We start from the raw sequence: 72,089 nt of genomic DNA, 5'->3' as shown, positions 1-72,089 counted from the left end.
AACAGTGGAAACAGTGTCAGACTTTATTTTTCTGGGCTCCAAAATCACTGCAGATGGTGACTGTAGCCATGAATTTAAAAGACGCTTACTCCTTGGAAGGAAAGTTATGACCAACCTAGATAGCATATTCAAAAGCAGAGACATTACTTTGCCAACAAAGGTCCATCTAGTCAAGGCTACGGTTTTTCCTGTGGTCATGTATGGATGTGAGAACTGGACTGTAAAGAAAGCTGAGCACCGAAGAATTGATGCTTTTGAACTGTGGTGTTGGAGAAGACTCTTGAGAATCCCTTGGACTGCAAGGAGATTCAACCAGTCCATTCTGGAGGAGATCAGCCCTGGGATTTCTTTGGAAGGAATGATGCGAAAGCTGAAACTCCAGTACTTTGGCCACCTCATGCGAAGAGTTGACTCATTGGAAAAGACTCTGATGCTGGGATGGATTGGGGGCAGGAGGAGAAGGGGACGACAGAGGATGAGATGGCTGGATGGCATCACTGACTCGATGGACTTGAGTCTGAGTGAACTCCGGGAGTTGGTGATGGACAGGTAGGCCTGGCATGCTGCAATTCATGGGGTCGCAAAGAGTCGGACACAACTGAGCGACTGATCTGATCTGATCTGATCTGATAGCTCAACTGGAATTCCATCACCTCCACTAGCTTTGTTCATAGTGATGTTTCCTTAAGGCCTTAGGGGCAGGAATTAAGTTTCTTAGGGGTAGGAATTATCTCAATGTTATTGTATTCCTATCATCTTGCCTGGAGCACAGCAGCCTTCAATATTAATATTTTACTTGCAAAAGATCACTGAGCCAGTGGTTGTAACCAAGCCTGGATTCATATCCAGGGCTCCCTTGGGTCAAAATCCTTGGTTTTCTCATCTATAAAATAGCAACAGTAATACCTACTTTGAGGTGTGACATAAAAATGATAATAACATACAACCTGCTCCTGGTGAAGGGCTGGAAGACCCACTACACACCCCTACAGGCCAAGTCCAAGACCAGGCATGTGGTGCTCTCCACATGGTTGTTGTTCTTCAGTCCCTGAGTTGTAGCCGATGCACACCAGGCTCCTCTGTCTTCCACTATCTCCCTGAGTTTGCTCAAATTCATGTCCACTGAGTCAGTGATGCTATCTAACCATCTCATCCTCTGCCACCCCCTTCTCCTTTTGCCTTCAATCTTTCCCAACATCACGGACTTTTCTCCATGTGGACCCAGCATGACTCTCAGTACTGCCAGACTGTGCATATCCTCGGGCTGAAGTTAGTGCCCAAGATGCAGGATAAGGTGAAGTAAGCCCAGGCCAGGTCCTGGCAGAGTACAAGATGCTGGAGGACCGCAGTGAGTGCTCGGAGCTGACAGCCCGGAAGCAGGTCAAAAACCTGGAGCAGAAGCAACAGCCGGCCAAAGAGAAGGCCCCCCAGGCTGGAGAGGTGCAGGCCTGGGCACAACTCAAGGAGCCAGAGGTGCTACAGCTCTAGGAGGAAATGAAAAACTTCCTCACCAAGAGAACTCAGATATACAGGTGCAAGACATATTGGATTCCTAAAAAACTACCACTCTGGGCCATTCCCAGCCCAGGAATCTTACTTCCCCAACCAGGGATGGAACCCATGCCCCTTGCAGTAGAAGCGTGGAGTCTTAACCACTGGACCACCAGGGAAGTCCCTGGAATAAAAATATTTTTTCTGAGGAAGGCTCAGCCTACTCCAGGACAGCCCTCACCTTCCGGCCTCTGCACCTACCGCTTGGTCAGAAACTGCATGGGCTCATCTCACAGAGGAGCAGACCAGGCTATGGTGCCCCTGGGCAGCCAGGTCATCTCTGAGTATCTTTAAGGATGTTGTTCTTCCGTCACCCAGTCGTGTTTGACTCTTTGCAATCCCATAGACTGCAGCATACCAGCCTCGCTCTCCCTCACCATCTCCCAAAGTTTGCCCAAGTTCATGTCCATTGCATTGGTGATGCCATCCAGCCATCTCATCCTTTGACACCCCCTTCTCCTTCTGCCCTCAATCGTTCCCAGCATCAGTGACTTTTCCAATGAGTTGGCTGTTCACATCAGATGACCAAAATACTGGAGCTTCAGCTTCAGCATCTTCAAGGATAGTAGGTAGCAAATTATAACCCATTGGTCAAACCTGAGCTTCTGCGAATTAGCCAAGGCTTATCAGAATGTACACACACACAGTGATGATAATAAGAATAGCACATATCAAATACTTATTCTTAAACTGATTATTTTATCCTTTTTCTGCTGTAGACTTAATCCTCTTCAGAACCTTTGCAAATTATAAAAATCCATGTGAGAACTCTCAAAACTCTGAAATGAAGGTATCATGGGTATAAGAGATAATCCCAATTTTGCAAATAAAATTATATTTTTAACTCAGTTTGCAACTGTCTCTGCTGATGAGAGAATGCAAAGTAGTGGATAATCAAAAGTCATTTATACATAGTTGGGGACCTTGTTCTGTGATGAGCTCAGCAGTAAATTTTCTTTCCTAATTACATTTTGCCTACAGCGGCACGGAAATGAGTTTGGATTGTGTAAGCATCTGTTGACCAGGTGATAAAGAAGATAATCATTGGGTAGGACAAGAACAGAAAGCATTTTTAAATATTTTAAAAATCTCCATGGAATCCTCAAAGCAGATAATCCAAGGAAGCAGAGTGGTGAATGTCAACGAAGTATAAGAAATTATTTTGACTCCATCATTATGACTTTAAACATAGCATTATATTTTTTTATTTTGCAATAACTAAAAACAATTTCAGCTACTTTAGTTAGAAGAACTTTTATTAACTGTAAGATTTAATACCACTTGAGGACTCTCTTGTTTCAATTACCATCTTCTTAAAATAGCACAAGAAATGGTTGAAGCATTATTCATTCTATTCATAAGTTAATGCTCTTTTAATTCTGTGACTGAAGTGGATTAAAAATTCTTTATGGAATGCTGCCGATCCACAGATCACAGTAGGTGGAGCTGGGCTTTAGAGAACAAAATGATTCCTCTGTGCATGTGTAATATGATTGGGGAGCCAGGATAGGAAGTATAAGAGCATAAACTGGTTTGCAGTGAAAGTGTAGCAGGGTCAACTTAACCGGGAACTGTCATCTGAGGTATGCCTCCTGAGATTTGCAGGTGCAAGGCATTGCTAGAGGATTCTTTTCTTAAATGTCATTAAACAGACTTCCCTGGTGGTCCAGTGGCTAGGATTCCACATTCCCAATGTAGGCGGCCTGGGTTTGATCCCTGGTCAAGGAATTAGATCCCACATGCTGCAACTAAAGATCCCGCATGCTGCAACAAAGACTTGGTATAGCCCAAACAAATAAATAATTTTTTAAATGTCGTTGAAAACAATTTGTCACCATAGTGACATCAGCATCATGGCTTCATGATGCTCCCATGGTCTCTTCCCTTCAATCTACAACTCTTAAAACATCCATAACTCAACAAAGGCTCCTCTGCCAGACACACCAGGATGCCAGAGAGATCCACAGGTTTGTGGATCTCAAGGTGAGTGGATTGGAACTACACAGAGCAAGCAGAACCTAGGGAACAATGGAGGCAGTGCCCACAATCCCAGCCCCTCCAGAGAATGCAGAAGCAGCAGCAGAGGTGTCACAGCGACTCTGGCCTCCCTGCAGCACAGGGGATCAGGTGCAGTGGCCGTGGGCCTGGCTAACCTGACAATCCCGGATGAGGCAGAGGCACCTGCAACCTTGGCTCACCAACCTTCCCTCTCCACAGTAGTGGTGCCCGCGACACCGAACGCGGCAGAGAAGTCAACATCCCGGTGGCCCCATTGGCAACACCAGCAGCCGAAGGGACACGAAAGTAGCAAGGCCCCAGCAGCCCCAGAGACACAAGCAATGATGACAAGGCAGGGGCGGAAAGCGCCAATTCATAGTGTATAGCCAGAGAAAGCGCAGGTAAGAGAAACCAAAAATTTGTGCTGTAGCGCCACCTACTGAAATGTGAAAGAACGGCCTCTAATTACCAACCTGTTGAATTGTTACAAGTTTTCAAAAAGTTTTTTTTTAAGAAAAAACACATTTGTTACTTCAAATGCACTGGCAAAGGAGCAGCACATCAAGGCACCGTGAAAAACCATGGTTACACAGAATCACAAAGAGAAAATGACGATTCTCCAGCAACCAACATAAAGTCATGAAAGACTGTGATCTAACTGACAGAGAATGCAAGACAGCTGTCATGAAGAAACGCAGCAAGTTAGAAGAAAATTCAGATAGGCAGTTCAATGAGCTCAGGGATAATATTAACAAATAGAAATAATATTTTACCAAAGAGACTGAAACTCTAAAATAGAACAAGACAGAAATTCTGGAACTTAAAAACTCAGTGCATTAGAAATCATTGGAAATAGAGCAGATATGGAATTCAAAGATAGAAATCTAGAAATGATTCAGGTAGACAAGGAGAGAGAACTAAATTTTTTTATTAAGAAATTCTATGAGAACTACCTGACTCCTTTAGAAAAGGCAACATAAAGATAAGGATATCCCAAAAGGAGAAGAGGGGGAGAAGGGAGCAGAGAACGTATTTAAAGAAGTAACAGCTGAGAACGTCCCAAACCTGGGGGAGTAACTGGATGTACAAGTCCACAAAGCTAATACAGCACTTAATAATGTGAAATAGACCCTCTCAGGAGTTCCCTGGTGGTCTGCTGCAGTTAAGACTCCATACTCCCAAAGCAGGGGGTCCAGATTCAATCCCTGATCAAGGAACTAGATCCTGCATGCTGCAACTAAGACTCTGTGCAGACAAATAAATAAATAATTTTTTAAAAGACCTTCTCCAAGACACATTATATTAAAACTGTCAAAAGTCAAGGATTAAAAAATAATTTTAAAGGCAACCAGAGATAAAAAGACAGTAACCTACAAAGGAACATCACCAGGCTATCAGCCTATTTCTCAGCAGAAACTCTACAGTCCAGGAGAGAGTGGAATGGCATACTCAAAATATTGAAAAATAAAAACCTGTTCACTGAAAAATTGTATGCAGCAAAGTTACCAAGAAGAAAAATACTTTCCCAGACAAACAAAAGCCAAGGGAGTTCATCACCATTAGACTTACCTTACAAGAGATGTTGAAAGGAGCTCTTCTACCTGAAACAAAAGGCAAAAATAAATAAAACTTGGATCAGGTGATAGAATCAAAAAATTGCAACTCTGTATCCGAATAGGTTGTTAAACACAATTATAGCATAAAGGTTAAAGTAGGGGGAAGCACTGAAAGCAACTACAGCTATTTCAGTTTGATTGAGCCCATAAATAATAAGGGATAAATTATGGAATCTATATAGACAAGGAGAAGGCGATGGGACCCTACTCCAGTACTCTTGCCTGGAAAATCCCATAGACAGAGGATCCTGGTAAGCTGCAGTCCATAGGGTCGCTAGGAGTCAGACACAACTGAGCGACTTCACTTTCACTTTCACTTTTCACTTTCATGCATTGGAGAAGGAAATGGCAACCCACTCCAGTGTTCTTGCCTGGAGAATCCCAGGGACAGGGGAGCCTGGTGGGCTATGGTCCATAGGGTCACAAAGAGTCGGACATGACTGAAGCGACTTAGCAGCAGTAGCAGCATATAGACAAATGAAGATATGATGCTATCAGGAGAAAATTGACATTTTATCTGTGAGACATGGATGCAAAGCTTATGGTAACCACAAAACAAAAATCTAGAGCAGAGACAAAAAATAAAAAAAAAAAAAAAGAAACAGAAAAAAATCGTAGAAAACCATTAAACTAAAATAGAAGACAGAAACACAAAGTAAAAGAAAAAATGGAGACACAGAGCAGTCAGAAAATGAAAGATAAAATGGTAGTAATAGATCCTCATTTATCAGTAGGCACCCTAAATATAAATGGATTGAATTCACCAATCAGAAAACACAAAGTGGCTGGCTAGATTAGAAAACAAGACTCAACTAGATGCTGCTTCTAGGAGACTCTATCAAGACATAAATTTATTAATATGTATCCCAGGCAGTACTAGTGGTAAAAGGAAAAAAAAAAAAACAAAAAAACCAGCCTGCCAATGCAGGAGATGTAAGAGACTCGGATTTGATCCCTGGATCGGGAAGGTCCACTGGAGGAGGAAATGACAACGCACTCCAGTATTCTTGCCTGGGAAATCCCATGGACAGAGGAGCCTGGAGGGCTATGGTCCATAGGGTCACAAAGAGTCAGACATGACTGAAGTGACTTAGCATGAACATATGCACGTAACGTAGGAGCACCAAAATATGTAAAATAATTAACATACCTAAAGTGAAAAATTGACAGCAACACAATAACAGCAGGGCAATTTTACAATGCACTTACATCAGAGACTAGAAAGTCAACAAGGAAACATTGGCCTTAAATGAAACATTGAAACAGATAGACCTAACAGATATACATAGAACATTCCATTCAAAAGCAGCAGAATACAAGTGCACATGGAACATTCTCAGGGATAGGCCATATGTTGGGAGACAAACCAGTCTCAATTAATTTCAAAAGATTAAAATCATAGCAAGCATCTTTTCCAACCACAAAAATATAAAACTAGAAATCAACTATAAAAAGAAAGGGAAAATCACCAATATGTGGAGGCTAAAAAGTATGCTATCAAAGAACTATTGGGCCAATGAAGAAATCAAAGAGAAAATTTTAAATACTTGAAGACAAGTGAAAATAAAAATATAACATGCCAATATCTATGGGAGGCAGCAAAAATGATACTAAGAGTATATTTCACAGCAATACAGGTCTACTTCAAAATACAAGAAAAATATCTCAAAAACACTCTAAACTTACACCTAAAGGAAGTAGAAAACAAAGACCAAAGGGACAGAAGGAAGAAATAATACAGATCAGTGGAGAAATAAATGAAATAAAGACCAAAAAGACAATAGAAAAGATCAGTGAGACTAAGAACTGTTTCTTTTAAAAGATAAACAAACTTGACAGATGTTTAGCTATTCTCACTAAGGGAAAAAGAGAGAAGGCTTAGACAAATAAAATCAAAAGTGAAAGAGGAAAAAAATTTTCAGCTGCCATGTAAATGGAAAGGATTAGTAAGAGAATTCGTAAGCGAATACTTCAAATAGCTATACACCAACTAACTGGACAATCTAGAAGAAATGGATACATTATTTGGATCAAGCATAGAATTTTCCAAGACTGAATCATGAAGAAATAGAAAATCTGAATAGACCAATCACTAGTAGAAAGACTTTAAACAGTAATTAAAAAAAAAAAAAAACTCTCAAAAAAGCAAATGTTCTGACCGGATGGATTCACAGGTGAATTTTACCAAACATTCAAAGAAAATTTAATACTGATCCTTCTCAAAGTCTTCAAAAAATTTGAACAGGAGGGAATGTAAGATGCTAATGCATTAAACAAGACTAACATTACCCAGATAACAAAACCAGAAAGGGGCACCACGCCAGGCTTCCCTGACCTTCACTGTCTCCTGGAGTTTGCTCAAACTAATGTCCATTGAGTCGAGGATGCCATCCAACCATCTCATCCACTGCTGCCCCTTTCTCCTCCTGCCCTCAGTCTTTCCCAGCATCAGGGTCTTTTCCAATGAGTCCTCTTCACATCATGTGGCCAAATATTGGAGCTTCAGCTTTAGCATCAGTCATTCCAATGAATATTCAGGGTTGATTTCCTTTAGGATTGACTAGTTTGATCTCCTCGCTGTCCAAGGGACTCTCAAGAGTCCACTCCAGCACCACAGCTTGAGAGCATCAATTCTTCAGCCCTTGGTCTTTTTTATGGTCCAACCCTCACATCCATACATGACTCCTCAAAAAACCATAGCTTTGACTATACGGTCCTTGCCAGCAAAGTAATGTCTCTGCTTTTAAATATGCTGTCCAGGTTCGTTATAGCTTTTCTTCCAAGGAACAAGCATCTTTTAATTTCATGGCTGCAGTCACCATCCGCAGTGATTTTGGAGCTCAGGAAAATGAAATCTGTCACTATTTCCACTTTTACCCCTTATATTTTCCAGGAAGTGATGGGACTGGATGCTGTGATCTTAGTTCTTTTCAAGTTGAGTTTTAAGCCAGCTTTTGCATTCTCCTCTTTCATAGATACAGATTCCACCAAAAAAATTAAAACTATTTAAAAAAAATAAATAAACACAAAAAAGGTGCAAAGGACAAAATAAATATACAAAATCATGGCAACCCACTTCAGTATTCTCGCCCTAGAGAGTCCCATGGATGGAGGAGCCTGGTGGGCTATAGTCCATAGGGTCACAAAGAGTTGGATAAAACTGAAGCAACTTAGCACACTGCATTTCTGTACAGTATGAACAAGCAAAAAGAGAAATTATTCAGAAAGCACACTTCATATTCTTAGTTATGCAGGATGTAAAGACCAAGCAGAATATTTGAAGATACAGTAAGTATCTTCAAATACTTTGGGCAGTCTTTTTAAAGAAAATAACCTAAACTCGGGAAATGATGCACTTTTACAAGGAAGTCTCTAGTACCTTTCACATTATAGCCAGTATCTGTATACATTAATATATTATTTCTATAGTTGAGTTTTTCCAATTTGTATAAAAATCCCTGAAGTATTTAGCATTTGGGTCAATTACACTTTAAGGAGCTATCTTAAGAAAATAAAGACACACAGAAAACATCTCATCACAGCACTATTGATTATAGAGTGAAAGATCTAAATTTCTAACTATAATAACATATCTGTAATTTTAAAAATCATGTTTTCAAAGATTATTTCATAGCCAGACAAGATGATTACAGTGTAATTATTAAGTAAAATACCCACACAGAAAAAATTATCCCATACATCTGTATGAGTGTGTATAGGGGGAGTAGGGGAGTATGATAGAAAATTTGGCAGGTATTACTAGGGTTGTGGGATGATGAATCACTTTTACTTCTCATTTCAACTTCCTGTGTCATCACAAACATCTGTAATAAACATGTGTAGCCTTTAGAGGTATGGGATTTATTTCAGTAACTAGATCTAGGTTCTCAGAGTACATAGGTTAAGCATACACCTCATTTTAGAGGATGGTTCCTCAAAAGAGGCTTCAAGACTGGAGCTTGTTTTACTGCAGCTATTTCTAATTATCCAGTTCCTTTTTGTAGCTATAATTTGCAGCTTGGTCTATGATATACAAAGTTTAAAATCGTTAGCTTAAAAGCATAGTATGTTTTGTGCTCCTTGCCTAGAGGCAAGAAGACCCATGAAGGGGCTGTTAGAATGGTCTGCATCAGAAATGATTACCCTGAACCAAGGCAGTGGCAGTATGTGTGTGTGTGTGAGTGTGTGTGGCTAAGTGGGAGATTCAGTTAGCCCACCCAGCCCACATGTACCCTCAGCCTGAAATGGTCTTCATCTCTTCTCAGCCAGATCTTCCTTCATGCAACCATTCAAATGCCTCCTCCATAAAACCCTTCATATTTTGTGTTTTGAAGCAACCACAGTTACAGAAAAGTTTCAGATACAGTACAAAGCTCTTTCTTAAACCATTTGAGAATAGGTTACACAACTAATGCTCCATCATCAGCCCTGAATACTTTCTCATGCATTTCCTACCAAAACAGACATTCTCTACATAATCTATCACAACCAGCAAAATCAGAAAGGTAATATTGAAATATTAATGCCATCTATTCCTCACCCAAGTCATGCTTTTTTTTTTCCCAAAGCAGAAGGATCCTCTTTAGAATCAATGTCTCTTTAATCTCATTCAACCTGGAGCAGAGTCTGTCTTAACCTTCATGACCTTTACACTTAGAAAATCACAGGCCAATAGTCTGTTGTTGTTCAGTCTCTCAGTCATATCCGACTCTGACCACATGGACTGCAACTCTCCAGGCTTCCCTGTCCCTTCACCATCTCCTGGAGTTTGCTCAGGCTCATGTCCATTGAGTTGGTGATGCCATCCAACCCTCTTGTCCTCTGTCATCCCCCTTTCCTCCTGCCTTCAATCTTTCCCAACATCAGGGTCTTTTCCAATGAGTCAGCTCTTTGTATCAGGTGGCCAAAGTATTGGAGCTTCAGCTTCAGTATTGGTCCTTCCAGTGAATATTCAGGGTTAATTTCCTTTAGGATTGACTGGTTTGATCTCCTTGCTGTCCAAGAGTCTTCTCCAGCACCACAGTTTGAATGCCTCAATTCTTTGGCACTCAGCCTTCTTTATGGTCCAACTCTCACATCCATACACGACTACTGGAAAAACCATAGCTTTGACTAGATAGACCTTAGTCGGCAAAGTAATGTCTCTGCCAGTAGAATATTTATCAACTTGAACTTGTTTGGTGTTTCCTTATGACTAGATCCAGGTTATATATCTTAGCAAAAATAAAACAGAAGCTATACAGTAGTCCTATTAAATAGTACATGACTGCAATTTTTACTACTATTGGTTATGTTCACTTTGGCCACTTGATTAGGATGATTTCTGCCAGTCTTCTCAACTTCTCAAATATTTTCCCCTATGTAATTAATATTTTATAGGGCTATACTTTGAAACTTTTAATTTATGTATTCATTTATTTTTATAAGTACACACTCAGTCACCATGAGAGTCTCCTTCAGTCTCACTCATTCCTCTGTGAATCAAAAGTTTGCAAAGGAAAATCAAATTAATATTTTTAATGGAAAGTACTGCATATTACATTCTGCTGCTGGAAAGATACTTTTGGTACAGCTAGAATGATGGCAGCACCAAAGGGAATACAGGAAGATGTTATGGAAGACGGAAGAAAGCGGATGAGGAAACAAGAAATTGAAAATTGGGGAATGAGGAAGGTACAAGGAGGGAGATGGAAAAGATGACCTAGGTGAGAAAAGGCAGATGGGGGAGACTGAACAAGAGAAATGTAGAAAGGGAGTGGTGGAGTGACATTGAGGAGGATCTGACTTGGTCACCAAATCCCAGGTACTCCAACCATATAATCAGCTCCAAAACAGAGATACTGTCAAAATGAAAAAGTATCAACTACCCCAGGATCACTGATATATCTAAGTAAGCTATGCAGGAATTGTGAGTTCATATACTTCCTTTAGGGCTTCCCTGGTAGCTCAGCTGGTAAAGAATCCACCTGCAATGCAGGACTCCCCAGTTCAATTCCTGGGGCAGGAAGATCCCCTGGAGCAGGGAGAGGCTACCCACTCTAGTATTCTTAGACTTCTCTGGTGGCTCAGACTGTAAATAATCTGCCTGCAATGCGGGAGACCTGCGTTCGAGTCCTGGGTTGGGACAATCCCCTGGAGGAGGGCATAGCAACCCACTCCAGTATTCTTGCCTGGAGAATCTCATGGACAGAGGAGCCTGGCAGGCTGCAGTCTGCAAAGAGTGGGATCACAAAGAGTGGGACACAACTGAGTGACTAAGCACAGCACAGCACATACTTCCTTTAATACATTGTACAACCAGGAACTACCCTGGTTAAAACTCTAGGTTCCCACTGCAGTGGGCCTGGATTTGATCACTGGTCAGGGAACTAAGATCTCACATGCTGTGCAGTGCAGCCAATAAATAAAATAATATAACTTAAAAATATGTATATATTATACAACTGAATCAAACTAGCATCTGGAAGATTAGTGTAGCAAATTTCTAGATTTTGTCCATGTGTTTGCTTACCGACACCTGTAAGTAATTTCTATTTTGAGAGTCACTTTTGGAAACTACACAGGCATTGTGGCATGGTCAAAATTTTAATGGGAAAAAATATTGATACTATATGTACTGTGGAAAATTCTGAAAGAGATGGGAATACCAGACCACCTGACCTGCCTCTTGAGAAACCTGTATGCAGGTCAGGAAGCAACAGTTATAACTGGACATGGAACAACAGACTGGTTCCAAATAGGAAAAGGAGTACATCAAGGCTGTATATTGTTACCCTGCTTATTTAACTTATATGCAGAGTACATCATGAGAAACGCTGGGCTGGAAGAAGCACTAGCTGGAATCAAGATTGCCAGGAGAAATATTAATAACCTCAGATATGCAGATGACACCACCCTTACGGCAGAAAGTGAGGAAGAACTAAAGAGCCTCTTGATGAAAATGAAAGAGGAGAGTGAAAAAGTTGGCTTAAAGCTCAACATTCAGAAAACGAAGATCATGACATCTGATCCCATCACTTCATGGAAAATAGATGGGGAAACAGTGGAAACAGTGGCTGACTTTATTTTTCTGGGCTCCAAAATCACTGCAGATGGTGACTGTAGCCATGAAATTAAAAGACACTTGCTCCTTGGAAGGAAAGTTATGACCAACCTAGATAGCATATTCAAAAGCAGAGACATTACTTTGCCAACAAAAGTCCATCTAGTCAAGGCTATGGTTTTTCCTGTGGTCATGAATGGATGTGAGAGTTGGACTGTGAAGAAGGCTGAGTGCTGAAGAATTGATGCTTTTGAACTGTGGTGTTGGAGAAGACTCTTGAGAGTCCCTTGGACTGCAAGGAGATCCAACCAGTCCATTCTGAAGGAGATCAGCCCTGGGATTTCTTTGGAAGGAATGATGCTAAAGCAGAAACTCCAGTACTTTGGCCACCTCATGCGAAGAGTTGACTCATTGGAAAAGACTTTGATGCTGGGAGGGATTGGGGGCAGGAGGAGAAGGGGATGACAGAGGATGAGATGGCTGGATGGCATCACTGACTCGATGGACGTGAGTCTGAGTGAACTCCGGGAGTCGGTGATGGACAGGGAGGCCTGGCGTGCTGTGATTCATGGGATCGCAAAGAGTCGGACACGACTGAGCGACTGATCTGATCTGATGGTGTTTCCAGTGGTCATGTATGGATGAGAGTTGGACTATAAAGAAGTCTGAGCACCAAAGAATTGATGCTTTTGAACTGTAGTGTTGGAGAAGACTCTTGAGAGTCCCTTGGACTGCAAGAAGATCCAACCAATCCATCCTAAAGGAGATCAGTCCTGGGTGTTCATTGGAGAGACTGATGTTAAAGCTGAAAGTCCAATACTTTGGCCACCTGATGCGAAGAGCTGACTCATTGGAAAAGACCCTGATACTGGGAAAAATTGAGGGCAGGAGGAGAAGGGGACGACAGAGGATGAGATGGTTGGATGGAATCACCGACTGGATGAACATAAGTTTTGGTGGACTCTAGGAGTTGGTGATGGACAGGGAGGCCTGGTGTGCTACGGTTCATGGGGTCGCAAAGAGTCGGACACGACTGAACGACTGAACTGACTGACTGATATGTATGAAAGGAATGCCTGCAACTCCTAACATCACACTGATTTCACTGCTTTGATAAAGAAACTATGTATCCTGTAGCTCATGGCATCAATTTATCAGACAAAATCCTCTATGAAGGGAGTCCCCAGGTGGCTCAGTGGTAAAGAACATGTCTGCCAATACAGGAGACACAGGAGATGTAGGTTCAATCCCTGGGTCGAGATTCGCTGGAGGAGGAACTGGCAACTCACTCCAGTATTCTTGCCTGGAAAATTCTGTCGACAGAGGACCGTGGCAGGCAACCACCCAGAGGATCTTCTTTCCAGTGTTATGGTCTTGTCAAAGCCCTGGTATTAAACCATTGCCTTTTAAACAATTTTGTTTCAGAAAAGTGTAACAAAATACAAAGTTCTTTTCTAGTACACCTAAGATTGCTGGATTTCCAAAAGGTATTCTGGAAACACAACAGAACTCACAGCAAAAGATTTAGAGAAAAGGAATACCCATTCTCTGAATAACTTGATAGTTAATTCACAGTTTGATTTAATTAGCAGATATTTTTAGCTGAGGTAAGACTTTCCACTTGCTTCCTACAGGTGATGTTATATATACAACTGAAAGTATCAGTAGAGAACATAAGCTGCCTTCCTAACATCTACTCTCTTTCTTCCTAACAGAATTCTAATTTTGTTCAGAGATCTCCCCCAAAAGACTGAGAGTAATGAGACCTCATTTTCAATTTGTTCTTGCAGTCATCACATGGCCATTGCTCTGGCTCCTGTTGCAGAAAGAGAAGTCATGTGACCTCTGTTAGTCCACTCATAGATGCGGCAATGTCTATTCTTTCTCTATTAGGATGCGAACAAGAAACATTTGTTGTATCAGATAGTCCTGATACATACCTTGCAGTCACAAGCAAAGATGGTCTAAATTCATTGCCATCACACAGAGTAGACATATGGATAGAATTTGGATCTCTAATGAGATCCAATGACTCAGTAATTACTGAGTCACCAAGCTGACTAAAAACTAGCTGTTTCCAGACTCTCTGTTATGGAAGACAATAAACTTCTTTACTATATACGTCTTCATTGAATTGGGCTTTCATATTTATAGTCAGAAATATCCTAGTTAATTAAACCATTTCCAAGCTCCAGTCTGAAAGCCAAAATTACATGCAAGTATCCATATCAACTTTGCAGTACTAGGGAAAGTGCTTTTATAGGTTAGAGTCAAGAGTTACAAGGTCTTCTCAGTTTTCTTGCAGAAAGGAAACTGAAAATGATTGGAAATGCTGGAGACTCTCTTTGGAGATTCCTCCTGTTTAAACAACTTTAAGACTTCAATGTAAATTCATAATCCTTTCTTTTCTGGCATAGAGAAAAACCAGTAATACCAGCTTTGCCAAGGGAAACTCATGGATTTGAGTTTTTCAACACAAAAGAATCTTGGAAAAATTTGATGTTCTTTGACAACAATCTCCCTTTGAGCCACACTTTTTAGCCCAAGCTTCCATCAAAATAAAAATGTCATAATTAATTTAGTGCTCAAGATAACTTTCACACTGCTATGTCAAATTCTTTTTCAAGTTTAATATCAGAAGTCTTAATTTGAGCAGAGTTAATGTTTACTTTTTAGGAGGGTTTTTGTTCTGTTTTGTTTTTCACAAATTAGATTTATTTCCATTTTTCCAGAAAGTCACTATTAGATTTTACATGATTTTGTCCATGGAAAAATTATTCTGGTCAAAATCAATTTCCAGATGAGTAAAATAAGTTATGTAAATTTGTTATGTATATGTTTTATGTATTTTTCTGGGGAGAAAAAAATTATATTTTCTTCTGGTTCACAAATGAGTCATGACTCAAGAAGTTAAAACTGTTGCTAGAGAATGAATAATAATTGTAGGCAGTCAGAAAAATAACCACAACAGGGGAAAGAACAAGAAGAAATAAAATAAGATGTATCTAAAGAGTTTTGAGGGACTTTCCTGGTGGCCCAGTGGGTAAGACTCCACCCTTCCAATGCAGGGGAGCTGGGTTTGATCTCTGGTCAAGGAACTAGATCCCACATGTCTCAACTAAAGATCCTAGCACAGCCAAATAAATAAATATTTTTCAAAAATAAAAATTATTGTTTAAAGAAAGAAATGAACATATTTGGTTCTATAACAACTTTGGTACACATTTGGGGCTTAAGTATACAGTTTTGAATCCTTTCCATTTTGTTAATGTTAGCTTTTAGTCATCATACCTCTCATGTTGGCAACTTTCTGAATATAAACAAATACATATTTTATAATCATTAACTTTCTGACAGTAAATCCAATCCTTTTTCTCTCATGCAGAATCACTCTCCTAGCTCCATAATCTTGGCAGTACTTTATTATTGTCAAAGACCAAAGTGTTTATGTAAACATGAGATCATCTGCTTTGACTCCACCTCCAAACTATGCTCATTCACACTTGATTCATACTTCTCTTTTGAGTCATTGTGAGCATAAATTGTGTCCAGAAGTGTGGATAGGTATGTGCAGATAATTTACTGAACTGATCAACAGGGAGACCATGTGTCCGGACAATCTGAAACTAGCTCATCGTGTCTGTCTTTTCAGGAACTGATTGTATAGGTTGTGTGTGTGTGTGTGTGTGTATTAGTCACTCAGTCATGTCCGACTCTTTGCGATCCCATGGATGGTAGCCTGCCACGTTCCTCTCTCCATGGAATTCTCCAGGCAAGAATACTAGAGTGGGTTGCCATTCCCTTCTCCAGGGTATTTTCCAGACCCATCTGGGTCTGGGAACCTGGGTCTTCTGCACTGAAGGCAGATTCTTTACCATCTGTGCTAATATGGTTCAGTGGAAAATGTTCTGGACTTTGGGTTTGGAGGCACTGGTTATCATCTGTCTTTTCACTAACAAGCTGTAGGGCTCTACAACTTCCTTCACCCATCCAGCTTCTCTTTTTATTTCCATAAAAAAAAAAATGAGACAACAGAGGCTCTTGATGTCAGTTCCAGCTGACACTTAAAATTCTGTGCTTATCATGCAAGACTAATTACCATACCTAATAGAAACCATCATTTTGCTGCATATTGGTAGCTTTAGCGTGAAAGGTTTTTTTTTTTTTTAACTGAAGTAGAGTTGATTTACGTTGTGTTAGTTTCAAGTGTACAGCAAGTGATTCAGTTACACATATATACACATACACACACATTCTTTTTTAGATTCTTTTCCATTACAATTTATTATAAGATATGGAATATCCTTCCCTGTGCTATACAGTAGATCCCTGATGTTTTTATATTTCATATATAGTAGTCTGTAACTATTAATCCTGGGCTTCCCTGGTGGCTCAGACAGTAAGGAATCTGCCTGCAATGCAGGAGACCTCGGTTTGATTCCTGAGTTGGGAAGATCCCCGGGAGTAGGAAATGGCAACCCACTCCAGTATTCTTGCCTGGAAAATTCCATGGACAGAGGAGCCTGGTGGGCTACAGTTCATGGGGTCACAAAGAGTCTGACACGACTGAAGGACTAACACTTTCACTTTCATCTATTAATCCTAAACCCCTAATTTATCCTTCCCCCTACTTTCCCCTTAGGTAGTCATAAATTTGTTTTCTATGTCTGTAGTTCTATTTCTGCTTTGTAAATAAATTCATTTGTATCACTTTTTTTAGATTCCACATATGTGATATCAAGTGATGCTTGTCTTTGTCTCATATCATATTTTGCTTAGTATGATAATCTCTAGGGCCATCCTTGTTGTTCCAAATGGCATTATTTCATTCTTTTTTATAGGTGGATAATATTCCCATTACAAGTATATATATGTGTGTGTGTGTGTGTGTGTATGTATATATATAGCACCTTCTTTATCCATTCAACTGTCAATGGACATTTAAGTTGCTTCCATGTCTTGGCTATTGTAAATTGTGCTGCTATAAACACTGGGGCGCATGTATCTTTTCTAGTTAAAATTTTCATCTTTTCCAGATATATGCCCAGGAATGAGATTGCTGGATCATATGGTAGCTCTATTTTTAGTTTTTCAAGGACCATCCATATTGGTTTTCATAGAGGCTACACAATTTACATTTACATTCCCATGTAAATTGTGGGATTCTGAAAGGACTTCTTTTAAACCAATATAAAGAATGCTAAATACTCTAAATTAAAATGTAGATAAACAAACAGATGACATTAAAATCCTCAGTGACTTTTTGAGAGTCTAACAGCTCTAGCCTCCCATGAGCCTTGGCATTTCCCTGAATTGCAGAAACTATGTTTACCATTTCACAAGTAAATATTTACATGCCTAAGTAATGACTCCACAAAGCTATGAGAAATGAAGAGGATAATTTATGATCCATACTTTGTCATTCAGTTCCATTGAAGAAACCCTTATTAATATCTTTTATATCTTCTCCTGTGTCCTAGAACAGAAGAGGCTGGAGTATTCCATGCAAGCTGGTACTCTTTACATAGGCAAAGAAATAATTACTTTGTTTTTAACACCTACTACATGCTGTTTTATGTGTCACATATACTATTTAATTCTCACAACTCTCTTTTGATATTAAGTCCAATTTCCTGATCCCAGAGAAGTCAAGTAACTTAACCAAAGACAACCTAGTAAGCAGTGGAACTGAGATTTGACCCTCATAGTCTAGAGCTGATGCCTTCATTTTTTTTTGCCAGGGGAGAGGGGAAGGTGATGTGCATATAGTTGCTTTACAATGTTGTGTTAATCTCTGCTGTACAAGGAAGTGAATTAGCTGTATGTATACAATTATGCCAGAGAAGGCAATGGCACCCCACTCCAGGACTCTTGCCTGGAAAATCCCATGGACGGAGGAGCCTGGTAGGCTGCAGTCCATGGGGTCGCTAAGAGTCGGACACGACTGAGCAACTTCACTCTCACTTTTCACTTTCATGCGTTGGAGAAGGAAATGGCAACCCACTCCAGTGTTCTTGCCTGGAGAATCCCAGGGACAGGGGAGCCTGGTGGGCTGCCATCTCTGGGGTCGCACAGAGTCGGACACGACTGAAGCGACTTAGCAGCAGCAGCATATAATTATCCTCTCCCTCTTGAACCTCCCTCCCACTCCCCCATGCCATCCCCTTACGTCATTATGGAGCACTAAGCTGCGCTCCTTGTATTTTACAGCAACTTTCCACTATCTATCTGTTTACACAAGGCAGTGCACATACTTCGATCTCAATCCCACTCCCCTGCCCCACTGTGTCCAAATGTCCCTTTTCTATGTATGTGTCTCTATTCCTGCCCTGGAAATAGGCTCATCTGTATCATTTTTCTGGATTCCACATATATGCATTAATACACGATATTCGTTTTTCTCTTTCTGACTTACTTCACCCAGTATGACAGACTCAAGCTCTGTATCAGAGGCAATCGATCCACCAAGGAGGCTTGTCTTTAGGCATTAAAAGCCTTATCTCTTTTTATTCTTAATTATAGACCACATTTTTTCCCTAAGTATCTGCCTCCTCTCTACTTCCACCATAATTACCCAATTGTCCAAATAACCTACTCCCTGCCTCAGTTCTCTCTAGAAAATACCTACCTTCTAAATGTGCTTTAGAAGATTTTACACCTTTACTGGTCTTGGAGGAATAAAAAAGTATTGGAGACACTGCCCTACCCTTTCTGTCTTAACTGGGATCTCCTCAGAACAGACCAAGATGGAAAATTGTGTGCAGACTTGGTTGGGGAATCCTCTGAGGAGATTCGCCTGCAAGGAAGTGAAGAAAGAAGGACTGAGGAAGGGTGAACCCAGGAGTGGGTCAGCTCTCAAGAGGCGTCTGGGATGAGCCCCATGGTGCTCACTACATCCCATCAGACTGGAGAACTGAATTTGTGTCTTCAGTGTAATTACCTCTTTCTCTTCCCAACAAAGGGTTTCTCTCTTGCGAAAATAAATGGAACAAAGGAAGATTATAAAATATGAAAGTTCTAAAAATAATAGAATGAAAGTGGAAGATTTGAAGGAAAGTCAGTCAAATCTATGTGGAATATAGCATATTACTGATTCAACATCAAGCCACACAATTATATTCTATCTACCATGCAGTTTGTATACCATGAAACTTCCTGTGTGAGGTCCATGTTATCTGATTAGAGAGAACAGAGAGAGAGACAGGGGCAAAGGGGGGCATGTAACAAAGTTTAGTTAAGGATGACAGAAGGCATTGCAAATTCAGAAACATCTTTAATATGTGATCAAAATGATGCAAATTCATCTTTTGGTTTCTATAAATAAGGAGGATTTGATTATCTTAAACCTTAGTAAGAATATCCTTCCCTTTCATCTTCCCTGAACTTGAGTATTTTAAAATTTGTAACAGAGAGAACCATCTTTTTAGATCTAACTTAACATGTTGTTTCAATTGAAAGTAGCCAAACCCCAAAAGAAAATCCTTTCCTAAGACATAATTAATTTATACAAAATGTTGATTTAGCAGCTGCTAAATTAAGAACATGGGCTTCCCAGGTGGCACAGTGGTAAAGAATTCGCCTGCCAATGCAGGAGACACAGACATGGGTTCAATCCCTGGGTAGGGAAGATCCTCTGGAGTAGGAAATGGTAACCTACTACAGTATTCTTGCCTGGAAAATTCCATGAACAGAGGAACCTGGCATGCTACAGTCCGTGAGGTCACAAAGAGTTGACCACAGCTGAGTGACTGAGCATACACACAAATTAGGAACATAGATTTCAAGATTTTCTAGGTTCTTCTGGTCAAACTTTAAAGATATACTAAAAAAAAAAAAATATATATATATATATATATGCCTCTGATTCTGTGATCAGGGGTTTTCAGTGACTAAAAGATGTTGAGGAAAATGTGGTATCAAGTCAAATACATTCGTGGTATTATCTATGCTAAAAACAATTATTTACTTTTGTTCTAGTAAGAGATAATATAGTAAACTTTGCAAATTATGCTCTTAGGCTAATATGATCAAATACATTAATATCTCAATAACCACTCTAAAGTTTTGAGGAATGTTTGCATATAAAGAATAAAGAGGTATGTATGTATATAGTTAAAATAGTATTCATAATTTTTAGTGTCCTAAGAACTATATTAAAAGCACTTTCCAAGTCTGTTTCTAAAGGAGCCATCATTAATATTTCGTTTTAAATAAATTATTTTAGGAATAGGATATAAATCTGTGGAAGGCAAAGTTTTTTATCTGTTTTTTACACCATGTTCCCAACAAGTGGAAGAGTAATTGACATAGAATCAGTTCAGTCAGTTCAGTCACTCAGTCGTGTCCGACTCTTTGAGACCCCATGAACCACAGCACTCCAGGCCTCCCTGTCCATCACCAACTCCCAGAGTCCACCTAAACCCACGTCCATCGAGTTGGTGATGCCATCCAACCATCTCATCCTCCGTCGTCCCCTTCTCCTCCTGCCCTCAATCTTTCCCAGCATCAGGGTCTTTTCAAATGAGTCAGCTCTTCGCATCAGGTGGCCAAAGTATTGGACTTTCAGCCTCAACATCAGTCCTTCCAATGAACACCCAGGACTGATCTCCTTTAGGATGGACTGGTTGGATTTCCTTGCAGTCCAAGGGACTCTCAAGAGTCTTCTCCAACACCACAATTCAAAAGCATCAATTCTTCGGCGCTCAGCCTTCTTCACAGTCCAACTCTCACATCCATACATGACCACCTGAAAAACCATAGCCTTGACTTAGATGGACCTTTGTTGACAAAGTAATGTCTCTGCTAAAGGTGCTCAAAAAATACCTGTTGAATTAATATATTAGGACAAGTATAGTGAGGACTAGGAGAAAATACAACAAGAACTGGTGCTGGCCATTCAGTGACCATACTTTGTCTTAGAAAGAGAACTAGCAGGTATTTAAAGCAAACGGATTCGATCCAGGTTTGGATTAACACCAAAACACTCTATTGAAATCTGTCCAAATTCTTTCCACAATCTTAGGTTTTTACATAAATGTTCTGAAATCTTTTAAAATAGAACAACAGGCATAAGCCCAGAACCATGACAATTTTGTTTCAATAGAGAATTAAGAGGAAGCCGGTTTATGAAATATCTTTAAAATGAATTATTCATGCTGGGAAGTCAACAAATTACTTACTGATTTAATTGTAATACTTAACTGTGTTATCAGACCAAGAGATTGAAATGATCCTGAAAAATTCAGGAGAGACAAGAGAACATGGCAAGTAAGGAACTGCACCCAATGGAGTCACATAAAGACCCTAAATGCTACATCATCATCATTAATATATAATGTGCTCTCTGGTGGCTCAGAAGGTAAAGAATCTGCCTGCAATACAAGAAACCCAGGTTCATTTCCTGGGTTGGGAAGATCCCCTGAAGAAGGGAATGGCTACCCATTCCAGTATTCTTGCCTAGAGAATTCCATGGCCAGAGGAGCCTGGCAGGTTATAATCCATGAGGTCACAAAGAGTCATACACAACCGAGGAACTAAGCACAGAACATAATCATTATAGCTAGCACCTAAAGAGTATTTCTTTCTGTGCCAAGTACTATCTGTGTGATTTCACATTTGTTAACTCACTTCCTACTCACAACAACGACAAGGTTCCAAATAGGAACCAAGGCATCTGCTTTACTAAAGTTATTAAAAATTGGCAAATTCAGTTTCAACCTGATGTAAAAACTACAATTTTTTTCCCTCTCCCCTGAGTTGAAGATAGTCAGGGAATGACTGCTCTCACTTTTCCACCCAGTGTCCTGCAGTACAGCTGAAACAGACAGAACTGAGGTCTGGCTACAACAGGCTTGTGTGTCCTGGGTTCTTTTTTACTAACAGAACCTAAATATGTAAACTTCAGACTTTTTCCAGTTCCACTCACCTCTAGAAAGTTTTTTCAGTGGTCGGAAAATTGTTACTGAAAATGATGCTGTTCTCTCCTGGGGAGTCAAGCAGATATCCTCTGTTCCTCCACTGGAAACTGCACAGAGGAAAGTGAGTGTCCCAGGCTATCCTACCCCCAACATCTCCAACAGCCAAATGAGGAAAACTGAGGATCAAGTAGGCTTAGAAGCTTCCTCCATATCAAAGAAATGACAAACAGCAAAGACAGATCTTGAGTCCTAGCACTCTGATGACTGTCCCCATCATGTAGGGGTCCCCAACCTCAGGGTTAAATCTAATGCCTGATGATCTGAGCTGGAGCTGATATAATAATAATAGAAATAAAGTGTACAATTAATGTAATGCACTTGAATCATCCTAATAAACTTCCCGTCCCCTGGTCCATGGAAACATTTCTACAAAACCTAGCCCTGGTGCCAAAAAGGTTGAGGACCGCTGCTCTACTGAACACTGAAAACCTTCCACTCAGATAAGTTTGGTGAGAACTGAAAAGCAAAACTCTTGAACACTCTTCTAGAAATGTTCTCATGCCTTAACCAGATTCTCCTTTTCCCATAACTTTTTGCCACATGATCTGAAAACATATCATTCAAACCACTTCTTTCTGAGCCAAGTGAAGAGATGGAGTGAACAGCAAAAAAGAAAAAGGAAAAGATCTAACTGTGCTTCATCTTACATCAGCACATTTAAAAGTTGACCCCGTTTTGACCTTGCTACACTTCCATTACTCAATACTCACTATATTGAATAATACAGTAAAGATCTTCGGTTTAGAGAGTTATCAATTGTGCCAAAAGCACTAATATTTTGCTTTGGCAAACATCAGAGTCAGGAGCAGATGCTACATTATTCTCTTACATGTATTTTCATCAGTCTTCATTCAACAGGTATCCAAATATGAAAGCACCTGTTAGCTTACTTACCACTAAGTACATACACATAATTAATATGAGCTAGTTCATGCAGTATTTACCTTATTGCCTATTAACAGACTTAAACTGCAGAGTCCGAATAAATTTGACTACATGTTCCCACTAAGAAAAGGTCTTATCAGTCTAATGCCATTAAGGAAGGTCTTTCCTGTAATTTATTTTGTGGGTTTCTTAATAACCAGTTTGAATGATTCACTGTGTTTCTAAAGTTCTTTTTAAGAATTCCATGATGATAATTTAGAGTTTAGTATCTAATCTTTCATTTAGCCTTTGATCTCTTAAACTATTCTTCTGCCAATAAGCTCTCCAGTCGCAATTATAAGAGATTCTATAACTTATTAGAGTAGAATTTGAGATGTGGAGTGGAAAGGGAATTAAAAATGTCCTTTCTTCTTCCCAAGAAGTCCTGCCAATTTTGGACACTGTTATTGTGTCTGTGGCAGCCGAATACCTTTTGTTTCTGCTGTAATGCTTCCTAATCAAGTAAAAAATTAAAAAAGGTTAAGTAACTTCAAGACCTCATAAAATCATGAGAAAAATCATTTCAGTTTTGAATAAGCCAGTAATCACTTCAGATAATGACATCCAGCTCATATGTCTTCCCGTTCCTGTGGACAGATTTTCCCTGGTGTCCTTTGAAATGTTACTTTTTTTTTTATTTGATCATCTGTTGTTAAGGTTATTGTTCAGAGACCTGATTTAAGTATGTAATATATGGTTTTAAGATCAACAGAAGTTGTTTCCACTAACCCTTCTAGAACCAGAGCATCCTTTCTGCTCACCCACCTTAATTTTGGTTTTCAGTGAGTTTGTTTAATTTTGCTGTTGTATCCACTATTGCAGTCATATATTTCCAAATCATTTCACTGCCCATGACAATATAACCAGTGTAGTAAAAGCTTAGAAATCATCAAAGAAATGCATTTCAGTGGTATGAAAAATGTTTCTAATGAAATTTTTCTCTGTTTCTGATTGAATAAATCTACTCATCCCACCAAGTAATTAACTTTAAAAAATAACCAATAATAAAACTTTTAAAAAGTCAGAGATCATACCTTGAACTGTAACAAAAATATAGTTATTTAAATATATATACTTCTAGAGTTATTTAACTTTTACTTAATGTTTTTCCTGATCAATCTCCCTGATTAAATTCAACTTTATATTGGCCTGTGCTCATTTTTTTTTTGAAAGAACTATAAAAAATTTTCCAAATTGGGCTTATTAACATAGTCCATCCTTCTTATTGCTGTAAGAAATTCCAATTTGATCCATTTCCCGGGGGTAATTGAATCTTGGTTGCTGCAACCTTTGCTTCAGTGGCTTTCGTTGTTAAAGTAAAGCCTCACTTCCCTAATACATCCTATGTCTGAAAGTGAAAGTCACACAGTTGTGTCCAACTCTTTGTGACCCCATGGACTTCTCCAACCCAGAATACTGGAGTGGGTTGCCTTTCCCTTCTCCAGAGGATCTTCCCAACTCAGGGATCAAACCCAGGTCTCCCACAATGCGGGTGGATTCTTTACCAGCTGAGCCACAAGGGAAGCCCAAGAATACTGGAGTGTGTAGCCTATCCCTTCTCCAGCGGATCTTCCCAACCCAGGAATCGAACCAGGGTCTCCTGCATTGCAGGCAGATTCTTTGCCAACTGAGCTATAGGGGAAGCCCCAGGAAAATGTCTTTAAGACTCAAAGGCTATATCTTTAGACTTAAGAAACAAAAGCAGAGGTGGTTTCAGTGTGTGTGTGTGTGTGTTAGTTGCTCAGTCATGTCCAACTCTTTGCAACCCCATGGATTGTAGCCCTCCAGGCTCCTCTGTCCATGGGATTCTATAGGCAAGAATACTGGAGTTATTTGCCATTCCCTTCTCAAGGGATCTTCCCGACCCAGGGACTGAACACACATCTCTTGTGTCTCCTGCAGTGGCAGGTGGACTCTTTACCACTGGCACCACTATGGGAGAAGCCCAGCTTTAGTATACACGTGTGTAAAATATAAAACTGTCTTCCAAGGTAAAGGGTCTATAATTCTGCTCTCACCGGGAAATCCAGGGCTCTGAGGTGTTTTTTGCAAAGTGGATAAATGAATTTGATCAATCCACAGTCTCTCAGTGAGTCTTCCTTCAAACCGAACCACAGTCCCCTGAGTTTCAGTGTTTAGAGCAATTATGTGGCCTTCACAAGGAGTTCACCCATGACTTGAACTTTAATACTGTGCCCTTAACCGATGGCAAGAGTGAGCCACCAACAAGAAAAGACAGGGACACTAGTTTTAGGTACTTAATTACATGCCTTTACAGATTAGGGTAACCCCAAGTATAGCATATAATCCCTGACATGTCAGTGGCTTGACGAAGCAAAAATTGAGTTCGTTCTCAGACAATGGTCCAACTCAGGAACCCCTGATTGAGTGGTAGCCCTCCTTCATGTGATGATTTTAGACAGCCTCTTGTGTCTTTTGGTCCAGCCATCCAAGGCCTCATAATCTTCTACAATCACCCAATGACAAAAGAAAGCATGAGAAACACCCCCTGCTTCTTTAAAGTGTGGCGCAGAAAGTAATACACATCACTTTTGCCCACATTTCAGTGATGAGAAATTATCACAAAATCAAATCCAGGAGCAGTGGTGGGGGGGGGGGGGAGTTGAAAAATATAGTCTTTGATTAGATGGCAACTTGCCGGTGATAAACCTGAACTAAAGAACAAGAAACACAAGTTTGATGTGTAGCTGATCATTACCACCACAAGCATCACTGAACAACAACTGACTAACACCTGTTTTGTTCTGGATACTACATTAATATCCTGGGTCGAAAAGACCCCTTGGAGGAGGGCATGGCAACCCACTCCAGTATTCTTGCCTGGAGAATTCCATGGAGAGAGGAGCCTGGAGGGCTACAGTCCATAGGGTTGCAGAGTCATACATGACTGAAGTGATTTAGCCCAAATGCACCACATTAATAATCAACATATGTGAAGTGACAATAATTAACTACAGTAATTAACTACAGTTTATTCACTCAGTCATTCGACAAATTCTTACTAAACTTCTTTTTTAGGAGGATGAATTAGGAGGTTGGGATGAACATACACACCATGCTGCTGTTGCTGCTGCTAAGCCACTTCAGTCGTGTCTGACTCTGTGCGACCCCAGAGATGGCAGCCCACCAGGCTCCCCCATCCCTGGGATTCTCCAGGCAAGAACACTGGAGTGGGTTGCCATTTCCTTCTCCAATGCATGGAAGTGAAAGTGAAGTTGCTCAGTCGTGTCCGACTCTTAGCGACCCCATGGACTGCAGCCCACCAGGCTCCTCCGTCCATGGGATTTTCCAGGCAAGAGTACTAGAGTGGGGTGCCATCGCCTTCTCCACATACACACCCTACTATATATAAAATAGATAATCAACAAGGACCTACTGATTAAAACAGGGAACTCTTCTCAGTAGTCTGTAATAACCTATATGGGGAAAGAATATGAAAAAGAACCGATATATGTATAACTATCACTTTGCTGTACACCTGAAACTAACACATCATTATGAATCAACTATACTCCAACATAAAATAAAAATAAAATAAATAAAAAGGGAAAAAGATGAATTTCTACTGTGTGATACTTGCTAGGCTGTGAACGAGGGAAATAGGACAGTGTTCCCAATCCTGTGTAGGAGATAGGGGTGAACAGTTCTAGAATACCCCCAAAGGAAATCAAGTACATTCTTAGGGTTCCATTGCAGAAACATGAGAAAAGAGACTTCTCCATTTCCTTTTTCTCTAAAAGAGAGCTTTTGAGATAATTTCATCAAGAGGCTCATCAGAAAGTTCTTCACTTTCTGCCATAAGGATGGTGTCATCTGCATATCTGAGGTTATTGATATTTCTCCCGGCAATCTTGATTCCAGCTTGGGCTTCATTCAGCCTGGCATTTTGCATGATGTACTCTGCATATAAGTTAAATAAGCAGGGTGACAATATACAGCCTTGATGTACTCCTTTTCCTATTTGGAACCAGTCTGTTGTTCCATATCCAGTTCTAACTGTTGCTTCCTGACCTGCATACAGATTTCTCAGGAGGCAGGTCAGGTGGTCTGGTAGTCCCATCTGTTGAAGAATTTTCCTCAGTTTGTTGTGATCCACTCAGTCAAACCAGAGAAGGCAATGGCACCTCACTCCAGCACTCTTGCCTGGAAAATCCAATGGATGGAGGAGCCTGGTGAGCTGCAGTCCATGGGGTCGCTAAGAGTTGGACACGACTGAACAACTTCACTTTCACTTTTCACTTTCATGCATTGGAGAAGGAAACGGCAACCCACTCCAGTGTTCTTGCCTGGAGAATCCCATGGACGGGGGAGCCTGGTGGGCTGCCATCTATGTGGTCGCACAGAGTCGGACACAACTGAAGTGACTTAGCAGCAGCAGCAGCATTCAGTCAAAGGCTTTGGCATAGTCAATAAAGCAGAAGTAGATGTTTTTTCTGGACCTCTCTTGATTTTTCAATGATCCAACAGATGTTAGGAATTTGATCTCTGGTTCATCTGCCTTTTCTAAATCCAGCTTGAACATCTGGAAGTTCACAGTTCACATACTATTGAAGCCTGGCTTGGAGAACTTTGAGCATTACTTTACTAGCATGTGAGATGAGTGCAATTTTGCAGTAGTTTGAGCATTCTTTGGCATTGCCTTTCTTTGGGATTGGAATGAAAACTGACCTTTTCCAGTCCTGTGACCACTGCCGAGTTTTCCAAATTTGCTGGCATATTAAGTGCAGCACTTTCACAGCATCAGTTTTTAAGATTTGAAACAGCTCAACTGGAATTCCATCACCTTCACTAGGTCTGATAATGCCTGAGCCCTCTAAAATATCAACTTGGTCTTGAATATTTAAACAAATTACTTTAGAAAAGACCTCATAAAAATGGGATAGGATTTGGGTCCTTGGAAAAAGAGTGGGGTTCAAATGAGGAAAGTAGACAAACAAGGCAAGGTGTTGCAGGCCAAAGGAACTTGAATAGCTCCTCAGGAGATGAGCTTTAAGGGGGTGCCATTATGGCTGGGAATGATCAATTAACATGAGGGGAGGAAAGGTTGTCTTAGTCAAGGCTCACTCAGGCTATGATTTAGAGAAATTGGGTCCATCTTTCCTGGTGAACTGTGAGCATCTGAAGGCAAGAACCATACTGGCCTTTAGCTCCAGTAGTATCCATCCAGTTGTAAGTGTTTACCCAGCTTGAGAGAATTAAATACAATTGAATATGTGTATCCACTTGTATATGGTATAGATGACATAACTATACATATCTATGGTATACGTATACCGGGAGACATTTTAATCATCTTGACTTTGAAAACCATGTATTGTCAGATTGAGGACTTCCCTGGTGGTCCAGTGGTTCAGAATCCACCTCCCACACAGGGGACACAGGTTCAATCCCCGGTCCGGGAATATTCTATGTGCCCTGGGGAAACTAAGCCCATGTACCACAACTACTGAAGCCACATGCCTAGAGCCTGTGCTCTGCAACACAATGAAAGCCCATGCACCACAACTAGAGAATAGCCCCTGCTCACCACAATGAGAGAAAGCTGGTGCACCACAACTACTGAAGTCCTTGGGTCTAGAGCCCATGCTCTGCAACAAGAGAAGCCACCACAGGGAAAGCCTGTGTATTGCAACTATAGAATAGCCCCTGCTTTCTGCAACTAGAGAAAGCCGATGAGCAGCAGCAAAAGACCCAGATAGCCAAAAATAAATATATACATAATTTTTTAAGTAATACAAGAAAGTAATTTTAAAAGCATATATTGTTGGATCAAGATGGGAAGGTGAGTGTTCTTATGTGTCTAGGATCGGAATGCTCCTTACCTGTATCACAAATTATATTTACTGGAATATTTTCTTTGTACATTTCACCTTCTGCCATCACTTCTTTCTTTGTGCAGTAAATATTAGATCTGTTTTGTCACTTAATCTTCATCCCAGAAAACTACCATTAGCTATTCTATTCATCCTAAGCATCTGAAGTATTGGGAAAATTGTTAGTTAAAAATTCATGGTGACATTCTTTACATGCTGTAGAAGAAATTCCAGTCATGATTATTATTTCTAACATCTAGAAGGCTGTTATTCTTTATTTATGCAGTTGTAGAAGGGGGTAAAGTTTGATCACTACCTTGCTGTATTTCTTGTAAACAATTTTTAAAAAGTAGCATAGAGGGTCACATTTCTATCACTTTTCTCATAAAAACTGGAATTCATGAACATGGCAGTTAGAAGAGATTATTTTTCTCTAGGTGGAACTGGGATCGAAATTAGATTGACTCAAAATGATAGTCCTTGAGACATTTGCTGCCATTTGGAAGGACAATGACTATTTTTTTAATTCTAGGGGGGAAAAACCTTTTCAGATACCAATCTGGACTAGTTACTAGTGACTGATTACTAATCAGTCATAACATTTTTTTGCTGATTCTAGATACAACCTCTGGATCTTCAGCCCAGCACTCCCACAGCCAGGACCCATGAGGTGGAGTTTATATGAGGTGAAACTACTTGCTTTTCCTATTAACTCTGAAGTACCTCACCTATAACAGTTTAAAAATAAAATATATACTCCTATAATATTTGCAGGGATATCCTGCCCTTTTAAATTCTAATTAGTGCTACTAATCCCTATAAACAGTTTCAACACTGCCAGAAAATAGTGAAATCTAATTGTTCTAGAAGGGACTGTGGCATATAATAGCTTAGCAACTAAGAGGGTTCATCAGGGGTAAAAAGAAACATACAAAGTTCCCTTGGCCCCTTAATAACCATAATATTGATGAAGGAATAAAGAAAGGAGGCAAAAATTGACAAATATTATCAATTTGGGAGTCAGACAATCTAACCATAGGAAAATCAAAACATTTCCTTTTTGAGGCAAGTTAGTCAAGTACAGGAGAAGGCAATGGCACCCCTCTCCAGTACTCTTGCCCGGAAAATCCCATGGATGGAGGGGCCTGGTGGGCTGCAGTCCATGGGGTCGCTACGAGTCGGACATGACTGAGCGACTTCACTTTATTTTTTCCCTTTCATGCATTGGAGAAGGAAATGGCAACCCACTCCAGCGTTCTTGCCTGGAGAATCCCAGGGACGGGGTAGCATGGTGGGCTGCCGTCTATGGGGTCGCACAGAGTCAGACACGACTGAAGTGACTTAGCAGCAGCAGCAGCAGTCAAGTACAAAGTAAACAAACAAATATAGGTCCAAAAAAAGGTAAATATATAGGATACATGCTCTCTAGCCCCTCCCCACAAGCAAATATCACTTCCCATTCACAGCATTATCACACTGAGCCAGGGTGCAGCCTTAAAATGCAACCACTGCTACATGAGATGAGGCTTAGTTCTCCCTCCCAGTCTTGTCTCTGTTGCCAACTCCAGATTTTATTTGGATTTGACCATTTTTTCCATTAATATCCTCTTTCCATTTCAGCCCAGGACATCATATTGTATTTAGTTGTCACATTTCCCGTCTCATCTGGCCTGTGACGCTTTCTCACCATTTTCTTCTTTTTCATGACCTTGATGTTCTTGAGGAGTTCTGACTAGGTATACTGCAGAATAACCCCAATTTTGTTGCTTTTATTTCTTTATTTATTTGGCTGTTCCAGGTCTTAGTGGCAGCATAAGAGATCTTTGATCTTCGTTGTGGCATGTGGGCTGTAGTTCCCTGACCAGGGATTGAACCTGGGCCCCATGCATTGGGAGTATGGCGTTCCAGCCACCGGACCACCAGGGAAGTAACCTTCCACCACAACCTTGTTGTCTGATGCTTTTCTCATAATTAAACTGGGGTTATGGGTTTGGGGAAAGAATACAATGAGGAAGTGCCCTTCTCATGACAACGTATCAGAGCATATCATATTTACATAATATCACTGGGAATAAACCTTCATCACTTGGTTAAGGTAGTGATTGCCGGGATTATTCTCTGCAAAGTAATATTTTTCCCTTTCTGTACTCTTTTTTTGGAAATGAGTCATTAAGTATAGTCTACCCTCAAGGGTGGGGAATTAAGCTCCACTTCCTGGAGGGGGAAAATATGTACATATATTATTTGGAATTCTTCTTTAAAGAAGATTTGTCTCTTCTCCACTATTTATTCACTTATTCAACAATTTTTATGTGTATATACCCATAAGTCATTCCTAAGGGGACAGTAGCCTTTCATTTGGGGGGAATTACTTTGATGCAGATGTAGAGAATGACCTGTGGACACAAGGTGGGAAGGGGAGGATGGGACAAACTGGGAGAGTAGCACTGACATATATATACTAGAAGGCAACAGCACCCCACTCCAGACTCTTGCCTGGAAAATCCCATGGGTAGAGGAGCCTGGTAGGCTGCAGTCCATGGGGTCGCAAAGAGTTGGACAGGACTGAGCGACTTCACTTTCACTTTTCACTTTCATGCATTGGAGAAGGAAATGGCAACCCACTCCAGTGTTCTTGCCTGGAGAATCCCAGAGACAGGGGAGCCTGGTGGGCTGCCATCCATGGGATCGCACAGAGTCGGACATGACTGAAGCCACTTAGCAGCAGTAGCAGTGTTCGTGAAATAGACAGCTAGTGGGAAGTTGCTGCATAGCACAGGGAGCTCAGCTCGGTGCTCTGTGATGACCTACAAGGGTGGAAAGGGGGATGAGAGGGAAGGGATATATGTATATATAAGCAGATTCACTTTGTTATACAGCAGAAACTAATACAACATTGTAAAGCAATTATACTTCAAATTTTAATTAGATAAAAATAAGTAAATATATATATGTAATAAAAAATACTCCAACTTTTTAAAAAATGCTATTGATGCTTATATATGTTATTTATTTATATCAGTATGGACTCTTGAATGTTTTTCTTCTCTTTATTATAATCCAATACTAGGCTATTTGTTTTACTGCTCAAATTGTCCCAGCTCTTGCAGTCATTCTCATTAGGAGCTCTTTCAGTTAATGTCTCTTGAATCATCTCTTTTATCAGACTATTTTCCCTTGTCCTCTATGGACTGGATACATCTCCTTGAAAGATGATAGGGAAAAACAATCTGTCTTGTGAAGTATAGATAAGGTTTTAGTTAATAGACAGTTTATATTGTAGGCAAATAAAGCCTTTTAATATGAAGGGCACCTGTAGAAGTGTTATTTGCTTTTCAGCTGAGAAGAAAAATGAACTTTATGAAGTGCCTGTCATTTAAGCTAGCTGGTGCTTGAGGTTGTATTAGCATACTTTTTTTTGAAGTGACATGACTTTTTTTGACCCAGCTTAATGACACAACTGAAGTACTCAATTCATCAGAGATGATCTGGGCTCCTTCCTGTTCTGTGCACATATTTTTATTTTAAATCTTCTGCAGCACAATTGCCTTTGTACCAGACTCAAGGAAATGAGCATTTAAGCTGCCCCGCGGAGCTAAGGTTTCCTACTGAGCTTCTACCTTGAGAAGTATTGCTGTCTCAGACCACTTGCCTCCACTCCAGCTGCCCCTGAGGGCATGTTTATAAGAGGGACACTGGTAGGTACCCATGTTGGGTTTTTGTGGGTTTTTTTTGCTCAACCTATTGGGTTGGCCAAAAGTTTATTCTAGTTTTTCTGTAAGATAGTATGGAAAAAAACTCAAGCTTTTTGGCCAACCCAATTCTTTAGGTTGAGAAACAAGAAATAGTATGTTGCCTAGGTCCTGTGAATGCACCTCAGATCTATCAATGATTGGTTGTATGGCTCTGAAAAAGATGCTCCATGCCTTTGAGTCTCAGTTTCCCTACCCTATCTGTGGGGCTTCCCTCATGGCTCAGATGGTAAAGAATCTGCCTGCAAAGCAGGAGACCCTGGGTTTGATCCCTGGGTTTGGAAGATCCCCTGAAGAAGGGAATGGCTACCCACTCCCGTATTCTTATCTGGAAAATCCCATGGACAGAGGAGCCTGGCAGGCTGCAGTCCATGGGGTCGCAAAGAGTTGGACATGATTGAGCGACTAACACTTCCACATCCACTTCCCTGTCTCTGTAATTAGTCCTTAGTTATTTCTGAGCATCTATTAGGTCTAACACCCTAGAGTTTTATGCTACAATTTTATGGTGGCCGGAAGAAGGCTATGAGCATATATTTATGTTTCAGTTCCAAGAGAAGTAGCCTCCAGTCTGAGGGAAATTATGTTTATAAATGTATTATTTATACCCAATAAAAATGCCAAGAATTCTTGGCATTTATATGACACCACTACTTTTCAATTTTACTTTCACATTTTCTGGTCTCAATTTTCTATTTTTAACTTTGAACACATACTTTTTGTGCCACACATTTATCCCTCGCTTTGACTCTCAGGTTGATACTTAGCCATATCTTTAATTGACTGATTTTCTCCCTCTAGGTCACTTGCTGTGGGTGGTGTATCGTTTCTCACTTTGATGAAAGTCTTGGGATTGCCTTTGTTCCAGACTATCATCCCCAAAATGGCTGTATAGAAAATAGCCTTGGATGATAGAGATTGGAAAAGGAAAGCATGTTTAGTCTAGTATGCCTCCTTTTGGAGTAAGGGGCAGGATCCTTACTGCCCGTTATAAAAGATTTGGGCTCCCTAGTTCAGTATGCAACTTATAATACACTCACTACATGTGCATCACTCTTGAGCTTGGGAAATGGGTGGAAAAAATGCTTATACAGATAGGCTTATTATATAGTGATTTTTTTAATTGAACAAGAAAACTGGAAAAGAATACTGTCTCTGCAAATGACATGATTGTTTTCTTAGAAAAAAAATCATAAGAATCTATAAAATAGCTGCAAAGTTTATGAGTATTTAGCCAGATAACAGATTCAAAATTAACATCCACAAATTCATTGTGTTTCTCTATATAAGCAATAAAAATGGAAATTGAATTACAAATACTATTTACAAAAACATATTAAAATACATAGAGATCGAGTTAAATATGTGCAAACCTCTATACTGAAAATTACAAGTAATACGAAAGAAATTAAATATCAAAATAAATGGAGAATGCTACTTTCTTCACAGACTGGAGGACATACAATGTTGATAAATTTAAATTCTCCTTAAATTAGTCTATAATTTCTATACAATCACAAGTAAAATTCCAGCAGGGTTTTTTTTAGAAATTTACAATTTGATTCTAAAATTTGTGTGGAAAATCATAGAACCTAGAATAGTCCAAACTATCTTGAAAAAAAGAAAAAAGTTGGCCTCATACCACCTGATCTGAAGACTTCTATAAATCTACAGTAGTATAGATACTGTTATATTGGCACAAATGTAGATCAGTGGACCAGAAGAGAGAGTCTTAAACAGACTGACACATACAGAGTCAACTGTGTTTTTGGACAAAGGCACCAAGCATTTCAAAGGGCAAAGGAAGTCTGTCCCACAAAAAGTGCTGAAATAACTAAACATCCCATATTTTAGGGGAAAAAATAATTCCCCTTTCTTTTTTCCAGTTTCTGGGAAAATATTTATCTTAGAATTAACAAAACATGCATGGAAAAAGCATTAACATTAAACCCTCAATGTCCCAACTACCAAAATAGTCACTCTCAAGCCAGGTTGCACTTCAAAACCACCTTAGAACACCTGCCCCAATATTCAGAAATTCCAGGGACTGGGAAGAAGGCGCCCAGGCATGGTATTTAGGAAATGCTCTCCAAACAATCCTATAATTGGGAACTGCTTTAAGACAGACAAGCTTATTATGCTGCAATTAAAAAAGAAAAATTAAGATGTAAAGGTGTTTCTATAACTTTATTTGACAATCAGCAGTTAGTTCTCCTTCACATTAACTATCTGGAGACTTGACAGGTACACAGGTCACCAACAGGTACACAGGTCACCAGCATTTAGGGCTTGTTTGGTTAATCTTTATTAAGTTTCCTGGACAACTGCATATAGATAGAAGTGTGTGTGTGTATGTGTGTGTTCAGTTGCTCAATCCTGTCCAACTCTTTGTGACCCCATGGACTGTAGCCCTCCAGGCTCCTCTGTCCATGGGATTTCCCAGGCAAGAATACTGGAGTGGGTTGCCATGCCCTCCTCCAGGGGATCTTCCTGACCCACCTCTGTTGCATTTCCTGCGCTGGCAGGCGGATTCTTTATCACTGCGCCACCTGGGAAGCACACGGATCCATCATGGGACATTCTTTTTTCCTTTGGTCCAGACAGCTTTGATGATCCTGGTGTCAATGTATACATCTGGGGTTCCCTCTTGGCAAATTTCAGGATTTCTCTGAATGCCCTGAGGGGTTCTTGGAACCCATTCCATGGATGTGCTTGTGAATGTTGATAGTGTATTCTCTGGTCACCACCTCGTTGATGATGGACCAGCTCTTCTTCTCCTCAGCACCCTTCTTTGCAGGAGTCACTTCTGCCAGACTGGGGTGCAAGATTATGGGAGAAGGAACACAGTATCCTAACCCACCCCTTGATAGGAAGAGAAGTTCTTACCATGTGTGCTAAGAGATTCTACCTGGAGAAATAAATATATTGCCAGGAGCTCTTGGTCTATGGAGCTATGTCAGGTTTCTTCCCCATTTTAGAACTGGGACAAATATATTAGGGGTATTTTTCCTTCTGTTGTCTTTGCCACAGTGCCGAGCCTCTACCTTCCAGACTTGTATGCATGTCTAACTCCAGTGGTAGGTCTGTTTGAGACATACCCAGACCTTTAAGCAGCTTCACTTTCATTTTTGCCTTCTCAGTGGTGGCTTGGACTTTGAGAAGCCATGTCCCATGCATGCCCTTCTTTATCAGGCACTATAAGGGTTGGCACATTGTGCCAGGTGGGGAGTAAAAGTCCTCCAGAACCCCCGAGTCCCCAGGGAGGCTTGAATGCCTTTCATGTTCTTAGGGATCAGCTACGTTTGTACATTATCAGTCAAAGCTTCTGGGACAATATACATTTTACCCAAATAAATGGCTCCCAAAAATTTTATGGCAGTGCCTGGGTCTTGAATTTTCTCTGAGTTGATTGATCTATCCTCTTCTCAGAGGTTCCAGAGAAGTCTAAAGAGTGTCCTGCAGTGAGGCACATCCTCATATGTTAACATTATATCATCAATGTGCTGCTCCATACTCAGCTGCTTCAGTCATGAATGGAATGGAATGGGCCCATTTTATTGATGTGGGGAGAAGACCCAATTTGAAACATCAAAGGGAACTTCCTGACTATAACTGTTTGCCCCCTGCCACCATCAGTGGTGCCAAGGTGGTGCCAGAAAACTTTTGAGGGTGCCCATGTATACTAAAATACAGTTGGCTCCAGTATCAACTAGAACTGTCTCCTTCAGTTCATTTTGGGGGGACCGGTGAATAGTGAGCGGAACAGGAAGCCTCCAGTGGCCCTGATCTGGATATGATCTTGCCTGCATGCTATACCTGGGGAGTGAGGCACCATTCCAAATAGGACTGCATCCCTGAGGCCCCTACTGGAGCTGGTGGGGCATCAGGGCTGGTTGGGGCAGGTGGGGCAGGTCTGAACTGCTGTTCAGCTTTTAAGGCTTTCCATAGGCCAGCCAGTGGAGCATTGGGTTGCTGGTCTATCCTTTTAGATGGGGTCCTGGCAGCAAGGAGGTAAAACCATGTTTACAGGTTACTTTTACTAGGTAACTTTCACAGCCAGCTAAGTAAGATAGCCTTTCGGCTTTCTGACCTTCTTCTCTGTCTCCAGACTTTATTTTTTAAATAATTTTATTTATTTGTTTGCTTGTTTGTTTTGGCTCTGCTGGGTCAGGCTTTTCTCTAGTTGCTGGAAGTGGGGGCTGCTTACTAGCTGCAGTGTGCGGGCTTCTCTTGTTGTGAACCACGGGCTCTCAGACGCACAGGCTTCAGAAGCTGAGACACATGAGCTGCTCCCAGGCTCACGAGCACAGGCTCAATAGCTATAGTGTGCCATAGCTATAGTCCAGGTTTAGTTGTTCCATGGCAGGTGGAATCTTCTCAGATCAGGGATGGAATCCATGTCTCCTACATTAGCAGGCAGATTCTTTACTATGAACCCACCAGGGAAGCCCTGTCTCAGGGCTTTCTTGCAGCCCAAACCTGTATTTGGAATTTGTCAGTTTCCTCCAACCAATGAGTTGCCCAACATCATGAATGTCTTATTTTATGACCAGGTTTAGCATGGATATCAGTATCTCATATCAGGTGCTATGGGCGGACTGGGGTATCTTGGCTTTCATTCCTGCAGTGAATGTGGCCCATTCGGGACTCAAAGACAGGGATGTAGGTGGCCTGTTTTACCAAACTCCCTAATAATTTACTTACCTACTGCCTAGATCCACATGCCCAAGGAGAACCCTTTCAATGGGCCAGGCCTCCCTGCAGGATAGAATAATCCAACCTGTAAGGGAGTAAGTACCCTGAACCCCTAGGTGCTATGCAGGCACTGCTGGGGGGAGGGGGGTGGTGTGTGATCACGTTGCTCATTTTCTCCGCTTCCTGACTGTTCGGAGAACCACCATCACTCCCTGGATCTCACAGTCACACCAACCAGGTGGGGATATTTTCCCTGGCCTTTTGTTGGAACTTGGCAGCTTTATCAGTAAGCTCAGCAGGAGTACATTCTCTCGCTGTGTTTCCTGAATCGGGGGCTGACCCACTCTCTGGTGGTGTTGTTGTTTTCTTTTTTCATTCGGGGTCAAATAGCACAGAGCATTTCATCCATTTAATTGTCAACCATAACATCCTCTTCTTCATTTGAATCTCTTTCCCAGGGATTCCATGTCCTAGCAGCCCAATCAGGCTTTGTTCCGCCACTTAGATCTTAATCCTCAACCGCTTGTGGCCTTCTAGCTTTGCAAACTAGTGCACCAAGGTCTCTAACTTCTTACCCTGCTCTCCCACCTTGTCTGTCAGCCCACAAGCTGGAAGAGCCACGGACAACCACACATCCTTCTCCAACCTCAGCTCTTCTTACAACTTCTAGCTCGAGTTCCCACCTGCCCACACTAGAGACTAGCCCACTGCCAGCCCTTCAGTTCCCTTCTTTGCTGCAGTGCACCACGTACAGTTCCTCAAACAAGCTCACTGAGCCAGCCAGGATTCCAGGGTGTCCACAAACACACACAGAGGACCATGAGCATTTAATACATAGGTCACCCTTCCCCCACATAAAGGTCAACAGCCAACTCAGGATTTCTCCCACGGGCATCTCTTTCCCAAAACCCACTTCTCCAATCTCCTAATTTTTTTGGTTTTCAAATTCAGAAATTTCCAGAGTGAAATCTGAAATTGGCCCTCAAATGCAGAAAGCAAAGAGAGACCAAAGAAAGAGGCAGACCATTCCAGATGGGTAGGTGGGAGGCTAACTAAGCAAGGGAACCTGTATCTGAGGCTAGTCTTAAGCAGCCACCAGATGAACACATCTTTGCATCCATCTGCCAGAATCTTTAAAGTTTATGTAGAGACCTTAACTGGATGCAGCCACATATACTGTCCAGATGATCTCAATAATACTTTAATTTCTCAAGGCTGCATCCTTGAAAACGGCTCCCACCATGGGAACTGTGAGCAGAACATATGTTATAATGACCAGAGAGGGATGGAGGAGCCTCCCTTTGCCCTGGTCCTGCTCATGGGTCAACTGGCAGTCATGCCCTCTGGGTGACCTCCCCTAAGATGAACATAAAACCTAAAACTATTAAGCTTCTAAAAGAAGATACAAAAAAGTATCCTGGTGACTTTGAGATTATAAAAAAAAAAATCTTCTTAGAAGCTGTAATCACAAAGAAAACATGGGTCACTTACACTTTCTCAAAATTAAAGTTTTCTGCTTTATCAAAAGGCTTCAGACAAAGGCAAGGAATTCCCTGGTGGTCCAGTGGTTAGGAGTCTGTGGTTCCACTGCAGGGGACACAGGTTTGATCCCTGGTCAGGGAACTTAAGATCCCACATGCCAAGTGGTGTGGCCAAAAAAAAAAAATCTTTTTTTTAAATACAAAGGCAAACCACAGAGTGGAAGAAAATGTTCACAAAACGTTGTTCTGACAGAAGACTTGTGTCTAGAGTATATAAACATCTCCTGAAAATATGTCCTGTTTTGTTTGAATTTTTACAATGATAATATTGTCCTGTTATTATGATATAGTAACCTCATAATGACCACATTTCATATCCCAATCACAATTTAAATCCATCAGTCAACAAATAAAAAAATGGGAATGAAGAACCCCACACTCTAGTATCTCCTCTACATCTACCTCTGCTCCCACTACAAGTCACATTGAGAAACACACTGCTAGTCACCCTTTCTTTCCCTCGACAGGCAAAGAACAGTCTTTATGAGGACTGAGGAAGTGGATTTAACAAATAGGGAGATAAAATTACTAATATGAGGGCAAGCTTCCACTCCTGCAATAATGAAAAGAAGAAATTGGCACACATTTTTAAAACAACTCAGAAAAACTTGGGCAAAATGAAAACAAAGAAGATTTTAAAGAATACAGTAAGTCCCCTACATAAAATGAGTTCCGTTCTGAGAGTATGTTCATAAGTCCAATTTGTCCATAAGTCAAACAGACTTAACCTAGGTACCCAACTAACACAATTGGCTACATGGTACTATATAAAGTGTAATAGGTTTATAATACTTGTCACAAAAATATTACATAAAAAACCAACACAAAAAATAAAACATTAAACATTTTTAATAAACATTAAACATTTTTAATCTTACAGTACAGTAACTTATAGATATGTGAACTAACTTACATGACTGGATATGTGAACACATGTTCTCATCTTTGAAAGTTCACAACTTGAAGGTTTGTATGTAGGCGACTTTACTGTATTTATGGTAAATTATTAATAGTTATGAAAACCAATAGGATAGTAGATAAGATGGTGAAATTAAAAAACATTTGAGTATGCTCATAACCTCATCTGGTGCCTGGTGCTCTGACCATCACTGGGATAATATAAACCAGAGGCTTTGAAGCATCTTGGTAAATGGGAATGGGAGCATCATGCACTGAGCCAGTTGGTATAGACTGATTCTTTTCTATTGGTAATCCTAATGAAAAATAATTTATTAATAGATATGGATTTGTACTGCACTGGTATTTTCAATGCCATGATTAGAGCAGAAACAAAGTTACAAAACCACCCACAAGATGTTCCTGCATCAACTCCTGATATGTTGGTTTTTAGTTATGATTATTGCAGTCAATTTTCCATTCCAGAAGACTAATACAAGTTTGGTATGTTGCTATCAGTATTTGCATTGGTTCTGCAAAATGTGTTTTGGGTTAAGGGTTACTATGGCCCCTCCTCCCCTACTAGGTGTGAAGCTAAAGCTACTTAATAGATTTTCAGATGCTATTTAACCAGCTCTGTTCTAATTAGAAATCATACTATCTCCGATGGATTCAGTGCTCAGTTGCTCAGCTGTGTCTGACTCTTTGCAACCCCATAGACGATAGCCCACCAGGCTGCTCTGTCCATGGGATTTTCCAGGCAAGAATACTGGAGTGGGTTGCCATTTCCTTCTCCAGGATGAAGTTGGTAGTGATTCTAAAACAGGTGTTATTTTTCTTAAGAAGGTAAAGGAAGCCAAGACAATTGAGGCTGGATCATTTCCTGAGTAAGGCTCTAGCCTCTTCACCAACCCCAACGTAATCTCTTAAATTGCTATTTACCCGTGTCCCCAGGCCCCACTGACTCTCGACCTCCTCCATGACTGCTTTCCTGCTTCCTCTTTTACATTCCACTCAGTCCACAAACACTCCCTGTCCCAGTATAAAAGTTATTGAGTGTAGCAGTAAAGGAAACTATAAACAGCCCAGTTTAAAAAGACAACCTCTCATCTTAAGGAGAGAGCAACCCTGACTCCACATTTCCCTCCATAGTCACCACCTTAATTTTCTGCTCCCTTTTTCAGTAAAACTCTGGAAAACATTGCTTTTATTGGATGTCTCAATTTCCTCTCCTCCCATTTCCTCTTGAAACTGCTGCATTCTGCCTTTCATCTCCATCTCTGCACCTTAACACCTCTTGTCAAGGCCATGGATGTCACCCAGATTGCCCAGCCGGTATTTAGGTCACACTCTCTTACTTAATACATTTTCTTTACATGGTCGTGGCATAGAATTCTCTCTCCTTGTTCTCCTCCGCCTTGGGAGCTTTTCTTGTCCTCTAATTTGCAGATGTCTCCTGACCTATCTGATTTTTAAACCATGAAGAGCTCCAAAGCCCAGTTCTCCACACTTGTCCAATCTATCATCATTCCCCAGGTGGTCTTCCCCTTCCATTTGAAAGAACATATTACACATGTTGTTATGGAACAAACTTCAAGATATATTGTTAAATAAAAATCCATGAAAGATGGCAAGTTGGATGTGTGCAGCAGTTTGGGGTGACTGATGACACAGGGGTGGAGAATTTGACTTCTACTCTGAAAGGTTTGGGCACAAATGAGCCAGGAAGTCACATTAAAGAGCTAAGTATGTTCATCCACCTCATTAGAACTGACTCAAATGTGTTCCTTTTTATGGCTGAATAATATTCCATTGTGTATATACAGAGCCTATTATACAGAGTGAAGTAAGTCAAAAAGAGAAAGATAAATATTGTATTCTAACACATATATACAGAATCTAGAGAAATGGTACTGAAGAATTTATTTGCAGGGCAGCAATGGAGAAACAGACATAGAGAATAGACTTATGTTCATGGGGAGAGGGGAGGAGAGGAAGAGATGTATGGAAAGAATAACATGGAAACTTAATTACCATATGTAAAATAGATAGCCAATGGGAATTTGCTGTATGGCTCAGGAAACTCCAACAGGGCTCTGTATCAATCTAGAGGCTGGGATGGGGAGTGAGATGGGAGGGAGGTTCAAAAGAGAGGGAAGATATATATATATATATATATATATATATATATACACACACACACCTATGGCTGGTTCATGTTGAGGTTTGACAGAAAACAACAAAATTTTGTAAAGCAATTATCCTTCAGTTAAAAATTAAATAGTTTTTTTTTTAAAAAGAGCTAACAGAGGAGCCAAGATGGCGGAGGAGTAGGACTGGGAGAACACTTTCTCCCCCACAAATTCATCAAAAGAGCATTTAAACGTCGAGTAAATTCCACAAAACAACTTCTGAATGCCGGCAGAGGACATCAAGCACCCAGAAAAGCAACCCAACTCTTCGATAGGAGGTAGGAAAAAATATAAAAGACAAAAAAAGAGACAAAAGAGGGAGGGACGGAGTTCCGTCCCGGGAAGGGAGTCTTAAAAAGAGAGAAGTTTCCAAACACCAGGAAACCTTCTCACTGCCGAATCTGTGCCGAGCTTTGGAAGCACAGAGGGCAACATAAAAGGGAGAAAAAAATAAATAAACAATTAAAAATCGCAGATTGCGAGCCCTACGGTAACTCCCCCAGCGGAGAAGCAGCGCAGATGCCTGCATACGGCATTAGCAAGCGGGGGCTGGGCAGGGAAGCGCGGCGCAGGCTGCGTTGCTTAGAGTAAGAATCTGGCCCGAATGTCCTGAGCGCTATCTGAGCGAAATAATTTGGGCTAGAAAACCAGACTGTGGGATATCTACCACGCGAAAAGCCAGCCCTAACCTAAGACACCGCCAGGCCCATGCACGGAACAAAGGACTGAACAGAGATAGCCGGCTGCAGACCTTCCCCCTCCAGGTGACAGGCAGCCAGAGCCAGAAGGGGGCTATCGCAGCCCCAGAGAGACACTATCTATAAAACTGTAAGCAGGCTTCTTTGCTAACTAAAACTTCTTGGGGGTCTGGACGGTCAACATCTGCCTGAGAAGGTGCGCCGGTTTTACACCCAGATAACCGAGTGGTGGGGAGGCAATAAGTCGCAGCATTGGCGCTCACCAAACACCTCATCACCTGAGCTGCTCGGACCTGGGAAGAGCACAAAACACAGGCCCAACCGAGTCTGCGCCTCTGAGGACTACCCGAGTGCCTGAACCTGAGCGGCTTGGACCTGGGAGGTCAGCCCAGGGCCAGCCTCTGATTGTTCCCAGTGGAACAACCTAGAGCCTGAGCAGTGTGGGCAGGGAGGCTACACGCGCCGTGAGCGGGGACAGACCCAGTGTGACTGAGGCACTGCGAACGCACGCCAGTGTTATTTGTTTGCAGCATCCCTCCCTCCCTCCCCACAGCGCGACTGAACAAGTGAGCCTAAATTAAAAAAAAAAAAGTGTCCTCCACCGTCCCCTTTCTGTCCGGGCGGAAACCAGACACTGAAGAGACCAGCAAACAGAAGAAGCTATAACAGAGGGAAACGCCTTGGAAGCTACAGGCCATAGATTAAAACCCTGTGGTTACTACGGACTACTTAGGAAGGGGCCTATAGATCTTGAGAAATATAAGTCGGACCAAGGAACTAGTCAAAAATGAACTGAACCCACAATACTCACAACAAAACCAGAGAAAGACCTAGATATATTTTTACGATCAATCTTTCTTTCTTTCTTTTTAATTTAAAAAAAAAAAAGTAAGTCCTCTATTGTCCTTTAATTTTCACTTTTATAACCTATTACTTTGCAAAAAAAAAAAAAAAGACCCTATTTTTTTTTCTTCTTCAGCAAACTTCATATATATATTTTATAATTTTTTGACCGTGTTTTGTTTTTTTTTCTTTTTCTTCTTTTCTTTAACATTGTATTTTTGAAATTCCAAACTCTACTCTAGATTTTTAATTTTTGCTTTTTGGTATTAGTTATCAATTTTGTACCTGTAGTTTCTTTATAATTTTCGCGACCTTGTTTGTTTTTCTTTGTTCATTTTTTCTCTCTTTCTTTTCCTTCTTCTTTTCATTAACACAGTATTTTTGAAATTCCAAACTCTACTCTAGATTTTTAATTTTTGCTTTTATGTATTTGTTACCAATTTTATACCTTTAAGAACCCAATCTTCAGGACCCATTTTTCACTGGGGAGCGAGATTACTGGCTTGACTGCTCTCTCTCCCTTTGGACTCTCCGTTTTCTCCACCAAGTCGCCTATATCTCCTCCGTAACCCCTCTCTACTCTACCCAACTCTGTGAATTTCTGTGTGTTCCAGACGGTGGAGAACACTTAGGAAACTGATTACTGGCTGGATCTGTCTCCCTCCTTTTCATTTCCCCCTTATATCCTTCTGGCCACCTCTGTCTCCTTCCTCCTTCTTCTCTTCTCTGTATAACTCCGTGAACATCTCTGAGCGGTCCAGTTGTGGAGTGCACATAAGGAAGTGACTACTGGCTAGCCCACTCTCTCCACTATTGATTCCACCTCATCTCATTTGGGTCACCTCTAACTTCCTCCTCCCTCTTCTCTTCTCCATGTAACGCTGTGAACATCTCTGAGTGACCCTCACAGTAGAGAAACTTTTCATCTTTAACGTAGATGTTTTATCAATGGTGCTGTATAGAAGAAGAAGTTTTGAAACTACTGTAAAAATAAGACCGATAACTGGAAGTAGGAGGCTTAAGTCCAAACCCTGACTCCAGGGAACTCCTGACTCTAAGGAACATTAATTGACAGGAACTCATCAAACGCCTCCATACCAACACTGAAACCAAGCACCACACAAGGGCCAACAAGTTCCAGGGCAAGACATACCAAGCAAATTCTCCAGCAACAAAGGAACACAGCCCTGAGCTTCAAGATACAGGCTGCCCAAAGTCACCCCAAAACCATAGACATCTCATAACTCATTACTGGACATTTCATTACACTCCAGAGAGAAGAAATACAGCTCCATCCACCAGAACATCGACACAAGCTTCCCTAACCAGGAAACCTTGACAAGCCACCTGTACAAACCCACACACAGCAAGGAAATGCCACAATAAAGAGAACTCCACAAACTGCCAGAATACAGAAAAGACACCCCAAACTCAGCAATTTAAACAAGATGAAGAGACAGAGGAATACCCAGCAGATAAAGGAACAGGATAAATGCCCACCAAACCAAACAAAAGAGGAAGAGATAGGGACTCTACCTGATAAAGAATTCCGAATAATGATAGTGAAATTGATCCAAAATCTTGAAATTAAAATGGAATCACAGATAAATAGCCTGGAGGCAAGGATTGAGAAGATGCAAGAAAGGTTTAACAAGGACTTAGAAGAAATAAAAAAGAGTCAATATATAATGAATAATGCAATAAGTGAAATTAAAAACACTCTGGAGGCAACAAATAGTAGAATAACAGAGGCAGAAGATAGGATTAGTGAATTAGAAGATAGAATGGTAGAAATAAATGAATCAGAGAGGATAAAAGAAAAACGAATTAAAAGAAATGAGGACAATCTCAGAGACCTCCAGGACAATATTAAACGCTACAACATTCAAATCATAGGGGTCCCAGAAGAAGAAGACAAAAAGAAAGACCATGAGAAAATACTTGAGGAGATAATAGTTGAAAACTTCCCTAAAATGGGGAAGGAAATAATCACCCAAGTCCAAGAAACCCAGAGAGTCCCAAACAGGATAAACCCAAGGTGAAACACCCCAAGACACATAGTAATCAAATTAACAAAGATCAAACACAAAGAACAAATATTAAAAGCAGCAAGGGAAAAACAACAAATAACACACAAGGGAATACCCATAAGGATAACAGCTGATCTTTCAATAGAAACTCTTCAAGCCAGGAGGGAATGGCAAGACATACTTAAAATGATGAAAGAAAATAACCTACAGCCCAGATTATTGTACCCAGCAAGGATCTCATTCAAGTATGAAGGAGAAATCAAAAGCTTTTCAGACAAGCAAAAGCTGAGAGAATTCTGCACCACCAAACCAGCTCTCCAACAAATACTAAAGGATATTCTCTAGACAGGAAACACAAAAATGGTGTATAAATTCAAACCCAAAACAATAAAGTAAATGGCAACGGGATCATATTTATCAGTAATTACCTTAAACGTAAATGGGTTGAATGCCCCAACCAATAGACAAAGACTGGCTGAATGGATACAAAAACAAGACCCCTACATATGTTGTCTACAAGAGACCCACCTCAAAACAGGGGACACATACAGACTGAAAGTGAAGGGCTGGAAAAAGATTTTCCATGCAAATAGGGACCAAAAGAAAGCAGGAGTAGCAATACTCATATCAGATAAAATAGACTTTAAAACAAAGGCTGTGAAAAGAGACAAAGAAGGTCACTACATAATGATCAAAGGATCAATCCAAGAAGAAGATATAACAATTATAAATATATATGCACCCAACACGGGAGCACTGCAGTATGTAAGACAAATGCTAACAAGTATGAAAGGAGAAATTAACAATAACACAATAATAGTGGGAGACTTTAATACCCCACTCACACCTATGGATAGATCAACCAAACAGAAAATTAACAAGGAAACACAAACTTTAAATGATACAATAGACCAGTTAGACCTAATTGATATCTATAGGACATTTCATCCCAAAACAATGAATTTCACCTTTTTCTCAAGCGCACATGGAACCTTCTCCAGGATAGATCACATCCTGGGCCATAAAGCTAGCCTTGGTAAATTCAAAAAAATAGAAATCATTCCAAGCATCTTTTCTGACCACAATGCAGTAAGATTAGATCTCAATTAAAGGAGAAAAACTATTAAAAATTCCAACATATGGAGGCTGAACAACACGCTGCTGAATAACCAACAAATCACAGAAGAAATCAAAAAAGAAATCAAAATTTGCATAGAAATGAATGAAAATGAAAACACAACAACCCAAAACCTGTGGGATACGGTAAAAGCAGTCCTAAGGGGAAAGTTCGTAGCAATACAGGCACACCTCAAGAAACAAGAAAAAAGTCAAATAAATAACCTAACTCTACACCTAAAGCAACTAGAAAAGGAAGAAATGAAGAACCCCAGGGTTAGTAGAAGGAAAGAAATCTTAAAACTTAGAGCAGAAATAAATGCAAAAGAAACAAAAGAGATCATAGCAAAAATCAACAAAACCAAAAGCTGGTTTTTTGAAAGGATAAATAAAATGGACAAACCATTAGCCAGACTCATCAAGAAACAAAGGGAGAAAAATCAAATCAATAAAATTAGAAATGAAAATGGAGAGATCACAACAGACAACACAGAAATACAAAGGATCATAAGAGAGTACTATCAACAATTATATGCCAATAAAATGGACAACGAGGAAGAAATGGACAAATTCTTAGAAAAGTACAACTTTCCAAAACTCGACCAGGAAGAAATAGAAAATCTTAACAGACCCATCACAAGCACGGAAATTGAAACCGTAATCAAAAATCTTCCAGAAAACAAAAGCCCAGGTCCAGACGGCTTCACAGCTGAATTCTACCAAAAATTTAGAGAAGAGCTAACACCTATCCTGCTCAAACTCTTCCAGAAAATTCCAGAGGATGGTAAACTTCCAAACTCATTCTATGAGGCCACCATCTCCCTAATACCAAAACCTGACAAAGATCCCACAAAAAAAGAAAACTACAGGCCAATATCACTGATGAACATAGATGCAAAAATCCTTAACAAAATTCTAGCAATCAGAATCCAACAACACATGAAAAAGATCATACACCATGACCAAGTGGGCTTTATCCCAGGGATGCAAGGATTCTTCAATATCCGCAAATCAATCAATGTAATACACCACATTAACAAATTGAAAAATAAAAACCATATGATTATCTCAATAGATGCAGAGAAAGCCTTTGACAAAATTCAACATCCATTTATGATCAAAACTCTCCAGAAAGCAGGAATAGAAGGAACATACCTCAACATAATAAAAGCTATATATGACAAACCCACAGCAAACATTATCCTCAATGGTGAAAAATTGAAAGCATTTCCCCTAAAGTCAGGAACAAGACAAGGGTGCCCACTTTCACCATTACTATTCAACATAGTTTTGGAAGTTTTGGCCACAGCAATCAGAGCAGAAAAAGAAATAAAAGGAATCCAAATTGGAAAAGAAGAAGTAAAGCTCTCACTGTTTGCAGATGACATGATCCTCTACATAGAAAACCCTAAAGACTCCACCAGAAAATTACTAGAACTAATCAATGACTATAGTAAAGTTGCAGGATATAAAATCAACACCCAGAAATCCCTTGCATTCCTATACACTAATAATGAGAAAACAGAAAGAGAAATTAAGGAAACAATTCCATTCACCATTGCAACGGAAAGAATAAAATACTTAGGAATATATCTACCTAAAGAAACTAAAGACCTATATATAGAAAACTATAAAACACTGGTGAAACAAATCAAAGAGGACACTAACAGATGGAGAAATATACCATGTTCATGGATTGGAAGAATCAATATAGTGAAAATGAGTATACTACCCAAAGCAATTTATAGATTCAATGCAATCCCTATCAAGCTACCAACAGTATTCTTCACAGAGCTAGAACAAATAATTTCACAATTTGTATGGAAATACAAAAAACCTCGAATAGCCAAAGCGATCTTGAGAAAGAAGAATGGAACTGGAGGAATCAACCTACCTGACTTCAGGCTCTACTACAAAGCCACAGTTATCAAGACAGTATGGTACTGGCACAAAGACAGAAATATAGATCAATGGAACAAAATAGAAAGCCCAGAGATAAATCCACACACATATGGACACCTTATCTTTGACAAAGGAGGCAAGAATATACAATGAATTAAAGACAATCTCTTTAACAAGTGGTGCTGGGAAATCTGGTTAACCACTTGTAAAAGAATGAAACTAGAACACTTTCTAACACCATACACAAAAATAAGCTAAAAATGGATTAAAGATCTAAACGTAAGACCAGAAACTATAAAACTCCTAGAGGAAAACATAGGCAGAACACTCTCTGACATACATCACAGCAGGATCCTCTATGACCCACCTCCCAGAATATTGGAAATAAAAGCAAAAATAAACAAATGGGACCTAATTAACCTTAAAATCTTCTACACATCAAAGGAAACTATTAGCAAGGTGAAAAGACAGCCTTCAGAATGGGAGAAGATAATAGCAAATGAAGCAACTGACAAACAACTAATCTTGAGAATATACAAGCAACTCCTACAGCTCAACTCCAGAAAAATAAATGACCCAATCAAAAAATGGGCCAAAGAACTAAATAGACATTTCTCCAAAGAAGACATACAGATGGCTAACAAACACATGAAAAGATGCTCAACATCACTCATTATCAGAGAAATGCAAATCAAAACCACTATGAGGTACCATTTCACACCAGTCAGAATGGCTGCGATCCAAAAGTCTACAAGTAATAAATGCTGGAGAGGGTGTGGAGAAAAGGGAACCCTCTTACACTGTTGGTGGGAATGCAAACTAGTACAGCCACTTTGGAGAACAGTGTGGAGATTCCTTAAAAAACTGGAAATAGAACTGCCTTATGATCCAGCAATCCCACTGCTGGGCATACACACTGAGGAAACCAGAAGGGAAAGAGACACATGTACCCCAATGTTCATCGCAGCACTGTTTATAATAGCCAGGACATGGAAGCAACCTAGATGTCCATCAGCAGATGAATGGATAAGAAAGCTGTGGTACATATACACAATGGAGTATTACTCAGCCATTAAAAAGAATACATTTGAATCAGTTCTAATGAGGTGGATGTATAATTCCTATTATACAGAGTGAAGTAAGCCAGAAAGAAAAACACCAATACAGTATACTAACACATATATATGGAATTTAGAAAGATGGTAACAATAACCCTGTGTACGAGACAGCAAAAGAGACACTGATGTATAGAACAGTCTTATGGACTCTGTGGGAGAGGGAGAGGGTGGGAAGATTTGGGAGAATGGCATTGAAACATGTAAAATATCATGTATGAAACAAGTTGCCAGTCCAGGTTCGATGCACGATACTGGATGCTTGGGGCTGGTGCACTGGGACGACCCAGAGGGATGGTATAGGGAGGGAGAAGGGAGGAGGGTTCAGGATGGGGAACACATGTATACCTGTGGCGGATTCATTTTGATATTTGGCAAAACTAATACAATTATGTAAAGTTTAAAAAATAAAATAAAATTAAAAAAATAAAAAATAAAAATAAAAAAATAAAAATAAAATAAAATTTAAAAATTAAAAAAAAATAATAAAAAGAGCTAACAATGCAGTCCCTGAAAACTATAATGTTTTTACTCACTTAACTAGAAATTAAATTTAATTTAAAGTTAAAAAGACAAATGAGTTATAGATCTTACCCTCCAGAAATGTATAGTTTGCTGGGGGGAGAAGGGGTTGAAAAATAAATAGTTACAAAATAAGGAACAAATGGTGTTGCCAGAGAAATGACAGTTGGGACTTATGGAAATTCAGATAAATAGAGCATCTTTTAAAAGTTTGATGAAGCTGAATTAGTTTTGACTTTTTTATTGCACACTTGCAAAATTAATGCATTTCCTAATTGCCTCTGTAATCAGATTGAAATTTCTAAAGTTTCTGTTGCTTGTTCATGCTCCCAATCTTATAATTGGAATGGAAAAGCCTTTTTCTTGGTCTATCTCACAGACCTCAAGAACCCAAGAAACACATATCTAAGGATAAATATTTGAAGAAAAAAAACAATTTTATTTCATTTTATTTAAGAGGAAGGGGTCAAAATGTAGAGATTAACACATGGGACACTGGGAGAAATGTAGAGAGGTTTCCCTAAGCAGCTAGTAGATGGTTCATCTGGGATCTGAACCCAGGTCTGTCTAATTCCAGAGCCCATACTCTTTCAGTATTATAGCCTGGTCTCAAATATAAATTCATATTTAAACATTATAAAAAGAGAGTAAGGTACCCATGGGTAAGAAAACATTTGATTTACAAAAAACAGGGAGTTGTTGATGGCACAAGTGCCCTGGAAGAACTAGAGAAACACAAGACATTCAAAAGTGAGCACATCCATGGACTTCCCTGGTGGTCCAGTGGTTAAGACTCCACACTCCCACTGCAGGGGACATGGGTTTGATCCCTGGTCAGGGAAACTAAGATCCCACATGCCATGTGGCTCAGCCAAAAGTAAAAATAGGTATATCCACAGTAACACTATAAAACATTACAGAAACAGAGAGAAGAAGGAAGATACAGACTATCTTAAGAATAATTGCCCCATTTGATTGTTAGTGAAATTATCATTTCCTTTTATTTTCTGTATCTAAAATATAAATGATGTTCATTTCCTCTCTTCTTGGTTTTTGTGCTATACGCAGGAGAAGGTAAATTTAGAGCTAAATCTTATCCAAGCCGGAGATTTAGATTCCTGTTCTCTGCCTTTCAACTCCCACTTCATCCAAAGACCTTCAGCATCACTCTTTACTGGCTCTTGCCCTCGTCCTCTGCTAAAATCATTATGTCTGTTGGGTCTAATCCACATCAATCTTCAACCCTTCTTAAAACTGCTGAAACACCGGTTTTTCTTGGACCTAATGTCATAGAGTCATATCAGAGGATTTGATTTTTGTTCTAACCAGTAGTCATCAGTTGTGAATATTCCTATGCAGATTTTGATTGACTTGTTGTCATGAGTATAAATTTATATTTAACTTTACAGCTATGTATTCAATAAATGTCACTATCTTATTGACTGCCCAGCTTAATGACAGCTATCCAGTAGACAGATGACAGATAGAGAGACAAAGAGATAGAGAACACAAATGTTAACCAAAAGTAAACACATGTTTTTAAATATAGACATCTCTGGGCTTGGTGATAATGCTGTTTCACAGCTGATTTACTGTATTACTCTGAGAATAATTAGCTGTAAACATCAAAGGAATGTTATATGTTTTTTTCTCTCTTTTCTCCAAAGAAACGCACAGTGGGATATGTAAGATGTCAGAAATAATTAGACAAAATTGCACAGTCCCATTGTGATACTAAAATATCTCTGGAGTTGAATATTTGCTGTGAAACCTTAAAATCTGGTTTGAAAGATGCTTATTATAAACAGTATATTTTTTCTTTAAAGGTAATGTCCCAGAATTTTTAAAGCATGGTATTATGTGAATATATGGTTCCAAGTGTGAAAAACGTATAAAGATAAATGAGAAAGTCATCTGGGTGGCAAGATAGAATTAAAATTCGGTAATGTCGCCCTCAGAAAGACTTTGGGAACTTAAAAAATAGCATTTGAATAATAATATAGGGATGAAGTTTATTGGTGAACATAAAAGAAAAGAAACTGACTCACAGATATAGAGAACTAGTGGTTACCAGTGGGGAGAAGGAAGAAAGGAGGGGCAATATAGAGGATTAAGAGATACCAAACAAACTACTATATATAAGATAAGCTATAAGGATAGGGACTTCCCTGGCAGTCCAGGGGTTAAGACTTCGCCTTCTGATGTAGGGGATGAGGGTTCGATCCCTGGTCAAGGAGGTAAGATCCCACATGATTTGTGGCCAAAAAAACAAAACATACAACAGAAGCAATGTTATAACAAATTCAATAGTTTTAAAATGGTCCACATTTTTTTTAATCCTTTTTGAAAAAAAGCTACAGCAGGCTTCCTGGTGGCTCAGCAGTAAAGAATCCACCTACCAGTGCAGGAGACATTGGTTCAATCCCTGGTCCAGGAAGATCCCGCATGCCACAGAGCAACTAAGCCCACCCACCACAACTACTGAGCCTATGCTCTAGAGCCCAGGAGCCACAACTACAGATGCCCGCGCACCTAGAGCCTGTGCTCTGCAACACAAGAAGCCACAGCAATGCAAAGCCCACGCACTACAACTAGAAAGCAGCCCCTGGTCGCCAAAACTAGGGAAAAAGTCTATGCAGCAATGAAGACCCAGCACAGCCAAAAATTAATAAATAAATAAATAAAATTTTCAAAATGCTGCATGGATATATTGTACAGCACAGGGACTACAGCCAATACATTTTAATAACTGTACATAGAGTATAACCTTTAAAAATTGTGAATCACCATATTGTACATTTGTAACATATAATATTATATATTAACTATACTTCCATTTTTTAAAAAGATGGAGTTTACATTCAGAGAAGAAAAAATATATATCAAAAACATGTAAAGGTTTTATGAATACTGAAACACTGTCATTTGTCTTCCAGGTGAAAGAACATGGCTTTTTCATTCAGACTATAGCATACAGTTCTGTGGTTTTTCCATTTACCCACACAAAATGGAACCCAAGAGACGACACAGCTGAGGAAATTACAGAGTCTTTACCAATGAAAGACATTCAAGTCTGTGTAGTTTTCAGCTGAAACAAATAACCACCAGCTTCTCCACAGCATAGATTAGAACAGGGGAAAATGAACATCACTAACTGTACCCCGGAAGCCAGCATGGCTGTGAGACCCAAGACCATCACGGAGAAGATGCTCATTTCTATGACTCTGGTGATCATCACCACCCTGACCATGCTGCTAAACTCCGCCGTGATCATGGCCATCTGCACCACCAAGAAGCTCCACCAGCCTGCCAACTACCTGATCTGTTCTCTAGCCGTGACGGATCTCCTGGTGGCTGTGCTTGTCATGCCCTTGAGCATCATGTACATTGTCATGGACAGCTGGAAGCTGGGGTACTTCATCTGCGAGGTGTGGCTGAGTGTGGATATGACCTGCTGCACCTGCTCCATCCTTCATCTCTGTGTGATCGCCCTGGACAGGTACTGGGCCATCACCAATGCTATCGAGTACGCCAGGAAGAGGACCGCCAAGAGGGCCGGGCTGATGATCCTCACAGTCTGGACCATCTCCATCTTCATCTCCATGCCCCCTCTGTTCTGGAGGAGCCACCGCAGACTCAGCCCGCCCCCCAGTCAGTGCACCATCCGGCACGACCACGTCATCTACACCATCTACTCCACACTTGGGGCATTCTACATTCCCTTGACTCTGATACTGATTCTCTATTACCGGATTTACCATGCAGCCAAGAGCCTTTACCAGAAAAGAGGTTCAAGCCGGCATTTAAGCAACAGAAGCACAGATAGCCAAAATTCGTTCGCCAGTTGTAAACTGACACAGACGTTCTGTGTGTCTGACTTCTCCACCTCAGACCCTACCACAGAGTTTGAGAAGATCCACACCTCCATTAGGATTCCTCCCTTTGACAATGACCTAGATCACCCAGGAGAACGCCAACAAATCTCCAGCACCAGGGAGCGCAAGGCAGCACGAATCCTGGGTCTGATTTTGGGTGCGTTCATCTTGTCCTGGCTGCCATTCTTCATCAAAGAGTTGATCGTAGGTCTGAGCACCTATGCTGTGTCCTCTGAAGTGGCTGATTTTTTGACCTGGCTTGGTTATGTGAATTCTCTGATCAACCCTCTGCTCTACACAAGTTTCAATGAAGACTTTAAGCTGGCTTTTAAAAAGCTTATTCGGTGCCGAGAACATACTTAGATTGTAAAAACTCAGAGGGCTTGACTTTTAGCAGCCTCGTGAGTGCACGGGGGTAAGGGATGTAGCTTATTAATTCTTGAACATAGTTGGTTCAGGAGAGTTTGTAAGTACGTGTGGTCTTGTTTTGTCTTTTTTTCTTTTCCTGTTTTGTTATTTCATGTGCTGTTTTCTACCTCTGGTCTTATTTGTGGTACATAATTTCAAATAAACACTATCAAACAAAAACAGAAATTTCATAGCAGTAATAATAAGGTGAAATAGTAAATACTTTTTATTTCTTTAGCCATTTCAGTCAACCCAGCAATTAAAGAATGCCAAAATAAATCTTCATTTGCAGAATTCTTTATTACTTATGTATTAAATACACAATGACCTGCCCTGGTGTGTGGCATTAATTCTGAGGTTATGGATCCAAATGCTTAAAAATTCCATTGGGTATTGCATGATAACATAAAGGATTTCTTTTTTTAAGTTGTGCGGTGTCATCTACTGCTTGCAGATCTGACCTGAAGTCATTCCTTATGACTACATGGCCTGCACCTTTCTGGCACAAACAATATAGCTGGCTCTTAGTGCTCTTAGTTCAAGATTAAATAAGCATCCTCATTCTCTAAAAAGAACCTAGAATGAATGTACTAATACTTTCCTAGGCCTTTGACTATGAATGTGAAACATAAGCAAATAATATTATGAAACAATTATCAAAACTGGTCACTTTGTTGTTGACACATTGGGCCTCCCCTAGTTCTCAGAAGCATCACAGCAAAACTTCAGATACTCTCTCCCATTCTAGCAGGATTAAAGTGGGAGTACATGCCAAACTGGAGAACTTTTAAAGCAACATTAAGCTACTGTACCCATTAAGGGATGTATTGATCAGATGAGGGAATACATTACCTGAAGAACTTTGTTGGAGAAAGTTACTCATTAAATTATCAGTTGTGCATGTGGAAAAAAAAATTAAACATTGAAAATCTATGTTTATAGCAGAAACCACCCAGCAGGAAGTAAGTATGAAATTGTGTCTCCTGGAACCCCAGTGGCTTCCGTGCCAGACTGCTGCGTGGGTCCAGGAGGCTGCAGGCAGGACCCAAGGCCACGCAATGTGTGGCTGACTGGGACCAATGGCTCCAGTCCCTTGGAGGAGCTCACCGCTAAGTCAAGAGTGCTGACAGAAGGGACTGAAAGTGTGTAAATTCTTGCACATTCCTCAGTAAGTGACTGTTGTAGAGCTGGGCTCCTCACCTCTCATCCACGACCTCTCCCACTTCTTCACATCCCCCAGATTGTGTCCCTTCTTTGTTGAGAAGACATTGGTTTCTTGACCATCTCCACCTCCTTGTTTTACTCCTTAATTCCATCCCCTCTCAACTTTTCTATAATCTTGCCCCTTTCTTTCTCATTCTCTCCCTCTCCCTTTCAATCTCCTTCCCATCACCGCTTCCTCTCCCCCCTCTTCTTTACTCTCAGCCATCAATTTGCTCGAGTCTTTTTTTGCACTAGGTCGGAGTCCTCTGCCTGTAGTACCTCCTCATGCTCCTTCATCTCTCTCCTCGTTCTCCCACCTGAGTCTCCAGTTATCCACCCATTTGTTCTGCCTCCAGTTCTCACCTTCCACTGCCTATTCTCTCTTTTGCCATCTGGGTATGCCTGTCCCAATTCCCCCAAAACTGATCTCCCAAAGGTTACGGGGGACTTGCCAGTGGGCAAATCTAGTGACCTTCCCTCTGTGCTTATCTAACTTCCTATTCTCATCAGTTCAAACAGTTAGCCATCCCTTTCTTGTTTAAGCCCGTGCCTTCTAGGATCCTTTACTTTCTCACTTCTCTAGTTACCTTCTCATTCTTTGCCTCCTTTTCTTCATTCTGGGAGTTTACCATCAGTTCTCACTTCCTGTATATTCATACTCCATTCCAACCTCCATCATTTCCACAAATATTTCCATGCCTGAGGCTCTAAAATATGTGTCTCTGATTGTGATCTGCCTCGTTCTCACACCATAGACCCATGAATTAAGTCTGGTGGACATCTCCTTGTGAACACTGTCAGTGCCTCAAACACAGCCCTTCTAAACTGAACTCATGATCATTTTCCTGCACTCAAACCTTCTCCTTTCTACCTTCTCAGTCTCAGACAACAGGATTTTGTTTCATTTATTTTGGGGGCTGCACTAGGTCTTTATTATAGCACATGGGCTTTCTCCAGATGCAGTTCACAGACTTACTTGCCCCCAGGCATGTGGAGTCTTAGTTCCCTGACCAGAGATCGAACCTGCATCCCCTGCATTGGAAGGCAGATTCTTCATTTGTTTTTTCTTTTTGTTTTCTTTTCTGGGGTGAGGGAGTTGTGCTGAGTCTTCATTGCTGTACGTGGGCTTTCTCTAGTTGTGGCAAAGGAAGCTACCGTCTAGTGGTGGTGTGTGGGCTTCTCATTGCCATGGCTTCTCTTGTTGCAGAGCATGGGCTTTAGGGTGTGTGGACTTCAGGAGTTGTGGCCCATGGGCTCAGTAGTTGCGGCTCCCAGGTTCTAGAGCACAGGCTCGGTAGTTGTGGTGTATGGGCTTAGTTGCTCCACGGGATCTTCCTGGACCAGCGATTGAACCCATTTCTCTTGCATTGGCAAGCAGATTCTTAACCACTAGATTACTAGGGAAGTCCCAGACAACAGGATTGCCATTCATTTTATCATTCACATTAGATAAATGAGATTCTCTCTCTTTGTGGTTTGTCTTTCACACCCATACAGTATAAAAGTTTTATTATCCATTTACCTCTGTAGAAATGTTTATATATGCACCCTCCTTCTTCAATAACTTGGTCCTCTCCCCTTAACCAATCTTCTTATCTGATCCACCTACCTCTGGACTTCTCATCTACAACTCTGCCCCTGCTCACCTTCCAGATATACATCTTCCTAGAGCAATAGTTCTCAAAGCAACATCTCCAGACCAGCCATGTTAGTTTCACTTGGGGACTTGTTAGAAAAGCAAAGTCTAGGGCCCCACTGAAAACCTACCAAGCCAGAAATTTCAAGGCAAGGGACATCTATCTCTGTCTTAACAAGCCTTCCAGGAGATTCTGGTGCATGCTAACATTTAATAATCACTCTCCTAGAATGTCCTCTTGATTTTTAATAACAGCACTCAAAATCCCCCACTATTTTCCCATCAGTATAAGATAAATTAAAATTCCTAAATATAACGTTCAAGGCTTCTTCACCATGTGGCCTCAAGCCACCTTTCCAAAGCTAAGTCTCAGCACTTCTTCTCACTCCCATCATATTCCAGAAAAATCTAGATATTTCCTGTGTTTTCTGAGCCTTCCTAACATTTTGCCCCCACTGCTTCAGAAACCTGACCCCATAAGTTTCCATCTTTCTTCCTCCAATCCTTCATCATGGAGTGCAAACACAATCTCTTCTGCAAAGTCTTCCTGAGAAGATTGTCTATCACCATAAAATTCCTCTCTCTGGAGTCTGTGCTCCCTGGACCCTCACTGGGACCTCTATTATTATAAGTGCTTCCTATCTTGTTGTGCATTTGTTTGTATATTTCTGCTGTCTTCCCCCAGTAGATTGTGAGCTCCTTGAGGACAGGAACTGTGTCTGTTTTATCTCTGTATCCTTAAGAACTCCAACAGTGTTTTACACGCAGTAGGCACTCAATAAATATCTCTTAATGTGAATGAAATTATGTCCCCAGAAAAAAATGTAAGTGTGCAATGTTCTCTCAGTGAGAAAACCAAACTTAAAATCTCATGATGCAATACACACTTCCTTTTTCTTTAATATTTACCCTCTCATCCCAGCTTTTGTTCAAAAACTGCTAGGAATGCTTCCACATGAGAATAAAATTAATTTCTCATGCCGCTGAACATAAATGAATGTCCTTTATTGGTTAGGATTCAAGCTAAGCTGTTCCCAAAGAAGAGACCCCCAAATACAGCAGTTCAAGCAAGACAGATTCTCTTTTACATGACAGTCAGGAGGTAGGAGGGAGCCCAGAGTGAACAGGAAACTCTGCTCCACAGTGTTCTTCAAGGACTTGGGTCTTTACATTTTGTGACTCTGCCATCCTCTCAAGGCTGGTCCTTTTCTGAATGGCTAAAGCTGACTCCCAATCACATCCATGTTCCAGTCCATAGAAAAGGAGAGAGAGAAATGGAGACCAAGCAATTTCCTTTTAAGTAAGTTGCATGGAAATTATACACATCATTTTTCCTTGGATTCCATTGGCAATAACTTGGTCACATGGGCTTCCCAGGTGGTTCAGCTGGTAAAGAATTCGCCTGCAATAAGGGAGACCTGGGTTCAACCCCTGGGTTGGGAAGATCCCCTGGAGAAGGGAATGGCTACTCACTCCAGTATTCTGGTCTGGAGAATTCCATGGGCTGTATAGTCCATGAGGTCACAAAGAGTCAGACACGACTGAGCAATTTTCACTTTCACTAGTCACATGGACACACCAAACTGTAAAAGAGAATTAAGAGTGAATTTCTTGTTGGGCAACCATGTGCCTTGCCAAAAATGAGCACTTTGAAATAAAAGGAAGAAGGAGAGAATGGATACCAGGGGCCAGTGAGCCATCCCTTCTACAAGAGAATATTGGTTTCTGCATGTGCAGCTCAAATATTACAGGGCAAGCCAGATGGCTGTCCAGTCAATGGTGACCTGTGTACCAGGATGTTGACGTTTAAGTTATGGGTGATTTAACTAAGATTGTCCCTATGCTGAAAATCTAGTATTTATCATGACTGTAATGTCTGTAATATCTAGAAACTCTATGGGCAACTTGCTTGCTTTTTTATCACCCTCCATAAGTCTTCACTGAAAATTCTTGGCAATTATGAGTTTAAAACTTTCACAAGTCTAAGTAAATAAAAACACAAAAAGGAGGAGGAGCCAAGATGGCGGAGGAGTAGGACGGGGAGAACACTTTCCCCCCCACAAATTCATCAAAAGAGCATTTAAACGTCGAGTAAATTCCACAAAACAACTTCTGAATGCCGGCAGAGGACATCAGGCACCCAGAAAAGCAGCCCAACTCTTCGAAAGGAGGTAGGAAAAAATATAAAAGACAAAAAAAGAGACAAAAGAGGGAGGGACGGAGTTCCGTCCCGGGAAGGGAGTCTTAAAAAGAGAGAAGTTTCCAAACACCAGGAAACCCTCTCACTGCCGAATCTGTGCCGAGCTTTGGAAGCACAGAGGGCAACATAAAAGGGAGGGGGAAAAAAAAAAAATAAACAATCAAAAATCGCGGATTGTGAGCCCTACGGGAACTCCCCCAGCGGAGAAGCAGCGCAGACGCCTGCACACGGCATTAGCAAGCGGGGGCTGGGCAGGGAAGTGCGGCACGGGCTGTGTCCCTTAGAGTAAGAATCGGGCCGAATGTCCTGAGCCCTATCTGAGCGAAATAATTTGGGCTAGCAAACCAGACTGTGGGATATCTACCACGCGAAAAGCCAGCCCTAACCTAAGACACCGCCAGGCCCGCGCACAGAACAAAGGACTGAACAGAGATAGCCGGCTGCAGACCTTCCCCCTCCGGTGACAGGCAGCCAGAGCCGGAAGGGGGCAATCGCAGCCCCAGAGAGACACTATCTATAAAACTGTAAGCAGGCTTCTTTGCTAACTAAAACCTCTTGGGGGTCTGGACGGTCAATATCTGCCTGAGAAGGTGCGCCGGTTTTACACCCAGATAACCGAGTGGCGGGGAGGCGATAAGTCGCAGCATTGGCGCCCGCCAAACACCTCATCACCTGAGCTGCTCGACCTGGGAAGAACACAAAACGCAGGCCCAACCGAGTCTGCGCCTCTGAGGACTACCCGAGTGCCTGAACCTGAGCGGCTTGGACCTGGGAGCTCAGTCCAGGGCCGGCCTCTGATTGTTCCCGGCGGAACAACCTAGAGCCCAAGCAGTGTGGGCAGGGAGGTTACACGCGCTGTGAGCGGGGGGGGCAGACCCAGTGTGGCCGAGGCACTTCGAGCGCACGCCAGTGTTATCTGTTTGCAGCATCCCTCCCTCCCTCCCTCCCCACAGTGCGGCTGAACAAGTGAGCCTAAATTAAAAAAAAAAAAAAAAAAAAATAGGGTCCTCCACCGTCCCCTTTGTGTCGGCGGGAACCAGACACTGAAGAGACCAGCAAACAGAAGAAGCTATAACAGAGGGAAACGCCTTGGAAGCTACAGGCCATAGATTAAAACCCTGTGGTTACTACGGATTACATAGGAAGGGGCCTATAGATCTTGAGAAATATAAGTCGGACTAAGGAACTGCCAAAAATGAACTGAACCCACAATACTCACAACAAAACCAGAGAAAGACCTACATATATTTTTACTATTTTTACGATCAATCTTTCTTTCTTTCTTTCTTTCTTTTTTTTTTAATTAAAAAAAAAAAATTTTTTTTAAGTCCTCTATTGTCCTTTAATTTTCACTTTTATAACTATTACTTTGCAAAAAAAAAAAAAAAAAAAAAGACCCTATTTTTTTTTTTTTTTTCTTCTTCAGCAAACTTCATATATATATTTTATAATTTTTTGACCGTGGTTTTTTTTTGTTTTGTTTTTTTTTTTCTTCTTTTTCTTCTTTTCTTTAATATTGCATTTTTGAAATTCCAAACTCTACTCTAGATTTTTAATTTTAGCCTTTTGATATATGTTATCAATTTTGTACCTATAGTTTTTTTCATAATTGCTGTGACTTTTTTTTTTCCTCTGTTTCTTTCTCTTCTTCTTTTATATAACATCGTATATCTGCAATTCCAAACTCTACTCAAGATTTTTAATTTATGCTTTTTGGTATTTGATATCAATTTTGTACCTGTATTTTCTTTATAATTTTTGTGACATTGTTTTTGTTGGTTTGTTTGTTTTCTCTCTTTATTTTTCTTCTTCTTCTTCTTTTTTTTTTTTTTTTTTTTTTTTAACGTTGTATTTTTGAAATTCCAAACTCTACTCTAGATTTTTAATTTTTGCTGTTTGGTATTAGTTATCAATTTTGTACCTGTAGTTTCTTTATTACTTTCACGACCTTGTTTGTTTTTCTTTGTTCGTTTTTTCTCTCTTTCTTTTCCTTCTCCTTTTCATTAACATCGCTTCTTTGAAATTCCAAACTCTACTCTAGATTTCTAATTTTTGTTTTTATGTATTTGTTACCAATTTTGTACCTTTAAGAACCCAATCTTCAGGACCCATTTTTCACTAGTGTACGAGATTACCGGCTTGACTGCTCTCTCTCCCTTTGGACTCTCCATTTTCTCCACCAGGTCACCTGTATCTCCTCCCTAACCCCTCTCTACTCTACCCAACTCTGTGAATTTCTGTGTGTTCCAGACGGTGGAGAACACTTAAGGAACTGATTACTGGCTGGATCTGTCTCCCGCCTTTTCATTTCCCCCTTTTATCCTTCTGGCCACCTCTGTCTCCTGCCTCCTTCTTCTCTTCCCTGTATAACTCCGTGAACATCTCTGAGTGGTCCAGTTGTGGAGTGCACATAAGGAAGTGACTACTGGCTAGCCCACTCTCTCCACTATTGATTCCACCTCATCTCATTTGGGTCACCTCTAACTCCCTCCTCCCTCTTCTCTTCTCCATGTAACGCTGTGAACCTCTCTGAGTGACCCTCACAGTAGAGAAACTTTTCATCTTTAACGTAGATGTTTTATCAGTGGTGCTGTATAGAAGGAGAAGTTTTGAAACTACTGTAAAATTAAGACCGATAACTGGAAGTAGGAGGCTTAAGTCCAATCCCTGACTCCAGGGAACTCCTGACTCCAAGGAACATTAATTGACAGGAGCTCATCAAACGCCTCCATACCGACACTGAAACCAAGCACCACACAAGGGCCAACAAGTCCCAGGGAAAGACATAACAAGCAAATTCTCCAGCAACAAAGGAACACAGCCCTGAGCTTCAAGATACAGGCTGCCCAAAGTCACCCCAAAACCATAGACATCTCATAACTCATTACTGGACATTTCATTACACTCCAGAGAGAAGAAATACAGCTCCATCCACCAGAACATCAACACAAGCTTCCCTAACCAGGAAACCTTGACAAGCCACCTGTACAAACCCATACACAGCGAGGAAACGCCACAATAAAGAGAACTCCACAAACTGCCAGAATACAGAAAGGACACCCCAAACTCAGCAATTCAAACAAGATGAAGAGACAGAGGAATAGCCAGCAGATAAAGGAACAGGATAAATGCCCACCAAACCAAACAAAAGAGGAAGAGATAGGGAATCTACCTGATAAAGAATTCCGAATAATGATAGTGAAATTGATCCAAAATCTTGAAATTAAAATGGAATCACAGATAAATAGCCTGGAGGCAAGGATTGAGAAGATGCAAGAAAGGTTTAACAAGGACTTAGAAGAAATAAAAAAGAGTCAATATATAATGAATAATGCAATAAGTGAAATTAAAAACACTCTGGAGGCAACAAATAGTAGAATAACAGAGGCAGAAGATAGGATTAGTGAATTAGAAGATAGAATGGTAGAAATAAATGAATCAGAGAGGATAAAAGAAAAACGAATTAGAAGAAATGAGGACAATCTCAGAGACCTCCAGGACAATATTAAACGCTACAACATTCGAATCATAGGGGTCCCAGAAGAAGAAGACAAAAAGAAAGACCATGAGAAAATACTTGAGGAGATAATAGTTGAAAACTTCCCTAAAATGGGGAAGGAAATAATCACCCAAGTCCAAGAAACCCAGAGAGTCCCAAACAGGATAAACCCAAGGCGAAACACCCCAAGACACATAGTAATCAAATTAACAAAGATCAAACACAAAGAACAAATATTAAAAGCAGCAAGGGAAAAACAACAAATAACACACAAGGGAATTCCCATAAGGATAACAGCTGATCTTTCAATAGAAACTCTTCAAGCCAGGAGGGAATGGCAAGACATACTTAAAATGATGAAAGAAAATAACCTACAGCCCAGATTATTGTACCCAGCAAGGATCTCATTCAAGTATGAAGGAGAAATCAAAAGCTTTTCAGACAAGCAAAAGCTGAGAGAATTCTGCACCACCAAACCAGCTCTCCAACAAATACTAAAGGATATTCTCTAGACAGGAAACACAAAAATGGTGTATAAATTCGAACCCAAAACAATAAAGTAAATGGCAACGGGGTCATACTTATCAGTAATTACCTTAAACGTAAATGGGTTGAATGCCCCAACCAAAAGACAAAGACTGGCTGAATGGATACAAAAACAAGACCCCTGCATATGTTGCCTACAAGAGACCCACCTCAAAACAGGGGACACATACAGACTGAAAGTGAAGGGCTGGAAAAAGATTTTCCATGCGAATAGGGACCAAAAGAAAGCAGGAGTAGCAATACTCATATCAGATAAAATAGACTTTAAAACAAAGACTGTGAAAAGAGACAAAGATGGTCACTACATAATGATCAAAGGATCAATCCAAGAAGAAGATATAACAATTATAAATATATATGCACCCAACACGGGAGCACCGCAGTATGTAAGACAAATGCTAACAAGTATGAAAGAAGAAATTAACAGTAACACAATAATAGTGGGAGACTTTAATACCCCACTCACACCTATGGATAGATCAACTAAACAGAAAATTAACAAGGAAACACAAACTTTAAACGATACAATAGACCAGTTAGACCTAATTGATATCTATAGGACATTTCATCCCAAAACAATGAATTTCACCTTTTTCTCAAGCCCACATGGAACCTTCTCCAGGATAGATCACATCCTGGGCCATAAAGCTAGCCTTGGTAAATTCAAAAAAATAGAAATCATTCCAAGCATCTTTTCTGACCACAATGCAGTAAGATTAGATCTCAATTACAGGAGAAAAACTATTAAAAAATCCAACATATGGAGGCTGAACAACACGCTGCTGAATAACCAACAAATCACAGAAGAAATCAAAAAAGAAATCAAAATTTGCATAGAAACGAATGAAAATGAAAACACAACAACCCAAAACCTGTGGGACACGGTAAAAGCAGTCCTAAGGGGAAAGTTCATAGCAATACAGGCACACCTCAAGAAACAAGAAAAAAGTCAAATAAATAACCTAACTCTACACCTAAAGCAACTAGAAAAGGAAGAAATGAAGAACCCCAGGGTTAGTAGAAGGAAAGAAATCTTAAAAATTAGAGCAGAAATAAATGCAAAAGAAACAAAAGAGACCATAGCAAAAATCAACAAAACCAAAAGCTGGTTTTTTGAAAGGATAAATAAAATTGACAAACCATTAGCCAGACTCATCAAGAAACAAAGGGAGAAAAATCAAATCAATAAAATTAGAAATGAAAATGGAGAGATCATAACAGACAACACAGAAATACAAAGGATCATAAGAGACTACTATCAACAATTATATGCCAATAAAATGGACAACGAGGAAGAAATGGACAAATTCTTAGAAAAGTACAACTTTCCAAAACTCGATCAGGAAGAAATAGAAAATCTTAACAGACCCATCACAAGCACGGAAATTGAAACTGTAATCAAAAATCTTCCAGCAAACAAAAGCCCAGGTCCAGACGGCTTCACAGCTGAATTCTACCAAAAATTTAGAGAAGAGCTAACACCTATCCTGCTCAAACTCTTCCAGAAAATTGCAGAGGATGGTAAACTTCCAAACTCATTCTATGAGGCCACCATCACCCTAATACCAAAACCTGACAAAGATCCCACAAAAAAAGAAAACTACAGGCCAATATCACTGATGAACATAGATGCAAAAATCCTTAACAAAATTCTAGCAATCAGAATCCAACAACACATTAAAAAGATCATACACCATGACCAAGTGGGCTTTATCCCAGGGATGCAAGGATTCTTCAATATCCGCAAATCAATCAATGTAATACACCACATTAACAAATTGAAAAATAAAAACCATATGATTATCTCAATAGATGCAGAGAAAGCCTTTGACAAAATTCAACATCCATTTATGATCAAAACTCTCCAGAAAGCAGGAATAGAAGGAACATACCTCAACATAATAAAAGCTATATATGACAAACCCACAGCAAACATTATCCTCAATGGTGAAAAATTGAAAGCATTTCCTCTAAAGTCAGGAACAAGACAAGGGTGCCCACTTTCACCATTACTATTCAACATAGTTTTGGAAGTTTTGGCCACAGCAATCAGAGCAGAAAAAGAAATAAAAGGAATCCAAATTGGAAAAGAAGAAGTAAAGCTCTCACTGTTTGCAGATGACATGATCCTCTACATAGAAAACCCTAAAGACTCCACCAGAAAATTACTAGAACTAATCAATGACTATAGTAAAGTTGCAGGATATAAAATCAACACCCAGAAATCCCTTGCATTCCTATACACTAATAATGAGAAAACAGAAAGAGAAATTAAGGAAACAATTCCATTCACCATTGCAATGGAAAGAATAAAATACTTAGGAATATATCTACCTAAAGAAACTAAAGACCTATATATAGAAAACTATAAAACACTGGTGAAAGAAATCAAAGAGGACACTAACAGATGGAGAAATATACCATGTTCATGGATTGGAAGAATCAATGTAGTGAAAATGAGTATACTACCCAAAGCAATCTATAGATTCAATGCAATCCCTATCAAGCTACCAACAGCATTCTTCACAGAGCTAGAACAAATAATTTCACAATTTGTATGGAAAAACAAAAAACCTCGAATAGCCAAAGCGATCTTGAGAAAGAAGAATGGAACAGGAGGAATCAACCTACATGACTTCAGGCTCTACTACAAAGCCACAGTTATCAAGACAGTATGGTACTGGCACAAAGACAGAAATATAGATCAATGGAACAAAATAGAAAGCCCAGAGATAAATCCACGCACATATGGACACCTTATCTTCGACAAAGGAGGCAAGAATATACAATGGATTAAAGACAATCTCTTTAACAAGTGGTGCTGGGAACTCTGGTCAACCACTTGTAAAAGAATGAAACTAGAACACTTTCTAACACCATACACAAAAATAAACTCAAAATGGATTAAAGATCTAAACGTAAGACCAGAAACTATAAAACTCCTAGAGGAGAACATAGGCAAAACACTCTCTGACATACATCACAGCAGGATCCTCTATGACCCACCTCCCAGAATATTGGAAATAAAAGCAAAAATAAACAAATGGGACCTAATTAACCTTAAAAGCTTCTGCACATCAAAGGAAACTATTAGCAAGGTGAAAAGACAGCCTTCAGAATGGGAGAAGATAATAGCAAATGAAGCAACTGACAAACAACTAATCTCCAGAATATACAAGCAACTCCTACAGCTCAACTCCAGAAAAATAAATGACCCAATCAAAAAATGGGCCAAAGAACTAAATAGACATTTCTCCAAAGAAGACATACAGATGGCTAACAAACACATGAAAAGATGCTCAACATCACTCATTATCAGAGAAATGCAAATCAAAACCACTATGAGGTACCATTTCACACCAGTCAGAATGGCTGCAATCCAAAAGTCTACAAGTAATAAATGCTGGAGAGGGTGTGGAGAAAAGGGAACCCTCTTACACTGTTGGTGGGAATGCAAACTAGTACAGCCACTATGGAGAACAGTGTGGAGATTCCTTAAAAAACTGGAAATAGACCTGCCTTATGATCCAGCAATCCCACTGCTGGGCATACACACTGAGAAAACCAGAAGGGAAAGAGACACGAGTACCCCAATGTTCATCGCAGCACTGTTTATAATAGCCAGGACATGGAAGCAACCTAGATGTCCATCAGCAGATGAATGGATAAGAAAGCTGTGGTACATATACACAATGGAGTATTATTCAGCCATTAAAAAGAATACATTTGAATCAGTTCTAATGAGGTGGATGAAACTGGAGCCTATTATACAGAGTGAAGTAAGCCAGAAAGAAAAACACCAATACAGTATACTAACGCATATATATGGAATTTAGAAAGATGGTAACAATAACCCTGTGTACGAGACAGCAAAAGAGACACTGATGTATAGAACAGTCTTATGGACTCTGTGGGAGAGGGAGAGGGTGGGAAGATTTGGGAGAATGGCATTGAAACATGTAAAATATCATGTATGAAATGAGTTGCCAGTCCAGGTTCGATGCACGATACTGGATGCTTGGGGCTGGTGCACTGGGACGACCCAGAGGGATGGAATGGGGAGGGAGGAGGGAGGAGGGTTCAGGATGGGGAACACATGTATACCTGTGGCGGATTCATTTTGATATTTGGCAAATCTAATACAGTTATGTAAAGTTTAAAAATAAAATAAAATTAAAAAAAAAAAAAAAAAAAAAATAATGTCAAGCAAAATTGCACATTATGAAATTTTAAATGAAGAAAGGAGAGCATAAAACTTTATAAATGGTGAAATCTATATTTTTTAAAAACTGAAATGTACATAATGTCAATAATATATACTATATACAAATTAGACTGGAAGCAAATATTTCAGTATGTAAAAATCAGTTCTTTCTTAGTGGTAGGGTCAAAATTGATATTGCTTTTATTTTATTTTTAATATTATAAATTAGGTACTGAAAATTGTTACCAATTCAAATAAACAAATTCAGTAATAAAAAAAAAGAAAAAAAAAAAAAAAAACACAAAAAATATATGCATAACTAATTTTTACTCACTAACTCATTTCCAGCTTACTAGATAGATCCTAACTAAATATGCTTTCTCATACCTACCTCTGTTCTTAGCAAAAAAGAGTCCATGTATGTTTCCTAGCCTAAATCAAACCTGCTGAAAAAAGTCTATTGTTCAATTTACTCCTTTAACTGATAGTGTGAGTTGCTACTGACCATTGTTGCCCCCTTAAATTAAAGCTTGAGTGAAATAATAGTAACTTCTGATATGGTCGGTGCTTCTAGGGTAAACACTAGCAGATTTAAAGTAAACCCCAGGAGTCACATTTCATTCACCTCCATTAACTAATAAATTAGGACTTTGGGGCTTGTGTACTTGGTAAAAGAATTCTTGGACATATCACTCCACTGGAGACCTGATAGATGCTTGAAACTAGTGTCAGTAAGAATATAATACTACTACCAGCTTTGGATAACTCTATAGGCATCCCACACTTATGAACTTCAGCTTGCAAGCTGATACTTATATACCCAGAGCAACACCCAGCAACTGTGCAGATTACCAGCACAAGTCATTTGTTAATAGTTTCAGCTATCACATTGGTCTTAATCAACTCGTGTGTTTTTGCAGTGTTTGCTAAATTTTTAAGATCTCCTACAGATAACTTTATTCTGTAAATATTTGCAAAAACAGTGAGAACACTAGAAAAAATAGCAAGAAAGAGTATATGACTACAATAGAAATACAAATAATGGTAATTTTTAAATTAAACTTGCTGAGACATTGACAGTCATTGGATATGGGAATGGGATGAAATCTTGTTGAGTTTGTAGGGGACACTATAAGCAACAGGTGAAAAGACCCTGTGCCTAAATTGTCAACTATAATTATCAGGAAATAAGGAAAAGTGATTAATGAGATGTCCCAGCATTGCACAGTAGTTCTAAGAAGTATCTGGGAATGTGTGTGAGCACATGTAGCAATCTCAGCAGAGAACACCAGTGACATTTTATGGTAGGAGACAAAAGAGGCTAAATCCTGCGATTAAAAACAAAGAACAGTCCCATTCAGTAAAGAATTATGCCACCCAGAATACCATTATCACCACCTCCTGGAAACCAGGAGGTATACCAGGAAACCTCCAGGTATACCAGCAGGAATGCGGGATACTCGGGAGCCTAATTAATTCAGCTGTTGGCTTGGGGATATTTGAGAACTTAAAGACTACACCTCATGGAAGTGTTGCTTATGAATTTTATTATAAGTCATAGAAAGTTTCAAAAGCTAAGGCCAATTTAAATCTGCCCAATAACAAAGTGGGACTTCCCTGATGATTCAGATGGTGAAGAATCCACCTGCAATGCAGGAGACCTGGGTTCAATCCCTGAGTCAGGAAGGTCCCCTGGAGAAAGGATTGGCTACCCACTACAGTACTCTTACCCTAGAGAATTTCAAGGACACAGGAGCCTAGCGGGTAACAGTCCATGGGGTCACAAAGAGTCGGACATGACTGAGAAACTAACATTTTCATCTTCAATTTTTCAATATCAAAGTGAGGGTCAGGCCAACAAATACAGACACAATGGGTAAAGAGCTTCCCATGACAGTGATAGAGATCATTAAGAAGAGGGACCCAATAAAATGTCTATCATCACAGAGGATGTATTGTTATTTGACAGAACTGGCTCATATCTTTATCTGATGAAAAGGTTTTTGAAGACTAAATATAGACTCACCTAAGAACCCCAGATTTAGAGGACTTCCCTAGTGGTCCAGTGGTTAAGACTCCACACTTCCACTGCTTGGGGTACAGGTTGGATCCCTAGTCCAGGAACAAAGATCCTCCACTCTGCACAGTGTATACAAAAAAAAAAAGTTAAAAGAGGGCTTCAGATACCTGTCAGTAGGAGGAGCTAACTTTAAATGGTAGGAAGATACTGGATGTTCCTGGGACACTTAAATCATACAAGGTCCCTAAATCATCCTCTTTTCTCTCCATAAACCCCAGAAAGTACACAGCAGGTTTCAGCCTTGCCAAAAAAAAGTGGGGTGTTGGGGGATAGGTTTGAACTTGCTCCCTTCAGAATAGAAGGGAATCACTCTGAGACTCCTTTTGCTTCAGGAAAGTAAGTAGTCTGCTGCCTCTCTGGAAGCTTCCAGCACCCAGCACAGAGGGTGGTGCATAGTAGCATTCAATTTATATAATTTATATGTCTGTTGAACTTAATTGAAGTGAACACATTGATTACAGGCTTCAAGAAATTTAGAAACAGAACTATGTCCTGGGTAAGGAGGGTACCTTCTCAGGAGGAAGTGGAATTGTCAAACACGTATTTAAAAAAAGAAGGCATCAGGACACTGATGCTACAAAAGGAACAGTGACAAGAGGAGCTGGGAAATAATATCAGCAGAGTCTTAGGTAATCAAAAATATTGATTGACCACCTGCCATGGGTGTGAGTAGATAATGGAAACTTTTAATTGAAAAAGAAAAAGGGACAACAGCAGTGACATGAAGAAAGCAAGACTACAGCAATAGAAAGAGCGGACGTCAGAAGATAATTTTGGTGTTGGTTTTGGGTCCACAAACACCAAGTGAGAATCTGGCATGAATTTGACATCTACCTAAGCACTGGGAGCTCTGCAAGAGGAAAACAGAAGGGGAAAGAGGGAAGATAATCCAGGTGGAAAACTAGGAGACCCTGGTCTTTTTCTTTAAAGTTGTTGGTTTGTTTTGTTTTGTTTTGTTTTGTTTTTTTATTGTGTTAAAAGTCACATGGGAGAAGGCAATGTCAGCCCACTCCAGTAGTCTTGCCTGGAAAATCCCATATATAAAACATACTACTTTAACCATATTTAACTGTACAGTTCAGTGGCACTAAGTACATTAACATTGTTGTGCAACTCTCACCATCATCCATCTCCTGAATTTTTTACCTTCCTAAACTGAAACTGTCCCCATTAAACACCAACTCCCCATTCCTCCTCCCCATCCTATTCCCTCATCTCTGACCTCTACCAATGTACTTTCTGACTCTATGAATTTGTCTGTTCTAGGTACCTCATATAAGCAGAATCAAACAATATTTGAAAAAATCTGTACCTTCTGTATATTGGATTGCACTTTTTCTCTTTTTTATTCTTTACATTATCAACATATGATAACATGTTTACAGGAGACTTAGAAAATATAGAACAAAGTTACATATAGTTCTACCATATATTGCAATTATTTTTTAACTAGATAAATTAAGATTTTTAGTTGGAGTTTCAATATCAAACTATCAAAAATTAATAGAATGAATATATAAAAAGTAGAAGGATATAGTAGACCTGAAAGGCACTATGAACCAATTCAACATAATTAAGATTTATACAATTTTCACACAACAGCAGGACAGAAATTCTATTCAAGTTCGCATAAACTAGGAAACAGTGGAACATATCCAGGGACTTAAAACAAGGTGCAAAAATTTCATAGTCTCAAGGTGTTGAAATCATATAGAGTCTGTTCTCTTATCATTGTGGAATTATGTTAAAAAATCAACATCAAAAATATTTGAAAATAGCCCACATATTTTCAAGGGCAATGTGACATTTACCAAGAGAGAGGTTAACTTAATATATGTATGAGACCCTGGTCTTAAGGGCATATTTATAGAAATCTGATCATAATTATTCTCCATTAGATAAAACAGAATTTTAGAAGGGATTTTAAGCATTGCCTTTGCTAAGAGAATGAGGAAGGGATGAGGCAGCAGAGAGCATTTGCTCATCTGATTCTCAGAGGAAAGGAAGGTCATACCAGAGGCTCTGAAGAATGGAGGAGAAGGAATGGTCCTTCAGAAAATGGATAAACAACATGGATACAAGAAATCAGGTTGGCATGTTTGTCCAGTTTGTATGGTATCAAGTAGTCATATGTCAAGGGATGATTTAGGCAAAGCTAATTCATGAAGACACCCAAAGGAATGAGGATGAAGA

General features: G+C 40.1%; 1 protein-coding gene across 1 annotated transcript; it reads left to right on the top strand.

The window, feature by feature from the left end:
- Positions 1-42,100: 42,100 nt before the first annotated feature.
- On the top strand, positions 42,101-55,052 carry HTR1E (5-hydroxytryptamine receptor 1E). The gene is made up of 2 exons (XM_055535554.1): positions 42,101-42,297; positions 53,182-55,052. Exon 2 carries the CDS (start codon positions 53,386-53,388, stop codon positions 54,481-54,483), a length of 1,098 nt encoding a protein of 365 aa, XP_055391529.1. The 5' UTR covers positions 42,101-42,297; positions 53,182-53,385; the 3' UTR covers positions 54,484-55,052.
- The last annotated feature ends 17,037 nt before the right edge of the window (positions 55,053-72,089 follow it).

This window comes from Bubalus kerabau, chromosome 9, assembly GCF_029407905.1.
Source record: "Bubalus kerabau isolate K-KA32 ecotype Philippines breed swamp buffalo chromosome 9, PCC_UOA_SB_1v2, whole genome shotgun sequence".
NCBI lineage: Eukaryota > Metazoa > Chordata > Mammalia > Artiodactyla > Bovidae > Bubalus > Bubalus kerabau.
This window is presented reverse-complemented; position numbering and strand designations above follow the sequence as displayed.

Excerpts from the sequence above, each read along its gene's own strand:
- HTR1E (XM_055535554.1), top strand. The coding sequence starts at position 53,386 with ATGAACATCACTAACTGTACCCCGGAAGCCAGCATGGCTGTGAGACCC.